Source organism: Ptychodera flava, chromosome 21 (genome assembly GCF_041260155.1).
Source record: "Ptychodera flava strain L36383 chromosome 21, AS_Pfla_20210202, whole genome shotgun sequence".
NCBI lineage: Eukaryota > Metazoa > Hemichordata > Enteropneusta > Ptychoderidae > Ptychodera > Ptychodera flava.
The window spans coordinates 18,134,162-18,206,250 of record NC_091948.1 but is presented as its reverse complement, the minus strand read 5'-3'; the positions used below and the strand labels follow the sequence as shown (position 1 = coordinate 18,206,250).

The following is a 72,089-nucleotide window of genomic DNA, read 5'->3' as shown; positions in this document are numbered from 1 at the left end:
TACGCAGATGTTTAAGGTGAGTCATGGGTCAAAGGTTAACCAAAGGTCAAGGGTTACATTAAGGAGAAAATTGCATAAATATGACTATGTAATTTATAGTACACAATTATTTATATTCAAGTTTCACCCTATTGCTTTTCATACTATGTACATGGTACAAGAAATTTGTTACAGTGGTTAAAATTTTTCCTCGAAATTTTACAAGCTAAAGATGGTATTATCTGCTCAAGATCCTATCATTTAATTTTGTTGTGTCAGTCTTCAGTCTAAGACAAAGGCCATAGATATTTACAGCATGTTGATACATTCATAATATTCCACAAAAAGACAACATTTCAATTATATTCAGTGTTTTTTACATGTTCCCAAATTTTGCAGATTTTTGGTGCCATAGAGGGCGATGAACCGATAGGATTTCCAATGGGTGCAGGTCAGAACAACACAAACGTAAGTTCCAAGGATTTCTCATTTAAATTTTGTGGTTAGTTTGTAAATTCACGAAACAGTGTTAAAATGATTCCATACTCTGTACACTGGTTTTTTTGGGCAAAATATGAAAAAACACCAACTGGAAATTTTCACGAATTTTCTACCTTGCAAAAGTTTGCAGCAAGTACTGGTACAATGAATTCACAAGCTAATATGTGTAAAGTACAAACACAGACACCTAGATAATGAATGGACGAATATAGTCAGTTGTGTGAAAACCATAGGCTGAAAAAGAGAGAGAGAGAGAGAGAGAGAGAGAGAGAGAGAGAGAGGTAAGAATTAGTGCTGATTGTAAAAAATCTGTTGGTGAAAGATGCCACCCATGATCATCAGCAAGAGTCTCAATCTTTTACCCGGTAGTGTTGCTTCATGTACTTTACAGGAATATTTTATTCACTTCAAAGCACAGAATCATTTGAATCATCCAATCATGTGTTTGTAACCATGTGACGAATATATGTATGATTGTGTAGACATATTAAATGTGTGTCTATGTTTATAAAGGATAGTCCATTACAATATTAGATTTTATGTCACATTCACCTTTGCTCTTTCTTTGAAGAACTTGATGAGTGGATGGGATGACTCAATTTTTGACGTGCCAATATTTTGGAAAAAGTTAATGCCATGTTTCATTTCTCATACACAGCTTGAAGAAACTGTCATGCCATACGTGAAGGCATTTGCTGATTTCAGGGACAGTGTACGACAAGTAGCCAGAGAAAAGAAAGGTAAAATAAAGACACCCCTTCCCCCATCCCCACCCCTGGGGACAGACATGTGAACTGCTCCTATGTTAATACTAAGGCGCTGATTATTAAGCCTCTGTACCTGTTTTCCTTCCATTTCCTTCCATGGAAATTTTGGGAGCTATCTTCCACAGTAAACCCTTTCACTACTAAAGTTTAGTAGAGCCCTATTGCTGTCTTTGACTAAGTTGGACCATTCCATTGTTGGAAGGGAAGGAAAAATATACACTTACTTACACTATTGTGCACTTGAAATCACAAGATTTTTGTACAGTCTTTGATTCAGTCGGGGGTTTTCTAGAATTCTGCTTTAGTCAGCTATATACCAGTACATGTAATATGTAAAATTATCATGAGATAAAGAGGACTTTCTGGGTCTGTGTAATTCCATTTGACCAAAATAGTACCCCGACATGCACGCTGCGGCTCTCTTCTGATAACTCCAGGTATCACTCGAAGGTTACTTCAAGACTTTTCTTTTTTTGCACACAGTTGTGGAAGTCTTAAAGCTGTGTGATGAACTTCGAGACGACGTCTTGCCAGAATTAGGAGTGCGTCTTGAAGACCATGAAGGCCAACCCACTGTTGTCAAATTGGTGGACAAAGACATTCTCATGAAGGAAAGGGAACAAGCTAGACAGGTTTGTGTTGTCTGCATATTTGCATGTTCCTAAAAGATGCCAGCAATTTTGTTTATGAACAGTTGTTGGGTTTGTTTGTATGTGAAGGATTATCATGGTTTAATATCAGTGCTGAAGTAAGAGAATTTCAGCATCAAGTCGTATGCCATATGAGGTATGCAGGTATTTCAATTTGATTAATAGAGGGTTAAAAATGCTGTCCTATGGGGCAAGTTTGGTATTTTTTTTATTTTTTTGAAAAATGTTTGGATCAGAATCTGGTTGCATGATAAATTAGTGGTCAACAAAAATTGACCTTTAACCCCTATGCTATCATCTCGATGGCACCAATGTTTTCCTGCTTACCAAAGCTAATATGAACGTGTGTACATTCTCACTGGAATTATCTGGCACCAAAAATAGTACCGGAAATTCCCAGCGTTCAGGGTAGGGCAGTCAATGGGTCAATTCCAGTTACTCTTGTATGTATACCAGCAATGTGTGTCTGTGAGTATACACCCCAAACCTCAGAATTCCAGTGCATCATGGTTAGGATGTGTATTGAAATATCAATATTTTAATTTTTAGCTGATTTCAAGAAAATATTCCTAGACATGGGAAGGACCTAAAACAGTAACTTATTTCATCAGAAAGGTCCAATGATAAAAGGAAAATTACTATTGTAGAGTGCTTTGAGCATATCTTTCAATTTGATCAAAATAGCCTATTTTAAACTTTTTGGTATTTTTTTTTTTGAAGCTTGCTGAAGAAAAGCAGAGGAAGAAAGAAGAAGCCAAACAAAAGGAGAGAGAAAGGCAGGCTGCGAAGGAAGCACAGCGCCGGATACCACCCGGAGAATTATTCCTTAAAGAGATGGATAAATACTCACAATTTGACTCAAGGGTGAGTCGGAATATTTCTTCTAATTTCAACACTGGTAGCTTTGCATGCTTTGCTTGTTTCATGCCTATGGTGTTATTATATGCTCATGTTTACTGGCACTCACACTGAAACTAGACTAATCTTGACTTCAGAGAGAATATCATAACAGACTTGGAAATTTAATGAAAGCAATATTCCATTGCATTTTATCACTTTGAAATTTCATTATTTTCCTGACATCAATGGAATAATAGCATGCAAAGTTCAATTATCTGTAGTTCTCCTTGAAGGAAAAGCGTTGTTGTTTTAATTGCTCAGACATGACCCCCATGGCAACTTTCCTCTTATCAGGGTCTTTTGTATCATTGAAAAGTCAGTTAAATTTGTATCTTGCTTGACATATGCTGAAAGAGACTGAAGATAGTTTGCGCCTCAAAAGTTTTGAAACTTAAAGTTTTGTTCAAACTTTCTTCAGTGAAACTTTCAACCATTCTCTCACTGAGTCAAGAATACAAATCAAGCGTCCCCAAGTAAATGTTGTTACAGGAGAAATAAATTATCTTACATTTCCCCATATTTGAAATGCAAAATAGCTGCTCTCCTCATATTAAGTCTATGGCGAAAATAAAAAAACATTCGATTTTCAAAAGCCATACACATTTAATCCATGGTTGATTTTCAGACATTTCATGTTGACTTAAAAAAAAATGGATATTTTGGCCATATAGAGCATCCATTGTACAGTGAATTTGCTCTGTTAATGTACCTGAGGTTTTAAACCTGAAATCCCTGGTTTGCTCATCAGTGCTACATTTGCATGGGGTTTGCTACATAATTACGAACTTTGACCTCTCTTTCAGGGCATTCCTACCCATGATGCAAAGGGAGAACCACTCAGCAACAAGCAAATCAAGAAACTGACAAAAGCTTACGAACAGCAAGAAAAACTTCACAATGAATATTTGAAAAGTCAGCAACAATAATTTTTGACTGAAATAAAAGAATTATTTAAATTGTATAATATTGCCTTTCCAGTTCACACTTAATTCATATGCCCACAGGGACCTGAGGCATCACATTTTATGTGTCAGTTATCTTATAATTTGTGATAAATAAATTTATTTGTTGTTTACATATTGATATCATCAGAAATGCATGCAGAATAGATTGTGTACTGTAGGTTTCTGTGACATAGCATAGAAACAAGCTATCATGACTTCCACATCCAATACAATACCTATACATATACGTCACACTAGAGTTCAACTGTGCACATTGAGCAGTAACCGTACCTCTATGGACGTGATGGTAAGGAAGGCTATTTATATTTCCTTCTGCGTATAATCTGAACAACTCTAACAAAACCAGAAATGAAAGCAACAGAAACAACATACACGAAAACAAATAAGTATCTTCCAATTTTATTCTCCATTAACAATACTTAAATGACATCTAAAAGGTGATTTCTGAGGTCCCTTGATGTTCCATGAACCATATTTTATGTTCCTTTGTTAGGCACGTATCCTCAATTGAAAATGCCTTTTATCAGAATTTTAAAGGAAGATTTTTTGTACACCAAGCTGCCATGAAGAGAACTATTTGTAAGGTTGACAAACTAAAAGGTCAAGACAGTGTATTACTGTCTGTGAATCCAAGACCTGATTGGACCAGTTCACTGTTTTGATACCTACAAAGTATAAGACTACTTTGCTCTTCCAACAATTGTGCTACCTCCCCCTAGAAATATAAGGCTTCAGATTTCCTGCTATTGCTATGGTCAGTATTCATTTTCATGCTTTCTGTTCAACCATGACATTTTGTAGCAAGCGTTTCCAACACTTTTTGAGTCTGAATGTCAGTTATGTCGAAGACTAGATCTTGCTTGTAAAATAAGGGCACCAAATAAACCAAATAAATTATAAATTCTCTGACTGTTGTGGGTGCAATATGTGGTTTGATTTCATCAAAATTGAATGGAAGACTCTGAAAGAGGGCCACACATAGTTTAGTGATGGGTACTTGTTTCGGGGGGGGGGGGGGGGGGGGGGAGTAATGTAGCTAACATGGCATCTACCCTGTATAGTGCAATTTATACAGCAATTGAGGCTGCAGGCTACAGCCTGTTAATAGATAGCAGAAATTTTGCTCTAAACTGTTAATTAGCAGATTTTTACACTAAGATTGCCATCCAATGTTTAAAATTAAATAAAATCTCTCTGTCTTAAACTCACACATTTGCTTTTTCTTTCACCAGTTTTATCTGTTTATATTGCGCATAGTTTCCATCTCAAAGAGAGGCTGGTGCACAGGCCGTACAGGCAGGGCGTCCAATAACTTAGCGTATACCCCTTTTGTATACTCCTAGTATATTGGACACCCTGCCTGACCCGCCATCCGTCTGGCCATCTGTGACATACACAACTCACACCATACAGCGTTTTTATCTAGTGCTGCTCCTCAGAAAGGAAGCTCAACCCAGATGAAATACTAACTCCAGGTGCGCCAACCAAGCTGTTCGTGCAGAAAGGTGTTCGTGCGCAATTTTTCAGCGGGCGGGCAAATTTCAAAACTAATCAGAGGGCAGGGAGAAAAAGTCAGTATTAACTGTGGGCGGTGAAGAAATTCATATTTTCAGTGGGCGGACAGAATATTTTTGACAGTGGGTAACGGAAAATACGGAGAGGGAGGGGAAAGTCGTGCTTGATAGAACTTGTGGGAGATATAAGCGCCTAACTTAGGGGGCGCAATGTTCTAAGGTATAGTACTAGCTGCTTTCAAGGTTTTGCACTGTCTTTGATTGCCTAGAGGACATTAAGTGGACAATGGGGAATGCCAGTAGTGGGGAGAGGGCAGTGGGGAGCTTGAATTGTTGTGGGGCGTGGGGAGCGGGCAGATCATAGATACTGGAGGGCAGTGGGCGTCAAAATTCAGTGGGAGGGCATTTTTTCCGTGTATGCTAGTGGGAGGGCAGTTACGAACAGCTCTAATTTCCCCTCCAAATTTTAGGTCAAGGTCAAAAAAAGTAAAATCGGTATATCAACCTTCAAAACATGTTTTGTGATGATTTTGCGAAACTGATGAAATCTACCAGTCGGCGGCACCTGTAACTCGGTTTTAGTGATATCAATGTTTCATAATTACAATTTATTAAAATATTATGAAAATGTCATATTTTTAGACTACTAATGTCTAGTTTTCCTGTGGCTGATGTAGGTCTTATTAACACCCTTGAGTATCTTCATATAGGTGACATCAAGTAGCTAAAAAGAAATAAACAAACACTTCATATTCTACCCAACAAATTCAGCTTGATATATTAGCATATCTTTCTTCTCTTTTTACCCAAATCAACATTTAAAAATTGGGGAGACTAGCAAAACAAATTACCCAACATATACGGAAGTGATCATATATGAGTAATAAAACCAACACACATAAACAAACAAACAAACAAGGAGTCTTAGTACCTGTGGTGTATGTTTTCTTGTAAACATTCTGTTGTGGTGTATGGCTCGGTATGACTGATAATTTTATGCCAACTTTTTTTTTTATTTTGGCGGTCAAGCAAAATGAGTTTTGTTTGTTGTGTTTTTAATACTGCACACGGTCCTTTAATTTCAAAAAGGACACAACACAGCTATCTTGGTTGCTGTCATGTACGAAGTGAGTGGTTTTACCTCCATACCAATAGTTCTGGTTCAATCCAAGTCGATTACTACTCGCTGCATGTACCGGGTATTCATTTGGGCTATTAACATAACTCAACTGACAGGGGAGTTATGTTCCGATTCCCATCTACTGACATAAAAAAACACACACACAAACAAAAAACAAAAGCAATTTTTATGCAGCGGTAGGTAGCAAAGATGGTGATCATAAGTTTGCGAGAGGGGCGGTGGAGGTGCATGCATTCCTGCTGTACACTTGAAAGGGTTGACAGTCAGCGACGCGACGCGCAGCTGCGCAGCATGCTCTGTACTGTACATAGCACGAGCGCGAGCTGCTACAATGTAGCGATTTTTCTAAACCAATCGATACAAACGCGATGTGGTTTGGTCCATTTTGATTGCAGAGGGTTATCGTGTGATTAATGTTTAATCTGCACTTTTAATTGTAAATAACAGGGTCCAAATTGGCTTCTCGTGTTAAAATTTAAATTTGTCGAGAGTAAACTACATGTTTTGTCTGTTTTGTATATCTTTAAATACACTATAGTTGCTGCTAAATTTTACGTCGAAAGCTGGTGACCCCATATATATTAATTGCCGATGCCATCGGTTGTAGGACAAATCAGAAGCATTCTCCACGATGACGTAACGGGAAAAGGTCGTCTGCTAACATCTGAACTCTGTTTAAAACATCTTGTCCGTTTCAAATTTCCTTTCGTATGGTCATGCAATGTGCCTGTGCCTCCGTCCTTCATCGCATCGAATTTACCGAAACGAGTAAACGTCCAGTATTCCTCCTGATAAATCCACAAGGTAGGCGCTCATTATCTTTTATTTACACGTTAGTCTCCATAAACATGTGAATCGCAATCAAACAAGTGTAGAGCCAGCACAACAATACATCAATTTGTGACAACATTCGCGTAGCTAGTTCTATTTGTTCCAATTTTATGATTATCAGTCTCGTGAATTTTAGAAAGAAAGAGAGGATGCAATCTTCCAACCTGCTCAGACAAATTACTTCCCTCTCAAATCAAATGCAAATGGAAAATGTGACCCTTGGTGTCGAAGTCTATTCCTCTAAACCATTGGTTCATCATGTAGGAGTGGAAACGACTGATGATCACTGCCAGATATAAATGCCATTCAAAACTTTGTTTTTTATGTACATGAATTGCCACGTTTTACCAGTCAAATGCACTGGACTAGGAATAAAAATATTTTGTAGAATATCCTGGTATGTTTGGTTAGGTTTTCGTATTTTTATGTACAGTTAATTAGCTAGCAGTACTGATATGGATTCGAAAGTTTGGGCATTTTATGGCCCCGACTTCCCCAGCCCTAGGTAAAAATTGCGATGCATGGTTCGGATCATCAAAACCGATGTGCTTTCCACCTTTATGCAATCTCGTAATTCTACTTTATTTGTTTGTTTCCCTTATGACATCTTTGTAAAAATTGAATGTTTTCATATCGTCGTGTACAGATCCAACTTTAAGATGTCAGTGCCGGATTCATCAACTCGCTGCAGCAAGCGAAAACAAATTTTTACCGTGAAGTCGGCAGATGCAGAACTTTCGTTCGAAGAAACCAGTGCGAACAGTCGCCTCGGAAATTCGCTTCCCAACGGCACTGAAAACAGCAGCAACAACAATAATGCTAGCTACGGGATCGTCAACATACCGGCTCCACCTTCCAGTGTCCTGGGAGATCGGGAGATCAACGTCGACTACTCCCTGCAATCAAATGTCGGTGATGAAGATCTCGGCAGTCAGCAGAAACCTACCAAGTCGCATTCCCATGGTGTCAGTCTTTTCAATACGATGAAGGAAGAACTGGCCGAATTCGTCGGGGGACTTCTGAGGGAAAGGTAAGTGTTTAAGCCATTCATATTTGATCATGTAACTGATGTAAACACACACAAATCGATAGACTATGCAGTATGTGAGACTTCATCGACTTTACTTATTTTTCTAAAGTAAACATACTCTATGTAGGACTGAGACTCGTAAGAATATTGTCTTCAACTACGATATAAACTTTAAAAATCTCCCTTTTGTGACGTGGGTCATGCCTTTCATAAGGAATTTCTTGCGGCCAGCAGTTGATGTGAGTTGCATTCCTAACGAGGAATGGAATCATGAATGTTTACTACTTTGGATGAAATTAATATCAATACCATCAATAATTTGGATGAAAGTTTATTATTCAAGCCAATTTACAATAAAATAATATAACATTCTAATACAAGACTATGTATTATATGTTTGTGTGTACACATCATTTTGTAAGTGAAGAGGCAATCATTTCACATGATGCAATTTCATTGAATGTATGTTTATAAATTAACTTACAGATAATTACCACAGAATTGAAAAAAAAAACATTTGTTGAAAGTTAACAAAAAACATCAATGTAGTATCTTATCATCGCCTCTTTTAGGGGTTGTAAATATACTCCTTTGTATGATTTCTTCCTTTTTGCAATTTCAATACAGAGAATCTCCAGTCAACTTAGTGGAGGCTGCTAGCACATATGATGAAGACAGCTATGAATATTCAGATTCGTTGTATTCCTCATATTCAAGCACATCTACATTCACTCAAGATCAACCAGTGGGATTCTACCAGCCTGTCAACCGAGGAACTAATCAGGATTCAGCCACCTCTAAATTGACACAGGATGATGCATACTACGATGATGCTGTCGTGCACGTGGTTGTCCCGGTGTCTGCAGCTGATGCTGGTCTGGTCAACGACTACGAAAACCCCCACAAGGCGGTATTCCATCACTGTACAGCTGTCGTGGATGACCAAGATTACCAGCCGATTGCCGAGAAGATCCGAGCTTTGTCTCCGTTTCCACCAGCCTCTCAAAGCGAAGACATGATAGCGCAAGAAAATGTACCACCAATTGACGACCAATCATCAGACAGTCATATTGCACTGAGAACAACCAAGAGAAGAACACTCAGTCTCAGGTAACAATATTTCAACAATTTTTGTCGAATTCAAGTTCATGACCAAGTGTTTCCTTCGTTTTTAGCTGTGAAAAATAAATCCATACTCATTGGTTTCCCTGAATTTGAAAACGGAAATGTGTGTATAAAATCTTACAAACAATTTTGTTTTTCAAAACTGTGGTATTGGGAAAATACCCAGTGACTTGCAAAAAATGTAGCTTTAGAAATGTTCCATTTCAACATTTGCTCCAAGAGAAATCTGAATTATTAATATCCTGTTCAAAAACTATTTATGTAAAGCCACTACAATCTGAATAATCCATGATGCCCTAAGCTACACAGCAAAACTAATAAATTGTATTTGATATCATGGACAGGGATAATAGATTTCAACATTTTAGCAAAAGTCACAATGAATTCTGTTAAATGAGGTGTCACCTTACAGCAGACAGTGCTCAAGGACAACATTCAAAAGATGACTGCATTTCCGTAAAATATAAGATGTTTCGTACTTTGTCAAAAGTAAGAATTACAAAAACCAAAACAAAATGAAAAAGAAAAAGTAAGACAGACAGCAAAATAAAACAGCTTAACGTCTGCCATCTTCCGACAAGAGTGTAGATGTATGTGCGACAGTAAATCTTTAGAAACCAAAGAATTTGCAAAATGAGCATGAGAATTTGTTTGAGTGTACTGTTCTGGCGTTTTGATGCATGTTGTGACTTATTTCATTCAACCACAGGTCAGCTAACAAGCCACTGAGTCCAGTCACTGATATTGATAATCATGATATCAAGGATGAGATCCAGGATGCTATCTACTGCAGTGAATCTCACAGTGGAATGGAAGACATGGATGATGTGTACATTGCCAAGAAAGCCAGACACCCTTGTAAGAATGATGAGCACAATGCCAAGGAGAGAGTAAGAAGGTAAGCTTTGCAGAAAGAGGATGATCTTATTTTCAGTTGCTATGTATTGAAAACTTTGAAAAAAAATCATTTACATATTTCTCATTCATAATTGCAGTTACATCAGATTTGAATGAAAATGCACAATTACAAAGAAAGAAGGGAAGGGACAATAAATATTACTACCTTTTTGTGGTAATCTAGTTGTTTAAAGTGAGTTTGTTCAACCAAATGACTCGACACTTGGATTGACCTGAGCGCATGCACATTGTCAGTATGTTAATCATTTGGCCGTCAACCTGTGAAGAACATGCATATATATGTAAATTACATACCTCAACTTTGGACCAACCAGAACTGAGCAGTATAGTATGAGTTCATAAATTTTTTTGCAGGTGTTGCAACTGTCAAGCATGCAAATACTTTTACGGTTTCAATTTGCCAAAATTATGACAGATAATTAACCATTTTTCGATGTTATTTTTCAGGGCAAGAATTAAGCATAGTGCTGATGTTTTAAAAGAGTTGATACCTGGTTGTACAATGAAAACTGACAAAGCCAGTGTGTTTGAACAGGCTGTCAACTATGTGATCTTCATGCAGGGTAAAGTTTCACCCAAGATGAAGGGCAAAGTACATCAGGTAAGTAAACGTTATCTCAATACAATATATTTGACTCACACATCGCTCAAAAAAAGGAGAAAATATGTTGTGTCCAAAGTACACCACCAGAAAGGAATGATGGGTGTATCGAAGATTTATTTAAATATGTAAATCCAATGTGAATGTGGTCAATCCCTGTAAATTTGCATATATCCTTATTTGGTAAAAGAGGCACGTCATGCATATTCAGTTGTTAAATGTTTGTAGCATTGTACAGTTTTGATGATGGATGTGCTTTTTGTATGATAATCAATGGTTACACAGTGAATTTCTTTGATGTTCAAAACTGTTTGTGCCCCAAGTAAGTTTAATGAGAATGCCAATCATGCCTGTTATTTAAAGGCGCCCTTCTCAATCCCAGGTTCTCGCATTAGTAAATGTGTCAATAGCCCATTAACAGTTTGTCATTCTTTTGTTTTCCATTGAATCTTTCATCAACTAACTAATATTTATATTAGATAAATCTGATAATTGAGTGGGGGCTTTAAGAAGTGCGCATAATTTTGTGCAGCTATATACAGAAGGCAAAAAAATGCTTGTTTAGTTCTTGATAGCCTCAACCAACATAAAATATAACAAAATATAAAATACACTGATGTCAATCATTCAAAAACATCTCTCACTTCCTTGAACATATGTTTTGGTGTTTTTGTCAGTTTTCATGTGATCTGATTTCCTTTTTTGTAGGAATTCATTGCCAAGTATATAAGATCAGGAAGTATGGAAGAAGAAGATAGTTCATGAAATGGACACACCCTCCTGGTGCTGTTGTAACACCAAGAAAACCCATTACAACAGCCTCATTGAATAGAGAGAATTTGTAGAAATAGAAGAAAAATAAAATTCATTTCGTATTAAACTATAGATTTAATGTATTTGTAAATATCAACAAGAGAATGTACATAAATCAAAGAAATATTTATATCTGTAAATAAAAACATGTAAATATATGAATACAGAACTTTAAAAAGTAATATATGTGACAGAAATAACATATAGAATATAATATTTAATGTAAATGGATGCAGGCTCAGAGACAATGAGGACTTCATTTTGTCATCAAACATTAAGTCTTTTATTAAATATAAGATCTGTTTTTAAATTAATATGTTATTTATGGTATCTTGGAGGTAGATATTTAAAGTGAATTAAAATATGTTTTTCTTACTACAGCAACACTAAGTTATGTAGGGTTCTGTGTGACAGTAACAGTGCACAGGGTAAATGTGCAGTTTCTAGCACGAATTTAAAAGATCAGTTCAAACTGACGTTTATTTACCTGGACCAACTGTAGACATATTTCACTGTTGTGACTGCATGACTGTGAATGTTTCAATTCAGTTTTGCAATTTTACAAACATTCCAAAGTGTCTTTTAAGTGCACTAAGAATAAATAATTTCTTGTATCAAGGGAAGATGGTGCAACATGGTTCAGAGGGAAAATTTACTTTCTATATCTTATAATTTGAATATTTATTGTTTTGTTACAGCAATGTGAACATGGCTATAGGAAATTCATTATTTGTAGTATTCATGGAACCATATTAAATGCAATATGATTTTACTTCAGTGAAAAAAGATGTAGGACATTTTCCATTTCAGCAGAAAAATTTTGAACTTCAATACTTTCTTGTTTGCTTTTGTTCTCTTCAGGGATTGAATAATTTACACTTTCAAGCTTGTTGTAAACTTTCATTGGAAAGACTGAGTTTACAGGTATTCTTAATGTTGAAGATATGCTTTGATAATTGTGTTTAGTTTTAATGTGAATTTTATGTTGTCAAGTTGACGTATGTCAATATTGTGCAATTATCGATATAAAGTTTAGTGATTCTACCGCATGTTAAAGTTATTTGTTCCTGGGATAGCAAATTTTAAAGGAAAGATAGCTGTTTAAATTGTTTATTTGGCACTTAGATAGAATGTAACTTTGTGTGACTAGTTTACGTATCAGCAGTAAATGAAACATCTTAGTAAGTGCAATATTTACAACTTACTGGAATAAATTTACATTCTAAATAATGTGTTCATTGTCCTTTGTATAATTGACACGATAACTTTGGTTTTTTGAGCCTTCAAGGTTTGTAATGAAATAGATTGTTGCATAGTGGTGTGTCACCATTGGAAAACAGTATTTTCAAATCAAATTTATCACAGTTCATTGTGCTAATTTTCAAGAAAAATTGCGAATAAGTCAATCCCGGAAACTCTTTGAGGGTTCATTGTAAAGTTCAGCCCGTTTTTCTTTGCAAATTTGCGCCCATCATGCATCACTCCTTGCTCTCAAACTTGCAATGTTTGTCAGTATGCCCGATATATACGTCCACAGCACCCCTTTATCATAATAGTACAGTCCGTCTTTCCGGAAATCTCAAAGAACATAAACGGCAAGATGGCGTCGACTGAACAGAACGGTTCTCTGTACGACAGGCTCAGCGAAAACGTCGAAAAGCTGCAGAGTCTTGGCAAAAGCTGGGGCATGAGCGACAGCGAGATCGACAAATGCATCCAGCAAGCCCTGCAGAGCGATCGTCGCAAACCAGCGACCTTCATGTCCAGGTTCCTGTACAGTCTCCGGGTGTGCGTCCTGGTTCTCAGCTTCCTGCTGGCCTTTTACGTGTTTCTGAGTTTCCATCGCCCAACTCAGCAATTCATCTCAAAGCAGTCTCAATCTTGGCAGTACCCTATCTTGAGATTTATTCGGCTCATGACCCTCCCCATCACGAAGAAGTATAAACTTGACGGTGAGTTCGTTTGTGTGTGCTTGTTTGTGTGTATCAAGCGCGTAGAAATAGCAGCACAAACAAGCCCGATTCTCGATTCCAATCAGACTCTGGCTTAGCCTATATTCTATTCGTCCGCTTGCCTCCGTACCTCCGACCCACAGAGTGGGTCGGAGCATAGCACAGCCGATATTAGCTCAAAATCATAATCACTGCTAAAGTATCTTGTCTGAGCAGTGTTTCATCTAGAGAGGGGGATGGGGGATTCCCCCTCTGTTGACATGTTGGCACCCCTAGTAATTTGTCAAGGGGGGACCAGCCCCCATGAAATGTTGCCAGTCACACCTTAGAGATACAAGAAGAACACATGAACTGGTGAAATCCCCCCTAAATTTTCTGGTAAAGGGGGAAAATCCCCCCTGTTGATGCCATCCTGGATGAAACACTGTCTCAGGCAAACTGGAATTCTCAAGTTCGCCATACCAGGGCCGTTGATCCTATAGTAGTGTACAGTGGAAGTATTGTGGGCGTGAACCATGATAATTTAGTGGCAGTTATTCCTACCAGGGTTACCCATTGTACTTTATCATTTTATTACCTTAAAATGGCAAATTTGTTATGTTGGATATCTCAGGTAACGACGTTATTTAGAGGTTATAAACGGCAAGCGAGGGTATTTGGTTGCGGATATAAGACCTCTGGGGTGAAAATTAGCATATTTGGCGGGAAATAATCACCGAGCGAAGCGAGGTGATTATTTCACCCAAATATGCTAATTTTCACCCCAGAGGTCTTATATCCGCAACCAAATACCCGAGCGCACCGTTTATAACCTCATTATAATATGTTGAAGTTAAAAACAAGTGGACAATTTCGTTATTTAGGGCCGAAGTTGGAACGACAGTTCAGGAGCGCCCAGCCTCATACAAACTCTAAAAACGAACGTTTCAGAACCGCGCGCGCGTGCACAGTTGCATTCATAAACTACGGTTAACGTTACAGCGCAACGCATCGATATCGCGATTAGACATCGAACTTGAAGAATTTTTTCTTTAAAAAAACGCTCATAAAACTTTAAAAAATTGTGGTGTTGTTACACAGACTCCGCTGCTTACAGAAACTCTTCATATTTTGGTTCGTCAAGCTGCACTAGCCTAAAATTTAACGATCAAAAACAATCTGAAGCCATAGACTTGTTCGACATTACGGCGCGTTGAACTCTCAAGTTGGCGTTCGAAATTTGCGCAAGCTCAAAAATGTTACGCGGCGCGCAGGTCTTCTTGTTGAGAATATAAACCCCGGCTCCAGCCAATCAGATTGCCGGATTCCAGCCAAGCATATTATAATAACTAATATTACCTCAGGTATAGTATATATCATTTTCTCTCAAATTATATTACATCCTGCGTTTGTCGAAGTGCCAATAAAACTTGATTATAATTATCTTTTAATTGATTGATATTAATTCATTTTGTTATTAACTGAAAAAAATGAAAGAAGACAATTATGACATGTCAGTGTTTTAACTGGCTGCAATAATTGTAGCCTTGATGGGCTGGGTCGTGTGGCTTGGCCACAGGGCCTCTGTTGTGTGGCTTGCGCGATGCCCTGCCGAGGCTACAATCCCATCCTATACTATAATACCTTGCCCACATAAAACAGCTCAGCAGATCTAAAGTGCATGCACAAGGCACTCATGGGGCCGCATTATCAGCGAATCTCGCCTGACCGTGTGCAAATTTCACCATAATCCTGGCCCTGGATAATGTTAGAATCTTGTAACCCCATATCGATGGTCAACTGTACTCCTTGCAGCTGAAAAATGAGTAAAAAAAGTATGGATGGCAGTAGCTGTGGAAAAGCAGCTATCTGTGGTGGGGTAGTGTGAGTCTATGAGGGTCATCAAAAGGTCAACCCCGCGGGTTGCCCTTTTGATGACCGGCATAGACGCTACCCCGCCACAGATAGCTGCGTTTCCACAGCTAGGATGGCAATTGTGTTTGAATTGACTTTGTGCTCGAGTCATTAAACTGTCATTTTTCAGCTATGTTTTAACATACATGTATTAATTTGCAATATTTCCTTTGTTTGATAATCAGTGTTCCACGAGTTGGAATGTCTTGTTGACAATCCATTCTACTCTGATGAGCCGCTGGACTGCTGGCCGTGTGAGATGGTCACTGAGATTGAGGATTTCACAGGATTTGAAAACTTCACTGAGTTCTACTATCATAATGGAGTTCCTTTCTACGTCACAGTGAGTATGCATGTGATTTATTAGTCCCCACGGACACCGTCCGGGGAGACTTATAGGTTTGGTCGTGTCGTGCGTGTGTGCATGCGTCCGTCCGTCCGTGCGCGCGTGCGTGCGTGCGTCCGTCTGTTCACGCAGATATCTCAGAGATGCCTGAAGCGATTTCATTCAAACTTGGTACAAGGATTACTTCATATGTCATACAGATGCACGTCGATTTGTTTTGTGATACGATCCAATATGGCTGCCAGGCGGCCATTTTTATTACGATTTTTTCATGTACAGAGCCATAATTCAGGCATGTTTGAACTGATTTATTCAAAGTTGGTACAAGGACATTGACTTATGTGGTACATATGCGTGTCAATTTGTTATGTGATACAATCCAATATGGCTGCCAGGCGGCCATTTTATTATGATTTTTTCATGTACAGAGCCATTACTCAGGCATGTTTCCACAGATTTTATTCAAAGTTGATACAAGGACATCGACCAATGTCATAGATATGCACGTCAATTCTTTTTGTGATACGATCCAATATGGCCGCCGTGCGGCCATTTTGTTACAATTTTTAAAGGCGCCCTTCTCAATCCCAGGTTCTCGCATTAGCGAATGTGTCAACAGCCCATTAACAGTTTGTCATTCTTTTGTTTTCCATTGAAATTTTTATCAAGTAAATAATATTTACATTAGATAAATCTGATTATTGAGTGGGGCTTTAATGTACAGAGCCATAACTCAGGCATATCTCAACCGATTTTATTCAAAATTGATACAAGGACATTGACTTATGTCGTACATACCGCGTCAATTTGTTTTGTGATACAATCCAATATGGCTGCCAGGCGGCCATTTTATTACGTTTCTACAGATTTTATTCAAAGTTAATACAAGGACATTGACCAATGTCATAGCTATGCACATTGATTTGTCTTGTGATACGATCCAATATGGCCGCCGTGCGGCCATTTTGTTACGATTTTTCATGTACAGAGCCATAACTCAGGCATATCTCAACCAATTTTATTCAAACTTGGTACAAGGACATCGACCTATGTCATACACATGCACATTGACTTGTTTTGTGATACAATCCAATATGGCCGCCGTGTGGCCATTTTATTACGTTTTTTCATGTCCAGAACCATAACTCAGACATGTATCAAGCAAATTTATTCAAAGTTGGTACAAGGAGATTGACCAAATGGTAATATTTGTCATACATATGCATGTAAATTTGTTTTGTGATACGATCCAATATGGCTGCTGTGCGGCCATTTTGTTATGATTTTTTCATGTACAAAGCCATAACTCAGGCATATTTCAACCGATTTTAATCAAAGTTGGTACAAGGACATTGATGTGTTTTGTGATTCGATCCAATATGGCCCCATGTGACCATTTTATTACGATTTTTTCATGTCCTGAACTACAACTCAGACATGTATCAAGCGAATTTATTCAAAAGTATTTTTATCACAGACCTAATGAAGAGGACTCTATCCTCTCTGATGACCTGTAATCAAAGCACCCATTGACAATATGGGGTGAGAACACCGCCAAAATTATCTTGAAAACTTTATTTAAACTTATCTCATTATTATTATTCCATTGTTTGGTGATTTAATGATAATTATATCAGTATTTGGCCATTATTTTGCAATTATTTGATCATTATATGGATATTATTTTGACATGATTATGAACTTATTTGGTAATTCGGTTGTTTTGACATTATTCAGCATTGATGTCTTGATTTGGAACTTATTTCATCATTATTATGCCATTATTTGGTGATTTGGTCATTTTTATGTCATTATTTGGTCTTTATTATGCGATTATTTGGTCATGATTACGACATTGTCTTGATATTATCTTGATATTGTCTTGACATTATTATGTTAATTCGGTTCTTTTGCCATTATTCGGCATTGTTGTCTTGATTTAGAACTTATCTTATCATTATTATTCCATTATTTGGTGATTTGGTCATTTTTATGTCATATTTGGTCTTTCTTATGCGATTATTTGGTGATGATTACGACATTGTCTTGACATTCTCTTGATATTGTCTTGACATTATTATGTTAATTCGGTTCTTTTGCCATTATTCGGCATTGTTGTCTTGATTTAGAACTTATCTTATCATTATTATTCCATTATTTGGTGATTTGGTCATTTTTATGTCATTATTTGGTCTTTCTTATGTGATTATTTGGTGATGATTACGACATTGTCTTGACATTCTCTTGATATTGTCTTGACATTATTATGTTAATTCGGTTCTTTTGCCATTATTCGGCATTGATGTCTTGATTTAGAACTTATCTTATCATTATTATTCCATTATTTGGTGATTTGGTCATTTTTATGTCATTATTTGGTCTTTCTTATGCGATTATTTGGTGATGATTACGACATTGTCTTGACATTCTCTTGATATTGTCTTGACATTATTATGTTAATTCGGTTCTTTTGCCATTATTCGGCATTGTTGTCTTGATTTAGAACTTATCTTATCATTATTATTCCATTATTTGGTGATTTGGTCATTTTTATGTCATTATTTGGTCTTTCTTATGTGATTATTTGGTGATGATTACGACATTGTCTTGACATTCTCTTGATATTGTCTTGACATTATTATGTTAATTCGTTCTTTTGCCATTATTCGGCATTGTTGTCTTGATTTAGAACTTATCTTATCATTATTATTCCATTATTTGGTGATTTGGTCATTTTTATGTCATTATTTGGTCTTTCTTATGTGATTATTTGGTGATGATTACGACATTGTCTTGACATTCTCTTGATATTGTCTTGACATTATTATGTTAATTCGGTTCTTTTGCCATTATTCGGCATTGTTGTCTTGATTTAGAACTTATCTTATCATTATTATTCCATTATTTGGTGATTTGGTCATTTTTATGTCATTATTTGGTCTTTCTTATGCGATTATTTGGTCATGATTACGACATTGTCTTGACATTCTCTTGGCTTTCAATTATCTGACCTCCTTTATTATCTGAACTCATTATTTGACCTGCATTTGAACCCTACCCAGAAATCATTGCACATTCACAATGGCGCAGATGATACGGTCTGTTCCCTCGCATAGAGATAGAAAAGCGGCTTTGCGTAAGTTTTAAAGCGCAGCTCAGCACATCACGTATCTAGAATAGTTGGGCGTGCTCGAAAACTGAGATCGACCACAATTTGGATTAAAAAATCGATTATTTTCGGCGGCGGAACTGGGCTGTGTGGGTAGCCTTTGGTGGCCTGTAGTATTAGCTATTACACCTAGCCCAGCGTACAGGTCTGTGTACCGTGTGTTCTCGGCGTTATATGGCACAGGCCCACGGAACGTTTCGTAGATCGTCGTCAGATGGGAAGTGACTAAGACCGAGGTTCGGCCTTCGGCCTCACAGTGTCAGTCACTTCCCATCCGACGACGATCTACGAAACGTTCCGTGGGCCTGCTGTGTTATATGGTGGAGGCCATATAACACCGGAAACACACAAGACCTGTACGTACGCACGGCTAGGTTACACCCAGCCTGCCACACAGAGATCAGTAAAGGTATCGATACCGTGGACGAAAACGACAATCGCCGCGCTGTCTTAAAAAAATCGCAACACATAGAAGACTAGGGGACTAACAGTTACCATGGATTTTGAATTCTAGCATATGAGAACAATCAAATATTAGAGAAAAAAGATGGGGTCACCATACTTGATCTTATGCAAGTGTACGATGAAAAGTCAGTTTTTCTAAAATCACTTAAAATCAATATATAAAACCATTCATTCAAGTTCATGCAGTAAATTAAATTTTCACATCTCATTGTACCAATAACACAAAGTTAAACTCTGAACAGTAAAGACTCTAATTTAAATGGAAAATGTGTGACTAAATGGAAACTTTTATTTGTTATTAAATTTGCCATTATTAGACCCAAAATTTCTGAGATTAAAACATTATTTCATGGAATATTTTAACCTTCCAGTATTGTCAATTTGTAAATCATTTTATAAGTGGCATCTAAGTTGTACATGTCTTGTACTTTTGAAAAAAAAATTTCGGTAGGTCACTGTGCTCATTTTTTCACAATTTGGTTAAACGTAGCTAGGAATACACAATTTTCATACTCTCTCATGATTGTCATTTTGTGTGCTCTTCAGCTGGTGCCATTGAACTGGCCAGAGTTGGATAAACTCAAGTCGGCTTAGACTGAGAAATCAAAAAGTTCACTGATGCATTTAAAATGAATCAATTTTAGAACTTGCCCTAGGTATATGGCTCCACAACCTGCTGATAAGAGGTAGTGTTAAAGATTTGCGTGCAGAACGACACATTACATGTTTTTTTTACTCTGTGTGCATTCCTAATAAATATGCGGCTATATGGTAATTTGGGGGGGGGGACTTGAAAATTTTTGAGGGTAGTGAGGGGGGATCTGAAAACAAATAAGATTTCAATCGCGATTCCTCCAGCCCCCCCTCACCATTTTTTTTTTGAACGCAGCCTTAAATATGTTTGACCTTGACAAAGCGATTACATTGTCGTATTTATTTGCCAAATATAACCACACTGCATTTGATTGTTTTTGATTGTATTATTAGAATCAAAATCATCTCAACATACTCGTGCCATTATTGAAGCTTTCTCATCCAGATGAGTCCAGATGGGAATTATGAAAAAATGAGAAAGCAATACTTTTATCTTTTATCTTATTTTACGGCCAGTTAGAGTTGCACCTGTAAGCTACAGACTGAAAAGCCGGTACTAAGGGACGATTCAGAATTTACTTCCAGGGGGAGGGTGGAGGATTTTCTATTTTCTGGGTGATTTTTTCCACGGCCCCCCTAGAAATTATAGAAAAAATCTATGGCCCCCCCTCATCTTTCCTGTTTTTTTCCCATGGCCCCCCCTAATATATACATGCATGCTTATACATTATAGACATATCCAGTCTAACAAGTTGCAGGAACTGTAGTGGACATATAATCGATGATATAACAAATCATTTCAGGGTTATGTGACTATAAAAAGAATGATTTGCAGGGACTGCAAGTGGCACACTTTGGAAAGGGTAGCAATAAATATATCTGGTTGTAAGTTTCTGAAGAAAAGTTAATTACTAAATATGAATACTTTTTACATTATGTCTCACTGATAAATATGATGCACACAAAGACAAGCAAAGATGTCAGTTAGAAATAGTGAACAGAAAATAAGAGGAGCAGATAATTGGCAAAGTGATATATATTTTGAAGTTTAATGGTACATCATTTGCAGATATCCAGATATTTCTGGAAAGTGAGATGTACATGTACATGCACACGTTCAGCATACATTTTCATTTGATGATGCTGAATATTTGCAGACTCACGGTGAAAGTTTTAAACATTAGGAATTAAAATTGGTGAAAGCCAACTTATTTTTAATTTTCTCTTTTTTTCTAATTTGGTTGTCATAAGACCAAGTACTGCCACTGAAAGCAACAATTGCTGAGAATATTTAAGAACATTTCTTGAACAAAACACCTTATCCAAAACATGAATTCACATGTTATACTGCTCATTCCATTCACAATCCAATGTTCATATTAAAATGCAGATTACCCTGTGTAAGTCAAAGTTCACATTTTGTCAGCAGTATTTTTCAAAATTGACAGAGCATTCATATTTCAAATTTTTTTAACAAACTTTTAAAATAGTCATGATGCACATGTTTTCAGATGACACAAAACAATACATGTTAATTGTTTTTTTTGCCTTTTCTGACAGCCGCCACTGTGAAATCTTTGATTATACATATCAGAATGAATGGGACACAAAAGTATTAGCACCAATACACAATGTGTAAGCCTATCCACATTTCTCCTAGCCTCATACACACTGAGATCACTTCTTGGACTACAGCAAATTTCTTGTGTATACAATATTTCAACAATCCGACACCATAGCATTGATGCAGTGCCACATGATCTTCTGGATGCACATACAGGATTATTGGAAAATCAACCCTTTTGTAAATTATCACCATATATTTTTGACAGTAATACATAATATTTTTATTTTAAACATTAAAAACTATTCGCTGAAAAGCAACTTGAAGATGAGATGGCCATAAATTTATTTTCAAAAAAGTTATAGTAGATGTAAGCACTGTAAAAAGTTATGTAGAACATTTAAAAATTTAGAAAGGGTAAAATTGATGAGAATGAAACATAGAAAAAAGGAGCAGAAAAGAAGAGAAGATTAAAATACGAGGACTATGACTGGTTAAAGTTGCTCTTGAGTGGGAACCTTCAAAATTTAAACGTAAAAGAATTAAAAAAATACCTTGATAAACATAAATTACCAAAACAAAAAAATTGAAAGCTGAAAAAGTTCAAATTATAACTGCATATATACATGCACAACCTTCATTCAATTTAAGAAAACTGTCAGGGAAAGATGTAACAACTTATGTCACAGATGAGTCAGAGTCAGATAGCAGTGACTCTGAATTGGAAATCTCTGTCAATGGAGTCATTGAGAGTGATGATGATGGTGTTGGTTCTGAATATAATAGTGACACAGACACTGAACTGACGAAATCATAGAGAACCAACGTGACCATGTTACTTTAAGAAGTGGCAGAGTAGCAAGTCGTTTTGTTTTGAATTAAGGTGGAGCTGCATGTTGCCAATACAGTTTTTTTCAAAGCAATATTTCTCATTAAAGATGACAAGGAAACCCCCTCATACCATATATTTTCAAAAAGCAGAGACTCTAAAGTTTAGTATGGTAGCAGTAGTTTACTCAAAGGATGAAGTGGGTGTATATTTGGGGTAAAAAACCTCAATTTGGTATTAATGATAAAATTAATTTAAGTCAAAACTAGACAGTATTTTCTGAAATGTAATATTTCACTTGAAAGGAGAGTATATGTAGAAAAAAACAACTATTTTATTTGGCATTATCCATCCTCATTTTAAAATTGTAGGGGTTTAAAGACTGACACACTAATAATTGATTAAAATCATGATCAGCAAAATTAAAATGCCTCTTATTCAAAATGCCTCTTATTAAAAATGTAAGAGCTTTGTTGCCAAACAAAACCAATTGATAGTCGTTGTGTTATATAGCATGTAAAAACATAATGTGAAATTTCAGAAAATTTGACCCAGCCGGAATGGAGTTAAATTCTTTGGAAATTTTGAAATTGGGAGGCAAAGGAAGCCAAGAAATCGGGTGATTGGCATACATTTGCATAAATTAACACTTCTTTATCATACAACTTTCAACTGCTTTACAAGCTACAAGGTAAACCCAACCTTAAAAAGACATTTGCTGTAATTTTTGCATTTGTTCAATGTTCATCTCTGTGTATCAGCATTTGTTTGTTATTCTATCACTACATAGAACACCCAATGCTGTATTTAGCAACATACCAGTGTGAACATAAATGACCATTGTTATTGTTGATAAATGAATTCTAGTCTGGACTTGATCCGAGATCTCTTTTCAACAAAAACAACCCTGACTGTTCACTGTATGGTTTGTGTTGACATCCTAAATACTGGACATTTCATGACGCTTCAGGGAGGAGAACAAGATACTGCAGTAGATGCATAAAACAAAACCACTGTGAATATTACCGAATTTGGCAGCTAAAGGAGTTTAACTAAACATGTTGAGTTTATCTGTCACCCAGGTAGCTAGCGTCTATGGTTCTCTTTTGTAGAGATCAGAAATTCTGGGCAAATATTGAATTGATGTTTTTTTTTCCTTGGCCCCCCTAAAAGATTGTGGTATTTTTGTCTGGCCCCCCCTAAATTTTCTTGGGAAAAATGGGTGGCCCCCCCCTGAAAATCCTCCACCCCCCCTGGAAGTAAATTCTGAATCGTCCCTAATAAGTATCAAGGAAATATTCGTTCAACGAAGATGTTTTATCGTAGGTATGCCACATAATATTTTTGGTTGATCGGGAACTATTCTCGAGCATGGTTTTTTTTTATTGTAAACTCATAGGGGCACGGTCGCTAACCTAACGACTTTTTATTGCTTTGTTGGTATGAAACCGCAATGAATCAAAATACTTCTTTAAGGCAGAAAAGTCATAACGTGGTGAGCGGGGCGATAAGCTGTAGAGGAACACACAGCATCGTACGCAGGGCTAGGCTAGGTGTAATAGCTAGTAATACTACAGGCCACCATCGGCTACCAAACACAGCCAAGTTCCGCCGCCGAAAATAATCGATTTTTAATCCAAAATTGTGGTCGATCTCAGTTTTCGAGCACGCCCAACTATTCTAGATACGTGATGTGCTGAGCTGCGCTTTAAATCTTACGCAAAGCCGGCTTTCTATCCCTATGCGAGGGAACAGACCGTATCAACTGCGCCATTGTGAATGTGCAATGATTTCTGGGTAGGGTTCAAATGCAGGTCAAATAATGAGTTCAGATAATAAAGGAGGTCAGATAATTGAAAGCCAAGAGAATGTCAAGACAATGTCGTAATCATGACAAATAATCGCATAAGAAAGACCAAATAATGACATAAAAATGACCAAATCACCAAATAATGGAATAATAATGATAAGATAAGTTCTAAATCAAGACAACAATGCCGAATAATGGCAAAAGAACCGAATTAACATAATAATGTCAAGACAATATCAAGAGAATGTCAAGACAATGTCGTAATCATCACCAAATAATCACATAAGAAAGACCAAATAATGACATAAAAATGACCAAATCACCAAATAATGGAATAATAATGATAAGATAAGTTCTAAATCAAGACAACAATGCCGAATAATGGCAAAAGAACCGAATTAACATAATAATGTCAAGACAATATCAAGAGAATGTCAAGACAATGTCGTAATCATCACCAAATAATCACATAAGAAAGACCAATAATGACATAAAAATGACCAAATCACCAAATAATGGAATAATAATGATAAGATAAGTTCTAAATCAAGACAACAATGCCGAATAATGGCAAAAGAACCGAATTAACATAATAATGTCAAGACAATATCAAGAGAATGTCAAGACAATGTCGTAATCATCACCAAATAATCACATAAGAAAGACCAAATAATGACATAAAAATGACCAAATCACCAAATAATGGAATAATAATGATAAGATAAGTTCTAAATCAAGACAACAATGCCGAATAATGGCAAAAGAACCGAATTAACATAATAATGTCAAGACAATATCAAGAGAATGTCAAGACAATGTCGTAATCATCACCAAATAATCACATAAGAAAGACCAAATAATGACATAAAAATGACCAAATCACCAAATAATGGAATAATAATGATAAGATAAGTTCTAAATCAAGACAACAATGCCGAATAATGGCAAAAGAACCGAATTAACATAATAATGTCAAGACAATATCAAGAGAATGTCAAGACAATGTCGTAATCATGACTAAATAATCGCATAAGAAAGACCAAATAATGACATAAAAATGACCAAATCACCAAATAATGGAATAATAATGATAAGATAAGTTCTAAATCAAGACAACAATGCCGAATAATGGCAAAAGAACCGAATTAACATAATAATGTCAAGACAATATCAAGATAATATCAAGACAATGTCATAATCATGACCAAATAATCGCATAATAAAGACCAAATAATGACATAAAAATGACCAAATCACCAAATAATGGCATAATAATGATAAATAAGTTCCAAATCAAGACATCAATGCTGAATAATGTCAAAACAACCGAATTACCAAATAAGTTCATAATCATGTCAAAATAATATCCATATAATGATCAATAATTGCAAAATAATGGCCAAATACTGATATAATTATCATTAAATCACCAAACAATGGAATAATAATAATGAGATAAGTTTAAATAAAGTTTTCAAGATAATTTTGGCGGTGTTCTCACCCCATATGACAAGTGGGGACTGTGTCATCAACGATGACTTGTTAACATGAAAGTCAGACATCTTTTTCATTTTCTTTTCATCATGAATGTTATCATGTTACGGTTACCAAATGAATTATGACCAATGTGACCCCGATATATTTTTTACAATCAGATACAATAGAACCTACAGAGTAAAGATACCATTATACAAATACTTCATTCTTATCAATTTCTTTATCAGGGTTGCTTAAAGGTGTACAATCACCTGTAATCTAAGTATGCCCATATATGGTCAAAAGGGCGTTCCTTGGTATTCAAAATGCCCATGTGAGGGTGCTGGTGTTAAAAAGCGGCCACCCGCTTAAAATCTGTGATTGGTTAGATTTTCTCTTTCCATGGTAACTGTGGCAAAAATTGGAACAGGTGACAGTATACCTTTAAAACCCACTGTGATAATCCTTGGATAATCCTTGCACAACAGATTGTGATGTTAACTTTTCTTTCCCTTCAGCAAATTACTAGAAACAAATCTAGAGCCAGTGTTTACAGTTATCAGTATTATATGCATAGTATGTGAAGCGCATGTATTTTATGACCTAGAAATTCAGACTTGATAAAGGGAGACTTTGTGCATCATCCAAAGTGCAACTGATATCACTCATACTAGAAACTACTATAAATTCTAAATAGCGTAACAGCAACAAAAGTTGCACAGTTGTCACCATTCATTTATGAAAGCATAAATCCTATGGTGTAAAAGTAATGCAGTCACAGGTGCTGATTTTCATCAGTTTATCTGAAAGAGATGTGAGGTGTTGTACAGCATATTCGTTAGACTGTCAACAGTCCTAGTTAGCGTACGAGTAGAATCATACTGTATCCCAGTTGTTTGGATAATTGTTCTATAAGAGTGACATACGTGATGGCTGGCTTTTCATGAGTTTGATTGCTGAAGATATGTGATCAGAATACTTTCTTCAACCTTGACCTTGTGCTGCTCCTCAAAAATCATCAGCAACACAAGTGGCTGTAAATTAAGGTCTACAGATTCCTAAACAATAAATTACTTCTTTGCACACCAGGACGCGGACGGGGTTGTGGTGACGTACGAAACCTTGCATGATATGTACTGGGATCATGAAGAGGAGATGGATGGCGCTGTTGACTCATTTGTCTGTACGAACACATCCATCACGGCTATGAAGGAATTCTTCAGTGAATGGCACACGTCAGACGACTTGGCTTCGTCCGATGTGGGAGCTATGTGGTGAGTAAAGACATCAAGCATTTCTATGATAGTGAACAAAAATTTGTCATGGTTTGTTACCTGGGATTGAAAGCTACAAAATTAATTAATAACTGTGAATACTGTGTTCTCCATAATTTTAAAAATGTTTAATTCCAAATGAGGTCACATTACTGCTACTAATTTGTTAAAAAAATTCTGAAATCCTTCACTAAACCTTAAGTAATTAATAATGATAATAATAATTAAAATGGGTACTTGATAGTACTCATGTTCTGATGAAAAGCAGAATATTAGTCCAGTAACTCAGCTGCTGTCTGACCGTACAGTTGTCAAAAGATGCATAGGCCACCAGAGAACCCCATGGGTTAAAGTCGATGAGTGGTCAGTGAAATTATATAAAACTACAAAAATGTACCACAGAAATCCTGTGTGACTTTGCCGCACAGAAATCACTTAGAACTCATCTGTGATGTTTGTGAGATTGCGGTAATGGTTATAAACATATAGTCTTATCTGTCTAGAAGTCCCATAGAATAGATTTTAGTCTTATTATAATCATATGGCATGATCCATCCCTACTTGATATTTTTAAGATCAATAGTAAAAGTTTCGAATGTTCAATAAATTATACAAATGATGTCAGGTACAGCACAGCATGAATGCCGGAGAGTCTGTGTTTGCCATGAGTTGTTCACTGAGTTGTACCGCAATATAAATCAGTTGCTCATTCAACCATATCTTGCCATTTTTTTTCTCCGGCTCATGTCATGGGTCAGATAATTCTTTAAGGTAAATTACCGGTATTAAGTTGTTAGACCATTGCAATGATTTGTTTTCATTCTAACTGGAAATTTTCCTTACAGGCGAACACAGCGTGTTTCTGGGGTACGCCTTCTGCGTGACCTGTTTCCGCGGCCGTACTTTGTACCGGAGAAAGCAGAAGTGACGCTAGAGAAATTCATTTTCATCGACAGTCCCAAGGCTGAGCCGTTCCAGATTGTAAGTTACTCTGATAAATGAATTTTCATTTTTGTCTGAAAAAGGTCTATTACTAACGTTTCACCTAGTACATTTTTAGGTTTTGGTGAATGAACCTTGGTAAAGGACCAAAAGACAATAAGCATTTCCCTGTTGTCTTTGACATATCATCCATGCCAGTGTTCTGTCTAGGCTAAACTGACATGCCACTGACTCAATAATTGTCCCTCTGATACAGGAATTACTTATACATGTCTAAGGCTGATGCAAAAAAAGTTACAGAAATTCCTAACCCTAACTTTACTCAAAGAGTTTAGAAACGTCGCAGGCCAGATAGTCCACATGACACATATGATACTACAACACACAGGTGCATGCCCTTTCAGTATCTGATATTGTCAGCTGATAACAGTAGTCATACAGTACTTGCACATTTATTCAAGCCGGTGTTAAAATGTCAAATGTCTGTTATCTTTGCAGCCTAATTTACAAGCTGCCAATGGCTGGTTGTCTCAGGGCTCTGGGCAGCGGGAAATAGTTCTCTTGCCGAGTGACAACTGTCGTAAAAACTGCTCAGACATCAGTGTGGTGTTGCAGCCCATGGATATTTGTAAGTAGGATTTCTTCCGGAATGCCGCCGAGAATATGCTTCCACACCTACTTTCTAAATGCTGTGGTTCATTTTGACTACATGGAAACTTCCAGGGTTAAACCAATTGAACAACGATGGGGATAGAAAGTGTGGTTCACCTATGGATGATATTGTATTCATCTGAACATTAAAGATCGGGGCTTGGAAGCATGAGAGATCTCATTGACAATCAATTACAAAATGTCTGCTAAACTGAACGCCATCTGAGCTATTAGAGTCAATTCGAAAATTACTCAAAATTTGTGTGCATGGCATTTTATTATTCAATCCATGCAAAATTTCAGAGTTGCCTAAGGTAAGGAACAGATCATGCATCTGCAGTGCACGGAGAATGCATCCCAACCACACACAGTTGACAGTTTCATCTCAATGTCCCAATAAAACCTTGCAAAACACAAGACAGAATGTTTTCATGGGAGAAAATTTTGAGGTCAACTGTTCTAATAATGTGACCAGATGTCGTCTTCAAGACGTTGATTGTTCACATTTCAAACATCGGTTTTGTCATCACACATGTCATTAGAAGGTAGAGTTTATTGGTTTGTTATTTGTTACACATTTATAGTTACCCATTGCATCGTATGAATTTGTCGTTAATTCTTGTCATTTTTTTCCCATTCAACAGTGTTTTATCACACCCATTACTGGAAACCGGAATCCTTTCCACATGGGGATGAAGTCAGCATCATGTTTGCGGGATCCTTCTTCTGACCTTGTTTAATCACCTTGACAACCAGGCTGTTAGTTACCAAGGCAACACGGCCTTAAGAACCGAAATTAGACTGAGAGAAATCTTGCCATATTAGGACATCTCACTATCATGTGCTAGCTCTCTTGTGCAATGTAGTAGTACATTTGTGGAAGAGACGTTTGTGTTGTGTTGAGCTATGTGCTTTCAAAAAGCAGTGTTTTGTTTCCATAGAGACAGAATCCTCAATATCTTCCACATTTCAAATTATAACAGATTTGCATAATATTTTCAAAGTGCTACTGAAGCTATCCTGAAAAGCAGATCACTGAGAAGACTTCATGAAATTCTTTCCCCTCCGCACAACCCTTCCCCACCCAGGATTCCTGGTCAGTGTAACTGTGTACATTGTGCTATAATAGGTGGATGGACTGAACCACTTTGCTGTCAGGGGTCAGGCTGATAAAACAAGGACATATTCGTGTGCATTGAAAATTATATTATAGCTTTGTCAATACCAGTGAATTTTGTGATGTCATACCCTCAGATTATTACTGATAATGAATCCGATTATTCAGCATTGTGCCTAGATAATTCCTGCATCTACAAAGTCACTGTCATTACCAAAACTATAAAATAATAGCAATAATGTACCCCTCCCAACCCATAATGGACTCAAGCAAACTTTGCACTCCAGGCTTCACCTCGTACATTATGTGGTGCAAAGTTTGCTCTCATCCACTATGGGCCAGAGGGGTACATTTTTGCTGAAGTATTTGCAGTTGAAATTTTCACACACACAACCTCTGTAAATGTACAACTCTTTGTTAGTACCTGGTTGGGACATGGCCATGGGGATCCAATAATGTGTCCTTTGTGGGGTGAACAAGATTGAATCACATATGCCAGAGTGTTTTCCCTAAAATTACAATGCCTGCCAAATCTCTATGGTAAAAATCTAAACTCATCAATGATGTCACTTAAGATTATCCATGCATAACATCCTATATGGAACTTCTTGGAGACATTTTAGAACTAACTTTCTATTGAATACTGCAACTCTACGCATGTTGATCATTTTGTTAACAAAATTGCAAACTGCTTGGCTTCTTTGCAGATGTTTTTCCCTGTTATGAATGATGCTAAGCATGGCTTAAACTGTGAAAATAAATGTTACAATGAAAAGAGACAAAGTGATGTTTGTGATTTTCTGAAGCGCCTTTAATCAAATTTTTTTTGTCCTCAAATCTTCCTCAAACCTACCCTCTCACCAGGTAAAATAAAACAATTTAAGAAAATGTACTAATTTTTGCAAGGCATACACACTATCGTCTTGATACACACAGTTATAGTAGGTGTCAATGGGAGTTTTACAGCGGATGTTTTCCAAGTGCATGGGACAATACAGTGGTGCTGCTGCTTAGCTTAATCCCTTGCCAATCAAGACTTAGAGGTAGTCTAAAAATGCAAAGACGTGCATCTGTTCCTCTTGTAAATTTTATCGCAAAATTTCAGCCAGAAACAGAAACTTTCAGACCAAGATATTCTTCACACTTGAAGATCAATATTACAGGAATACTTTTCAGGGAAAAAACAAATTTTCGTGTTTTCGACATAAAATACCCTGGTAAAGGTGGAAAGCTACCTCAAGCAAATAGCTATTTTTGACTTGTAATGTCCTAAACATTGTTTGTTTTTCATCATTTTGAGTGAAAACCTACCCGCTCACAGACTGCGAACAAAGCTTTATTAGAGGCACCTGTTGATTTTCTAAAGGAAACATGCATGTTGGATTCCATGATAGAAACTAAGCTGCTGTTGTTGAATTCGAAGAAAACCAGTCTTTCTGAAGAAAAGTATACATCCTGTAGTGTTTCATTGTTTTGGCATCATTTGCGATTGGAATGGTATACTGTTTTTTGTGTGGAGAGCAATTCTGAAAGTTTGGGCATCTGTTACAAGTGCATTGCATTGGAACATGGACATAAAATCTATGGTTGGATCGACCAGACCCAAAGCCGCGTGGCACAAATGTGTATGTGTAAGCTCTTCAAATTCCAGGCTTTGTAAATTACACCATTCCAGGGATGTAGAAAATTTTGGTTACAGTTGGCAAAAATTAAAGTACAGGTGGTTACAAGTGGTATATCTACACATAAACTTTGTGCAAAATGTCCTGATGTTTTACTTCCACTAAATTTGCACAGCCGGCACATTTTAGCTGGCAGCCGGTTGTTTTTGCCGGCTGCCAGCTATTTTCTCCGTCCCTGATTTCTGTGAAGTGACATATATACACAGAAACCATGTTCACATACTAAAGTCGCAGTGTCAGGTAAAGTACATACTAATTCTACTGTGTGGTTACAGCATTGGACAAATCCATTTGCTATTTTGAGGTTACAAGGACTAAGGGAGTCCTTCAATGCAGTCTGGAGGTACTTCACTGAATCATGCAACATTCACTGCAACAGCTTTTGAAGGACCCCTGGACCACAATGTGTCAACCAGTATGTTTACACCAACGGAATATCATGTCAACTAAGTACGCTAAAAATGGATGAAGGGAAGTACTTATGGTAGATTGAGTTCTCTACAATGACGTACTACACACACACATTACGCACATTTAGATATACACACATGTTATTCAGACATACTCTTCACACACATCACCCACATACATTCAGACATACATGTACTACACACGCCCACACATATACATGTACATATCACACACACACACACACACACTTTATGCACATTTAAATACACATGCACGTTACATACATTCAGACTTACTACTCACACACATACCCACATACATTCAGACATACATGTACTACACACGCCCACACATATACATGTACATATCACACACACACACACTTTACGCACATTGAGATACACATGCACATTACATACATTCAGACTTACTACTCACACACATCACTCACATACATTCAGACATACATGTACTACACACACACACACACACACCATATCACACACACATACATATCATTCGCACTGGACATCAACTGATCCAACAGCTTTCTATGCTATTACCTGTGCATTTGTTCACCCTCAGTTTCTTCAGTGCAGAGTAAAATGAACAACAACAAACTTAAACTTTTAATTTGTGGCTTTTTTATTCACTTTAATAAATGGTGTTGATTTCAGATTCAGAGAGGTATGCGTACAATTGATAAAAACAATACAAGAGTGGATACAAAAAATAGACATCAGCCCATACGTTGTAACCTTGTTTACATTCATGGCCAGGTTGTGTGCCAAGTTCAAAGGAATTAAGTCAATGGCAATCATTGAGTTTCTTTTGGGGCACATAGAAAAGTGTGCTGAACCAAAACCGAATAGTGCTACTTAGTATTTTGTAAGCCAACGTGGTTGACAGTCTTTCTACCATATATGGATATATGCAAATATGTGGTGTCTGGGTAATCATATACTGACTAGTGTATGTAAAGTTGAGTTTAAAAACTGTTTGCACACAGAGATGCAGCGTGAACAGTGCATCAGAATAATTTTCACTACTTTGTGTGTTCTACTGGCAAGGATTTTCAACATCTGATGATCCTTTGCAAACAAAATGTAACAACACTCTCACAGTAGTTCAAAAGGTCATCTAGTCCGTAGGCCCAAGAGCAAGAATCCCCCCTGGTTCTGTGAAGCCATAGACCCTATACAAAAAGAGCCCACGGTTTAAGGTAGAATGCGCCTCGGGACACATATTCAGACTTTCAAATTTATACAATTCTTTTCTGCTATATCACTTGTTGGGGTTCATTTTAAAGCTCTTGGTGTAAGAAAACTTTTCACCGGCTTAGTTTTTCAAATTTCAAAATTTTATTTTTCCCCATAGAGTTAACAATGGATGGTGGCCATTTTGAATTTTCAATAAAATATCCATAATTCTTGGGTTACTTGATTCTCTAGTACCAAAATTGGCATGGTGACCCGTGATTTTTATTCTTCATTTTGAAAAAAGAATGGTTGAAAGATTTCTTAAGGAAAGTTTGAGCAAAAGTTTAAGTCTTTCGCTTTCGAGACGCATACTACCTTAACAAAACATAATTTTAGACATGCGACAGCGTCCCCAACTACATGTATCTGAAGAGAAACACAGAGGGCATCCTAAGTAGAAAAGTGTCAGAATAATTGATATGCTTTTCAGGCGCACCAGTACATTGCATAGTAATTGTACAAAGAATGTTCGTAAAAATCTAGCTAATCTAGTGTGAATACCACTGTATTCACTAATAACATGTGCATGCAATAAGCTACAATTGCTGAGGGTCCATAAAAATAGCATGATTCCGTTTTCTTGGTTTACAATGTAACATCATGGTGGCAGCAGCCGAAATGAAGAGATTACCATACGTCTATGCTCATGGTAAAATGTTGACAGTCCCTCGTGCCTTTTTGTTGAGAGAGTCATCAGACTCTGTTGTGCCAGTACATCCAATATGCTTACGTCATGTACAACACATTATAGATGAGTTCCATGGGAACAAAATTATTGTAAGTATAGTTTCCCCGATGAGTTGCTCTACATCATCTCTGGAACAGTAGATCATGAAGTTGAGGCAAAAAATTGCACAAATGGCTGTCAACAGTTTTACTTCACCTGGATAAACCTGCAAAGCAAATCTACGCACTCTCTACTCTCCCTACAATTATCAAAGTAACTGGCAGTGCCAGTTTGAAAATTGGGCAATTCCATTAGACAAAGAGGGTAGGTCAATGGGTTAATCTACGGCCGCTACAATACTAAAAAAGTAACCCTTCTGTACGTCATTTAGTGCAGTAAATGTGACAACCTGGTTTCCTCTTATCAAAGCGAACATCAGAAAAATCTGTAAAAATCCAGACAAATTTATTCCTGACACCGACTAGTAAAATCCTAACTGAATCCATCCTCTACATGGATGCATGATGCTGTATCTGACTGAGAAATAAAAATCTGGTTGCCATGGCAATATGAGACTGGACTATCCCACTACATCATGGGTATGCAAGACACAGGAAACAGCAATACCAGTACATGTAAAATTTAAAGTCAAACCTGCTTATTGATTTTTTTCAATGTCAAACTACACTACTTGACAATTTGAAGTGGCCTCGGTAAAGTTTACACTCTGGACAAAATTGATTTTTGTACTTTTGACAACCAGCCTTTAAATATATGACCACAATATACAACAAACAGACTCTGACATGCATCGCATGTGTAAGTTAATTCAATGCAAGCTTGTAACAGCTGAATGACAATTGCACCTGTAGCAGAACACATATCTTTGGATGTACTGGTTTGAAATCATAATAGGAGGTAAGAAAGTGCAAACAAACAAAACACCAGAAATGTTAAGGTCAAAGTTCACAGAGCAACTTATTGATAATTTTGTTCGTTGATAACTTGACACGTATGAGACAGGGAGCTGAATGACTCGCACTAAAATCAGCCTTTCCTGAGTCATTTTGGTTTGTGATCAAGCTGTTTGTCAAGAATTACAAATAGTGGGGAAGTTTGCAAAAATGCTTGCAGAGTAATACTGCCTGCTTTCCCAACATCCAATGACCCAGCAAAGGCAAATTGAAAGCACATCAAGCATTGTGACCAATAATTTACAACATAGGACAAAATTGTATTTCTGCAATAAACCACATGCAGCGACAGTTCACCACGAGATTTCGACCAGTTCACGATATAAGCGCATGAGCATTAGCAACTTCATATATGGAGTGAACTGGTCAAAACCGAGTGGTATACCATCGCTGGGTGTTGTTTATTGCTATTATATCATAACAGTATATTGAAATTCTGGCATGGAACATCATAAAGGATTCTTATCTTGTGGAGAGCTCGAGCATGTGTCAACCGTGCTATATCACATATATAGCACTGTTCTTGTCATGTCTCAACCAATCAGATTGCTTTATTAGAACCATCAATATACTGGTACGATATAATTCTCAGTGGAAGTATACAAGGTTACTTATTAAAAAGTGAAGTACTTTTCATCATCTTTAGATTTTAAGATGACTTTGTTCGTTCTGCCCTTTTCCATAAATAAGATTTTCTGTCGGAACTTCCATACCTCTGAGCATCTTTAACTTATACAGAATACGTTTTAGAGGTTGAATTGTTTGTGTACAAAGACAATGCTTGAAAAGGTTTGTGATGGAAAAAAGAGTAATATTTGAACAATGCTTTCATAAGGATCAATGATCAATCCGAGAGCAGAATAAAACAAAATGGCCGATAAAATGTAGCAAACACTGCACCTACATGGCAATACCAGATTACAAATTTTACACTCCAACATCTGATAGGGTGTTTGAAGATATTGCAGCATTGCTACTCACATAATTTTCATCTAAAAATCCTTTTGCAAACCATGTACTCATTTAGTTGGAGGGGAAACCTAATGCAACATAAACATAGTTGGCTGCACAATATTTTCCTACTTGCCATCTGTGCATAGCGGAAACAAACATACAATTGACATCACACAATTGACAGTAATGCTTGCTTAATTTAACTTATATCATTTAACTTCAAAATAAAATTAAACCTTCCCAGGTTCTGTCATGATCACACTTCAACTATTATTTCTTTTCATAATCTAGTATACCGCCCTCTATCATCACTCTTGCGGTAAGGAACACTGCCCTCTATAGTCTACTGAAAGCTTTTCCTTGTTGCAAAGTTTTTTACTCATTTTATACAAAAGAGAATTGTTTACAAAAGAGAACAAAGACATTGAAAGAATATTTCCTTTTTTTGTTGTTCGTTTTTTTACTTCAGCAATTCCTTCATGTCGTTACTTTCTGCACATTCGATGTAAGATGAGCCGTCTGGTGCTTTGCCGTCCTTCTTTGCACCCTAAAATTTGAAGTAAAAGAAAGAGTTGGGAAACATTAAAGTGGCAGAAGCTGTGACTTTTGATGGTTTTTTTTCACTATTTTCATCTAAATGTCAACTACAGTTTCTTGCTCTACTCCTCAGAGCATGTTGAGATACACAGTATTCAGCTTGTCAACTAAGGGGCAACGTCAAAAGATCGATGTTTGAAAAAAATTTAATTGCTTAAGTTTAGGGGTGGGGGGTTTTTGGCCAAATTAATTTCTGTGCAGTCAAAAACGATTTAACGTCTTTTTGGCAAATTGTACGATTTCAAGGCTGCTTTTCGTACGCTAAATCGATCCAGTCACCCGTATTTGTGTTACTTTATAATGGTTTTCAATTTTCATATAATTCAATGGTACATTGGTAAGTCGTTTGAAAGAATTAGTACAGGGTATGAGTCCTCAATCTTTTTCAATTTTAGGTCAGTTAAGTTAGAAGGGGGGGGGGGGGTCTGAGGCCAAACTTAAGCAATTAAGTTAGATTTATTATATTGAACTTTTGATGTTGCCCCTAAGGCGGCACCAAGTGTACACTGCATCGTTATTGTTGACAAGTGAATTTTGGTCCAGACTGGAATTCAAATGTAAACAATAACCGTGCATTCTGCACGTATAAACACTGCACTGACAAGCTAAATAGTTGGTGTTTGAACATGCTTTGGAGAGTAGAACAAAAAACTGCTATTGATATGCAAAACAATGTTGAAATAATCATTAAATGTTAAAGCTACAGGCTCTTTAAAGGTATACAGTCACCTGTAATCTAAGTATGACCATATATGGTCAAAGGGGTATTCCTTGGTATTCAAATTGCCCATGTGAGCGCTATGTTTTTAAAAAAGCGGCCACCTCCTTAGAATCTGTGATTGGTTAGATTTTCTCTTTCCATGGTAACTGTGGCAAAATTGGAACAGGTGACAGTATACCTTTAACCCTCACCATGTAAACTTCATTTGTTGTCACATACATTCATGCAGCTTGGCTGAATATCAAATAATAAGATTATGACTCAATTTTTTTAATACAATTTTGTAGTAATTATGCAGAACTAAGCCTGGTGTAATGATAAAAGAGTACTTACCTTACTGAGCAAATACCTGACACATTCCGTGTGACCTTCAATATTGCCGATAGCAACGGTGTGATACCGTGTTTGTCTGGAAGCTGATGTGAGGAAAACAAAATACGCTGTAATTTTTAATAATTTTTCAGACATGTCTTTTTTATGTCACCTAGAATTTCTTGTTCTACTTCAAGTCATGTTGACATGCGATATGTACACAATATTCAGCTTGTCAACTCAACCAGTATATGTGTAGAATGCATTGTTTATCTGTTGACATGAGAATTCTGGCCTGGACTAGAATATTTAAATGTAAACAATAACAATGCATTATACATGTCTATAAAGGCTGTGTTGATGTGTTGACAAGCTGAATGGTGGGTGTTTCAACATGCTTTGGGGAGTAGAACAAGAACTTGCGATTGACGTACAAAACAAAAATAATGAAAAATTCATGAAAAGTTGCAGCTACTGGCCATTTACAAACTTTGCATTGCAACATACTTGTGGGGAAAAGAATGCAAAAATGAATTTGCTTTCTGCCAAAATAATGAGAATACAATCAAATTTACAACTTTTTCTCCCCATTGACAATCCAGAAATAGAATTTTGTGTGCGCTCAAGAAGCCGTACAGAACAACCTTCCATACCGTTTACTGTTTCAAGGTGCCCGTACCCCCTATGTGCAGAACAGTCTGCATGTTCAAAGTTGAATAGTTTCAAGGAATCCATTGGCTCATCACCAGAGTTTGCCTCATGCTTTGTATGAGCAGTGCAAAGGTGTAAAACTAAAGACTTACGTTTACATCAATGTCTTTTGAAACTAGATATTGCAGGACTTCCAACTGGCCATAATCAGCAGCAATATGAAGACCATTACGACCCTGATGAATTTCCTGGTTCACATCGAATCCCTGATTTGAAAAAAAAATGGAAACAGGAACTAAACTGGATGTGTCATAATATGTATATGATATACAGGTCTGATCAATCAATATTCTGACTGGCTATGAATATGATTCTGAACTCCACACCCACAGACTATATCAAAACATATTCAAAAATGAATGATGGGAGTCGTCAAAGGCATGATTATTTCATTGAAGATTTTCTCCATTACCGGTAGCTTGCACCATAATCGTCCTGCTTTAAAGTCTTTCACTTTCAAGTCCCATACTAGTTTAACCCTTTCACCACCATGGTTTGTCCCAAATCCATTGTTTTCTATGGTAAAGTTGGACCTGTATACAGGGAACTGGGGGTGAAAGGGTTGAAGTGACAATACCTGTATCTTTTGAAAAACATGTATTTACAAACTAGTTTTGTTTTGGAAAATGATAATTTTCTTTCTTCTCTTGGAAATCAGATGAAACTAAAAGTATTTGCCTGGCTAACACAAAGTTATGTACCACATGTGACATTACCCCACAGAGACACAGTGCAAGTATGCCACACTCAGCAAAGTTGCACCAAAGTTTGCGATGAATTCTGTTGCCATCCCTGCAAATCTTGTGTTATCACGAAGGAAAGAACAGTACACTGAGGTGTAATAATAGCAAAACTTTCAGAAATGTGATCTTCTCTCTTTGATGAAAATATACAGCACTCTTTGTCACAGTGTTCGTGTTTAAAATCTTCCACGCCAAAAACTTGTTTCTCTTGTGAAGTTGTATAGTTTGTGCACAACCATTTTCAGTATGCTTACAGTATAAGATACCAGTTGTTCCCAAACCAAAGTAGCAAGCGTGTACAAGTGCTCATTGACATAAGGTTATTGCTCTGCAGTGCAAATACCATTAATATGTGCATGCTCGGCACCATTTTACAAGTGGTATAGCCACAAACTCATGACGTCAAATCGCCGTACACAAAACACACATGCCTTGTAATTATGGCACTGTGTATTGTGTACGGCGATTTGACGTCATCAGGTTGTGGCTATACCACTTGTAAAATGGTGCAGCAGGCTCATATGAAAGTATCGGTAAAATGGGGCAATTATGTACTAGTAATTTTATGGTATGTAATGATACTGATGATAATAAATTTTAGTCCACACTAAAATTGGATTGTGAAAAATAACACATTACATTTCCAATACAATCTTTGTGTTAAGGTCAGTATGCAGGTAAATGTACACGGAGTTCCCCAATCATTTTGCTGAAGTTCCCCCTTGGTATATCAATGCAAACACTGAATCAGAATACGGAACAGCAGAAATGTTACCAGGGTTCCCAAATTATTTACCAAGGTTTCCAAAGCCAAGCAATAACACTTGACATAACACACAGACTAGGTAGAGAATATGCTCACCAACTGGGTATTTTAACAAAATTTTGGGTGTGGACTGCGAAACTGTATTCTACACACATAATAAATCTAAGGCAAAATAAATTTACAAGTGACAGATGATGTAGCTTTGATTCTGTCATACAGTTTCTATCCTCTTTATACGATCGGGAAGTGGAATAACTTTGTGTAAAAATTAAATACAAACAATATACAGCAAAAGTGAAGAATGCATTAATCATATTGAACTACGTATATATTAAAATTCGACAGCATCCTACACAGTGTGTTTGAAACCCGTAAAAGGCAACCTCAGATGAGTATATTTCTACCACTACAATGATGATATCAAACAAGCTCACTTCTAAATACTGTTGTACTGTAAAACACTTTCTGTTAGCTGAATGCTTTTTTTAACATTTTCTACTTTTCATCGCAATCACGCAATTTTGAACGGTTCAACTCCGGAATAAATAGAACCAAATGTGTTCTACAGACTCAGTATGCCCAAAAAGATCATGTGATGGCGGCGCGAACAAACCCATGTGTACAAACGCATACAGAAATACATGTATATCTATGAGCATTCGCGCATGCGCCTGTTTGTACCGGAGTCCCATCGATTTCCAGGTTTATCCTATTTAGCCAAAACGTCACTGTAACCATATTAAATAGAGGGAAAAGTTTAATTAGCGGCATCTTAATTTAGCGAATGACAGACTTGGCTAAATTCACTAAATAAGGATGCTATATAAAAAGACATGTTTTCCAGTATTGTGTATTATATTACAGCTGCATCTACAAATTCACTGACATTGCCAAAACTATAAAATAATAGCAATAATGTATCCCATCCAGACTCATAATTGACTCAAGGAAACTTTGCACTCCATAATGTGCTTGTCTTCACCGCGTATATTATGTCGTGTGCAGTTTGCTTTCGTCCATGGAGTGCCCGGAGGGGGTTCCTTGTTGCTTAGTCACTGAAAAATTATAATGACTGAACACCCTTTGTTACTTCCATTTTAAACAATGCCACTTGTATTGCCAGTGTGTCATCCTGGATACTTCAGAAAGAGGAGAGCTAGTATGCCCCCATGCCATTATGTAACAAGGTGGGGAGGGGAGTTTAAAATATATATCTTTTACAAAAATTCTTCGTTTCACTGCAACCAGTCTGATTGGTTTTTCAGAGAAAATACACCAAGTGAACTGATCTACTATTGGACTGCATTGGATATGAGGAAGGTTTCGCAATGATTTTCACATCCCAATAATAATTAGGACTTAATTATGTTCACACCATGACATGTCACTTAAAATGTAATAACCATCACAACTGTTATAGAAATAACGGGCGATGCGCTGACCATTAACGTTTATTTACGGGCGGGGCGAGAGGAAAGCAAAATATTTTGGCGTTCCTCTCGCCCGCGCCCATAAATAAACGTTAATGGTCAGGGTGGAGTCTGTTATTTCCATTATATTATCAACAAACCCTCAAAAACCGTCAAAATTTACAAAAATTTCTCATGCGAACGACAACAGGGCCCCAAAACTGTCAGTGAGTAGTGCGCGCGCTGTAAAAAATTTGCAAATTTTGAGATTTTTTCAAAAAGTGTCTAAACTTGGCCCACAAGTGTTCCATTTTATTTTGTTACTGATTATAATCTTTGTACAAATTACAGTTTACGTTTTAGCTGTACAGTTAAGATGTTTACGATATTATTCATATTCAAGGGCACAAAAACAAACTATTATTGCGTATTTGTGGTCGGTCACATAGTTCAGCTGAACCATTAAATGCGACGGACAGGGCATGGTAATGGAATGATCAAATAATGTTTTATAGATCAGAGGTCTAAAAGTCTATTGGAAGGGTATATGTCATTAAGAGAGATATAATCAAGGACTGCACTCAATTATCATTTGGTAAAGACTTAGAAAATGTACAAACAGGACCAGCAATGCTAACTTTTGATGATTTTTTTCACCATTTTTATTTTGCATCTCAAAAGCAAGTTCTTATTCTACTCTTAAAAGAACCTTGGAACACCTCTATTTAGCTTGTCAGCATAGCATCTATATGTGTAAAATGTTATTGTCTTCATTTGAATTTTAGTCCCGAACAGAATTCACTTGTCAACAAAAGCAATGCTGTCTACACATGCACATGCTGCTTTTACATGCTGAATACTGTGTATCTCAACATGCTTATGGAGGTAGATGAAAAATATGCTTATGAATGGAAGTAGGACAAAATATTATGGTTGACATTAAAAATAAAAGTAGTGAAAAATCATCAAAAGTTAGCATTACTGGCCCTTTAACACATTATAACCTGGCTGTCAATAGGCACTAATGTATATGTGATCAGAAAGTAAATATGAATTGGTGGAAGTTGTGCAATTGCAGGACAAAACCCTCTTCAGTGTTTGACAGGCAAGGCACAGCTTGCAATATTGCAGGAATCCCAAATTGCTACAGCCTGGATGGAACACTGCATCACCTCCTGTCAAATATGCCGTATTTTCTCATGAAATAGTACCCCATATTTACTGATATATCATTTAAATCATGTCACAGTCCTGACAAAACAATGAAAATCTACACTTGGTATGGGGTTCCTACATGTCATCAAATTATTCTAGTTAGTTCTGCCGTGTTATGTGTGCAGAGTGTTAATGACCAAACCTAACTTCACGTATTAATCATAGACCCTTGAGAAAAACTCAACATTACATTAGCACTGCAAAGTTACTGTTGACCCCTGACCCTACAAATATGTGGAAACACTGAATAGGTGAAAAAATTTGTGGCAGTCATTAAACATAAATAGTGCATGTTATCATTGTACAATACCGTACTTCTGGTACTGAATACAATAATACTGAATACAGTAATTTTTGTATTTTTGCTATTTTTTACTTAGTGGGAAGTGATTCGTTCAATTTTGTTACCAGAGGAGCGCTGGGTCAAAGTTCATGAGTACTCTGATCTTATGCTGCTTGTAGGTGTGAAATATGCAGTACCTATAAACAACAAAATTATTTCCACAAGCAAGGTTTGCTCTTAAATGGGAAAATCTCCTTTGAGTTCGCTCAAACTTTTCTTGAGCAAAATTTCAACCATATATTTTCAACATCAAGAATAAAATTTGGGATCACTATGAAAACGTTTTGTAATAAAGACTAATCATCCCATATTTACCGATGTATTTAGAATTCATAATGGCTGCCATCCCTGTGTTACAGTACCTCTATTGGGGAAAAAATAAAAATTCTGGTTTTTACAAAACTAAGCCAGGGAAAACTTTATTTTTTCCATAAGCTTCAAGCCTACAAGTAGTAGGCTAAAAGAATACAGAATCTGAATATCTGACCCTGAGGCGCATTCTACCTTAACTATCAACAAAAGAGCAAATACGCTTCCAAATATCTTTATATACACTGGATATTGATGATTGGAATTCACTGACTTTTTCACTGTATGCCAGTAGTTCTGGCAGTTTAAAGGTAAAGACACATAATTCCATTTCGATCCGAAATGTGACTTGTATTGGATCAGATTACACAGGTATAAGTCTACCAAAGTGCAGCTGACTTCAGTTCTAGCAAATAAAGGTTTCATTGAATCTTCATAAGTAAAATGTCTATTCTTAGCTTCATTTGCTGATCCCATAAACTTCCTTTCAAAAGGACTAGATGCAATGTTTGTTGTAAAATGCATTTTTATATTTGAAAAGTGAATTCTGGTCCGGACAAGAATTCAAACTGAAATAATATCGGACAGTGCTTGTACAATACAGATGTGGTGTTGACAACATGACAGTGGGTGTGTTAAGATGCTTTGGGATGCACAACAAGAAACCATAGTTGACACTTAAAACAAAGATATTTAAAATATAATTGAAAAATACATCTATAGGCCCACTAATAAAACTTGAAACTTTTACAGGAAAACTTTGACCATTTTCTTCTGTCAAGTGTTGAAGAGGATGCTCCTGGAGGAAATTACTTTTGCACCCCATTTCCTATTAGAGGTCTAACTTTATGATTGAAAGCAATAGCATTGGGTTAAACCATGTTGTTGAAGGGGTTATAGCAGCATACTGCCATCAACAAATCTGACTCACTATGAATCATTTTTCAATTTGGAAGAATCAACACCTGCACTGTTCTTAACAGCTTGAAAATATAGAGGGGCTGTTAATTTACATAACAATGTATAATTTGCATAATTTTTTGCTGTAAAATGTATTCTTTGTACAGTATTAACACATTTTCATATTGCTCCAAATAACGGAGGGGTGGCCCAACCCTATAAATCCCCTTCTGGAGAACCCGACTTGTATATATATATATAATATATATATATATATATATATATATATATATATATATATATATATATATATTATAATATATATATATAATATATATATATAATCTTTATTGTACGTGTGTGTGTTTTGTATATATATATATATATATACTTATTTTGTTTTAAAATATATATATATATATATATATATATATATATATATATATATATATATATATATATATATATATATATATATATATATTATCAAAGCATTAAAAGATAAGATATGTTCAACCATTCGTCTGATGATCCCTACAAAGAATACAGAGGACACATGTAGCGTAAAACTCTGAGTAACGCCTATGTCGTTTTCTATTTGTTATTAATTTTTACCATATCTATCTATCTATCTATCTATCTATCTATCTATCTATCTATCTATCTATATATTTATATATATGATTGATTGATGCAATAAAAATGGCGAGAATCTACTTCTACAATGCACAGTCCCCCGTGGAGGGACTGTGTACAATGTAGTGCTGATTTTAAGAATGGGAGTCAAGTATACTGATTTACAGAGGTGCAATACAGTAAGTTCAAATGAGAGGACATCCATTTACTGAACAGCACGAATGTCATGAGTAATTTTGAAGAAATTAAGAAATACAATTACAGGTGAGTAACACTCTATGACTGGATTGATCGCATATGAATGCCATGAACGGCAGGTATGAATAATCAGTGACAGGGTGGGTGAGATGGTGGAATGAAGCCACACGCAGCGGAAAGGGAGTTGGTTGATTGGCACGCAATGTATACAGTATAGAAAATGGACTCAGTCGAGTCGCACTGCACCGCCCACTTCAACTCATGTTTTTGACAGCAATCAGCGGGAAAGCTGTCGCATACGCCGTTCTATCCAACTTACCGGCTTTTCCACATGTTCTTTGATGGCCTCAAGGTCCCCATTCTGGAGCGCCCACTTCAGTTCACTCATTTTTCCCCCAGAAAGACTAGCCGTTCACGCGACGTATGTACAAGTGAAATCAGGAAGTAGCTGACCTACCTATTTTGACCCCTGTGTGACCTACGCACAGCATGGTGGGAAAAAGGAAATAAAACTCGGACCCCAGTCCCAGGCCCAGTCCCTTGCGGTTCCTCAGATTCAGGTTGAACGGTTGAACGCACTGCAGAGTACTCTCTTTGGTTGTGACATTTCTTTTTGGTATTGATTCTAAATTTTAAAACAGTCTAAGCAAATCTAAATTGCAATTTACTGTGACAAAGATGAAATGCAATTCATAGCAAAGTAAAGAGGGGGCATGATTTTAGGGAGCCGTCATAATTTAGGCCTATGGCCTAGGTGGTTGAAGGAATTGGGGGGGGGGGTGCTCAAAATGTGGAGAGGAAGAAGGGGGTTGCTCAATGTTTTGTACAAAATAAATTGAAACATCTCAAATTGCACCATTGCACACATCAATTTCTCGAAATTTTCAATTCGAGAGGGGGGACACCCCTCTCTCGTACTCTCCCCATTGGGTTTTTCTAACAGTTTTACTCAGTAAAGATGCAAATTTAAAACACCTCTAAGATTAAACCAGACTGCAGCATTGCACACATCAATTTCTCAAAATTTTCCATGCAAGATAGGGGCACCCCTTCTGACACTTCCCCCTTAGCCTCTCGCGTGTTCTCCCTATGTACTTTCAAATTCTAGCCAGTCAGATATCCTAGTGAAAACCCTGTCATGATACCCATCCAAATTAAACAATATTATATGGTTGGATGCTGGTTATAGTGTAACAACTTTTTGGGAAAGAAGCTGGAACTGACGACGAGTTTTGACGTAGAACTGGAACTGATTTATTGAATATGGAACCATGGAAGATCATGACAATAGTGTGAGCTTTTATATCTGTATTTTGGTGTCACTTTGAATTTCATCTTTTTCAACCGACATGAGATAACCGATAATACTCAAGCAGGGTACATCAGGATTTGAAAGGTCTTTGCTATTGCCGTATTTTTGTAAATTTTACAAATACATGTATCTGGTATTTAAGGCATAGGTCTGAGACTCAGACCCAGAGTGTCCGAGGATCAAGTTTTTTGAATTTCTGATCGTAATGACTTTAAAGTAGCCGAGAATACATTTCTCTGTAAGTAGCAACGAAATTTGTGCAAATGTTGGGATTTTGACATAGTCACGTGACTAGCAGACGATATTTTCTTGCCAAAATCACACGTGGAAATGATCATAATAGTATATTTTAACACCAGACGAAAATCGTTCAAACCACATTGTTTGTAGATGTAAAATAGCGATAAAGCTCGTGTAACAATCACTGACTTTGTCAAAATCATTAAATTTTCGGAATATTTTCTTCAGAAACAAAAAAAAATCAAGCATTTTTCACAATACACATATCAAAATATTAATTACATATGTTAAATTATTTTATTAGGGTATGGTGTCTCTCTTATGTTGAATGATAATTACTCTTTCTGAATGCAGGAAAATAATGAGCTTAGAAATTCGTTGAAATTTTACCTTTTTTAAATGTGTGAATTTTGGTAGGAAAATGTTTGCATCAGGGGTCCATTTAAAAAGCACATTGCGTATCATACAATGCACTGTGTTGTAATCTTCATACAAAATACGCTTTACAGAAAAATATGATGAAAATCTCATTAAAAGTTAGGACTACATGGTACAGCTATTGTCACTCGTTAGTGAAATACAATTCGCATCGTGTCTTCTTTGTTGTGAAAAATTTTCCTCCTGAGGATTAACACAGGGCAGAGCGGCCATATTGGATTTCAACAGCTTATTTTTCTTCTCTAGATCCAAAAGTTGCATGCTCAGTGATCTAAGGTTTTATTGAAGAAAGTTACAGCAAATGTTTCAAACTTTTAGAGTTTCGATGATCGACGAGGTGCGTACACCTTAATAACAGTAGGATAGATGTGAAAGTTTATTAGCGGTATCTAATAAATGGCAAGAATGTGAAAATGAGTGGACGATGAAGACTTGGATTGGTAGTAGCCTTTTGAGGAAGTTTATGTTATTAAGTTCAACAACTTTTATACGCTATGTAAAAGATGATACAGCTCCACGCCAGATCATGAGTGTTCAATCAATCTATGGCTGAATGAGAAAATGTGGAAGCTTAAAAATAGAATGCTTATATGTGGTCACAATTTTCAAAGCATATTTGATAATTATTTACAAAATTCTGGATGGCAGCGTTGTTAAATCATTATTAAAATTTCCCATTTATGTAATTTCCTATTCTTTACCGCTTTATTTTTGGTTTCTGCTGAAAAATATGTCTTCGTATCTTAGTGTTATAGCTTTAAACTGAATCAGAAACTCAAGCTCTGAAGTTTATATTGGATTTAAGATATGAACGAAAGTAGTTGCAAGAATTCGACATTGAGGGCGCTATACACCTGAGACCAGAAGCACGGTCGATTGTAAATGTACCATTACATTGTTCAAACGCAAATTGATACACAAAGCTATTGCCGCTATGGTTTTGCCGCTGAAGCCAATGAGGAAATCTTTATTGGACTTTAATACAATGCTGTAAGATTTAAAAAACACTATTTGAAACCAATACATGTTTGGACAGCACGAGAACTGCTGCTGTCGGTCAACAAAAGAAAGAAAACGGAAAGACTTTGCACAGCTGATTTCGATACTGATTAAATCACAGTCCCTCAACACACGTGATTAAATCATATCTTTTGTCATCAGTACAAACACCACAATAAAAATATCAAGAAAATTTATTTCAACTGCGGACACTTAATATTCCAGCTGCGGGACATTTCCAACCAATAGCAGTAGAAGGACCGTGTCTCAGTGGGCGCAAGTTCGGCGTACTTTCTGTACTCGCACTCTCAAGATGAACCTATAAAGGGAGCATTCGTTTATAGGGGAGGGGGTCGGTTGAACTTAAACTACAAATGAAATGCAAAAAGCGACCCCTCCACATTATTTTTCTACAATATGTCCTCCCCTTGTCTCAAAAATCAGTTGCAAAACGTGCCACCCCGGTCACCTGTCAGATATGGCTGTATGGTAAACATACCACTAAATTATTCCAAGATTAAACGATTGAAGTCATCAGGAAAGAGTTGGAGTACACCAAAGTCTTGACAAATTGAGGAGAAATGATAGGCTTACTAAACCAGTTTCTTCAATCTTCAAACGATCTTTATTTTAAAACCGACGTTTCGGCAATGCACAGATTGCCTTCCTCGGGGTAAAAACTAATATGTCAAACGGATAAAATTGAACATATTGAAGGAAAGTTGAATGGCTACAGAAAAGTAAATGCATGACAACATACAAGAAAAACTTCACAATGTGGTAAAAAAAAAACAACACTAAGATTAAAAGTATACAAAGATATGAAAGTTGGATAAAAATTAAAGTTAGAGGGATCTTGGTTTATTTATCACGAATGAAAATTATAGACCTTCCATATTGACCTCGATTTCTCAAAAGTAATTTTCACATTCTCTTGGAAAATTAAGGCTCATATTTGCTGCGAAAACGAGCCCTGCCACTCCTTGACGTGTTCTGCTGGGAGTGGGGCACTCCAATGACCAAGCTACCCGCGTGGCAGAGGCTACGGATTCGCAGCAAGGCTCATATATGTACACTGTGAATACCGGGATTCTGAAAAACTCTACCCCAGGGCTGTACATTTTGTTGTGGATTTAGAGCTACCCTGTGTATTTAGGCTACCAAATTTTACCATCCTCCTTCTAATCACAAAAAACGCAAAGTCAGGGAAAATATATGGTGCAGACGGACCCTCTCGGCGTCATGCCACAGAAAAAAATGTTAAATTTGTACTTGTGAGTTGACTCATTACAGTCCCTCTACTAGATTTTATTCAGGCCTATCATGACAACGAAAACATTGAACGGATAAATTATACTGGAAAGAAATGCTCTTGTGACGATACGAATGTCAACATATGAATTAAACAACCGTGGAAAGCTGACATGGAATCATCCTGTTTATCGTAATATATACCTCCATGATGTGTAAAGTAAAGTAAAGTAAGCCTTTATTGAAATCGTATCCCAGTTGGGATCTTGATCATAAGTACAATAAGGATGTGTATACTCGTCTCGGCTGGTCTCAGCTGAATGCAGCTACGCGATAGCACCCTTTACACAAGCTCTGTCATAGTTCATCGCTATGGCGTAGGGAAAACATCGCGTCCTTATGGACGTTTGATATAATGACTTATGTAGCCATAATTTTGGTTCATCAATAGGAAAACATGAAACCATAGATGACAGGAATAACAGAGGATATGCAGGTATTTTTTTAATTATTATTTTGGCACACACAATATTTGATTCGCCGTTCTCTACGAGTTGAGATGTGATGGGATCGGTTCTGTAGGTCTAATCAGTAATTTTTTAAGATTGCATTGCAGAACACACCTCTTGACAAATTGACTCAAATATCTCAGTACAAATTCTCCAAACAACTCACTTTTGGTATATTTGTATCGAAGACATGAAGAGACAACTATGTTAAATATTTCAGTTCAAAATTATGTTTGGAAATGCAGAAAATAACCCCTTATTGATTTGTTGACATGACTCATGTGTTGTGATGTTGACAAACCACCGTCAATTGTCGTACACTTCTTGTCAAATTTCCTCGATTTTTTCAATGAAAATGTGTCTGAAATTATTAAATTTCATCACATTCAAACTCTAGAGATGTAGCGACAACAACTTTTAATATTTTGTCCCCAGAATATCGGTTCTAAATGCGAGAAATAACCGATTATTAGTTTGGAGGGTGATGTAAACAGTGCAGGCCGATCGGGTCCTACTAATTACTGCCCGTGACTGCCCGTAGCTGCCCGTAGCTGCCCGAGTGCCTGCCCGAGGAGCAAGTAGGCCAAATTTCGCCATTTTAACACTAAGCCAATAGCTTGAACTTATATTATGCCTGGCTAACCAAAAATATCATTGATTTAGTGTTTTCTTTGGCGGCTTTAGAACCCGAAAGACGCCGGGCTTTCGACGAGAAAGACGTCCCCATCTTGATTGTGAGATCATACCATTCAGTGCAAGGGGTGGTAGGCTATCAAGCTGTACGCGCTCGGCAAGGTTATTGTACCACCTCTCGGACTAAATGGTATGATCTCACTATCAAGCTGGCGGATGTCCTTTGAGCCGGGCCGTCTTCAGAGTTCCAAAACCGCCGGAGAAAACATCAGGTTAACGCCAAATCAATGATATTTTTGGTTGGCTGGGCATGATATAAACTGAACCTATTTGCCTAGTGTTAAAATTGGCGAAATTTGGCCCACTTTTTCCTCGGGCAGTGCTCGGGCAGTTCTCGGGCAGTCCTCAGGCAGCTACGGGCAGTCACGGGCAGTAATTAGTAGGAGCGGGCCGATCGTTTCGTCACGCTTGAGTGACGATTAAAATTAGCGCGTCAAAACTTTTGAACAAATTTCAACATTTTGATGAAATTTAGACATTTACACATCATCTTGGTGTTTCTGTCTACTTAGAAAATACTACGATTTCATCACGGGACTCGTACCACCCACTAACAACAGCAATTCTATCACCGTCGGCGGTCACTGCCATGTACCAGGGCAGTCTCAATTCACGATGGAAAAGATTACGTAGCCACGTTGTATCTTCTCTCCAAATCGAAATCCTATCATTGCCGTAATCACAAACATAAACATTGTCAGCGCCATCAACGGCAATGCACTCTGGGTAGTACAGCTGAGCATTGCCGGTACCGTAGTGACCGTATTTGTACAGGTAATTGAACTGAGTGTCAAAACACTTGATGCAGTGATTGCCATAGTCAGACACCATGATGACATCCCTACTGTTGACAGCGACAAAGAGGGGGTTGTTGAATTCTGTATGACCATCTCCTCGACGACCAAACTCTCCAATGTACATTCCGTCCAGGCTGTACTTCAGGACGCGATGACCGTTGACCTCTGTGACAATAACAAACCCCTTCACAAGAGCTATGCACCAGGGATCTGAGTCTGCAGGTAGGGTAATTATTCTGATAACTTTATTATTTTGATCACAAACAACTATTTGCACATTACTCTCATCAAGGATGAAGTAGAGGGTTGTCCTGAGAGACAGCTATGGACACTGGCTGGAATGGCTTGGCAAACTGACCAGTGAAACTGCCCAACTCCTTTTCACAAGTGTAATCTTGGTTCAGTATGTGTACAATATTGTTGTCGCTGTCACACACCAAAAGTTTATCACTGTGGAATGCCAGACCATTTACATTTTGAACTTGTGTCCTTGATGACCCTTCAGAGTTCTTCTTGACCATCGCCCTGAAAGGTCGAAGGTCAAAACAGGATAAGTAGAACTGAAGAGAATGCACTGACATAGTGACAATAGGCTGTACCAGAACTGATAGATATACACTGAAGCTGAAAGCAGATATGGGTTCACATTAAACTAAATCACAAAGTCAATCATTTACCTAAACTTTTTAGTTTATTTATTGTAATCATCTCATAAATAAAATTTTTACTATGGCAACACAATATAAGTGAATGTTCTGTCGAAGATAGTCATTTCCAAATTTCATCAACAACACAGCTTTTCATGTGTAGTTTATTGACCATATTGATTATTAACATATTATTGTAACGAAGATTACTTTGTCTAGCGTTTTTGATTGATGACAACCTTGCTGCCATAGCAATACTTTTTATAGAGTTTGGTTCAAAATTTGTCACTTGATCTTGTGTGTTTTGACCTGAAAGGTCAAAGTGAAGGCAAGATCACAGAATAAGCAACAGAGATGTGTAGACAATCTGACTGTACAGTAATTCAAATACCTGTGAAATATGAACAAATATTGACACAAATTCAATTGCACCGTCATGATAATTACACAGCCAAGCTCCTCCCTTGATGTTTTAATGCCCTATTACCATGGCAACACAATGAATACAAGTTTTTGTCAACAAATGACCTTTTCCGAATATTTTATAGTGTAAAACAATGCAGCTCGTAGATGTGTGTTGTTGATCATACTTGTGCTGCTGTATCCTAAACATACTTGAATGTTTAATTTAGTAAAAATTAATCAAGTAAAAGCCATGTTGCCATAGCAACACATTTGTAGACTATGATTCAAAAGTTCTCATCTTTGTATATCTGCTACGTGTTTGGTCACATCAAAAATTCTTTGAAAATGTATTTTGGATAAAGCAAGCGCACTGTTCTACAAGCCAAATTGCTGTCTCTACAAATGATAAATGATAATAAAATAGTCTTTTGGTGAAAAAATGATATTTCTGCTATTATGCCATGAAACTTTCAAGTCACTCTCTATTTCATAATTATATATTTGTAAAATTATAGATCATAAATTATAGTATAATACTGGTTGTCGCTAATGTTTTCCAAAATTAATGTTCCATTAATGCTGTGGTTGTCTCTGTGAAAGATACTGTTACCTTTGAATTGGAGAACTTCATGTTGCCATGACAATACTTTTTGCAATTTTAGTTCATTATTCTAGAATATTTATTGACCAATGCCATGAAAGGTCAAAGGTCATAGATGAAGGCAGGATAAATATAAAAAACACCTATAGTAGCTCTGTGCAATCTGGGTTTCCTCTGGGTTTTAAAAAATCTTAGTAAATTTACGAATCTCAGTTTTAAATTATTAGTAAATTTGATAAAATATTAGTAAATGCTATTCCGGTGGTTTACCAGTCTTTGGGAAGTGTCAATGAGCTTCTCCAATACGGTGCAAAGACTGGATGTGCTACTACTGAACATACCAATACATGTAGATTTTGCGCCAATAATTCTCCTTTGTTTCAGTGAACACCACACTGCAAATGCCTTCTTGAAGTCAAATTTATCAATATTCCTCAGAGATGGTGCCTCTATTGCAAATTGTCATAATGGAACTAACTGTGCTAACTTTCAGCCTTGCCCTGGATTTTGTTTTTATTCTGTTGTACCTGGAAAAGCTCCTTTCACAAGCAGCAGTGTTTATTGGCAATATCAGACCAATTTTGACTACTGTACACAGGTTTAGATATATTTCATCAACGTCCTGATCCAAGTATGCCCAATGCATCTTGAAATGAAGCCAATGGGTGTTGGTGTTAAAGTATTATTTTTAATTTGAAGACATTTCTGAGCAATTCTATGCATTCTTATACTGTGTATGAGAGGCTATTCCCACATACACACAGGGAGGGTTTCAGGGAGGGGCCCCTCCATGTGTGCAAGAAAATTTTAAAATTTGAAGACATTTTGGAGTAATTGGAGGATTTTTTTAATTTGAGGACATTTCTGAGTAATTTTATGCATTCTTATACAGTGTATAAAAGGCTATTTCAACATACACACATGTGGAGGGTTTCAGGGAGGGGGTGTGCAAGAAATTTTTAAACTTTTAAGACATTTTGGAGTAATTTAATGCATTCTTGCATGTACAGTATGAAAGACCATTTCAGCATAATAGTGTTAAGGATTTTTTTTTTAAATTTGAAGACATTTCTGAGCAATTTTATGCATTCTTATACAGTGTATAAAAGGCTATTTCAACATACACACAGGGGAAGGGTTTCAGGGAGGGAGTGTGCAAGAAATTTGTATATTTTAAGACATTTTGGAATAATTTCATGCATTCTTGTATAGTATAAAAAACCTTTCAACATACAGAATAATCATTATCACAATCAGTTAAAAAAAACGTCAGAAAAATTAATTTGATATCACTTGGGTCTGTCTACTGCATTCAGTTGGCAAGGATAATAGCAAAATTTCACCAGACTGTTGTGTAGAATTATATTTAGCTCATGACTTGAACAAACACTTTGATGAACTGATTGCCTCCTGATATTCGTAATGCCGGCTCCGTTGACTGTTTTAAGCGCGTTTTAAAGACTCACCTTTTTGCAAAGCACTATTACTAATGTTTTGGAAAGTCACCATTTTACCGGAACCGCTGATGCTTGATTTATTTTACGTTTTCTGCTACTTACTCTGTTTAATTTTAATAATGTTTTTTGTATTTTGACTGTTTTTACTCTGTAGAAATTTTCATCATTTTTAACCATTTATGTTTTTAGCCTAATTTGATTGTTTTAACATTTAGTTTGTCATGCTTTGCTGGTGTTTTATCAATTTTAAATGTGTAAAGCGCGCTGAGACGTATGTGTAGTGCGCTTTAAAGAAATAAATATTATTATTATTATATACATCTTAGATAGGGGTTTTCACAACCAGAAAACGATCCGCTAGAACCCTGACCAGTCTGGCTGTACAAAGTTTTTTACTGATTTAAAAAGATGCTTCGCAAAACCCTGCTGAGTGAAATAGTTCCCGATTATGTTGCGTAAGAGCTTCTGCGCTACCAAAACGATGAGAAGCGAAGCGTCAGATCAAAATTGCTGAAGTGCTTTGCCTTGGAATAGTTAGTAATTCAATACCGAATTGAGATTAAGTCCTAGTGTTTAGTATCATTATACTCAATTTTTCTTTGAATTTCTTTTGTATTCCATTTGATTGTGCTAATTTTTGAAGATTGTTCAATGAGTCCGGCTCTGTCTACTAGGTTATAAATTTTCCTCGGGATCTGAACTTCATTAATTCTAAGTTTGCATGTGGTCAATTAGGACACAAAATTCCAAGTGATATTCACTAAATACCTACGTCTTCAAGCACATATTCGTCTCCAAATCACTTTTTTGAAATTGTTGCCAGTTATTCCTGAGCATGCTGAGTGTGCTTCGTGTCTCTTGGGTTGGATAAAGGTCATGACCTCAGACGCGGTCTATAAACTTGTCTGAGCGAAAAAATACTTTACATATGTACCACAGTTTACTTGCATCGAAGCCCGCTCGTACTACAGGTATTTGGACTGCAGTGCAATACCAAAAACATTATGCCATTCCTTTATGTTAATGAGTATTTACCAATTTTGACCCGGAACTATTTTTGTTGGAGTTTGAGTCTCAGATTGGCAATCAGTCATTGATGCTGCAGATTGAAAAATGTAATAAAATAATCGCAATCATACCAATCCATAATCCAATAACACTAGGTCAAAATTTGTAAGACAATAGTTGTAAACATAGACACAAAACAGCACAGAACAGACAGTAAATAGACGGTACACAAACAAAGGCCCCATGTCACCGATGCCATCAGTATAAATCATTTAGGCATCGAATATTTCATTTTTTCTGCATTTTGTTCATCACAAATAATTGGTAAGCAGGGGATTACCCTGGCTCAAGAACGGCATGAGATAAAATCGCACATAAAAAAAACTGTGGGAGAATTTCAAAGTCTGTGGGAACCGGACCTAACTTTCCCTGATTTTCTGCATATTGGTTAATTTGCATAACAATACACTCGGTTAGACAGTTTTGGATGACCTCAGTTTTCAGACATTTAATGACATGCTGTTCGTTATACTCACTTCGCTCCGTTTTGATAGCGTTTTACAAGTCATGCTACAGCATATTAAGTCAGGTGACGCTGCCGTCCCGTTTTGGATTTTTTTTGTAGAAGCTATTTCGGGCGCTACAAACTTGGTGAAGTTAGCCACACCGTACGATACGAGGTGTCGAACGGAACACACAGGGACAGCCCGTGTCCGATATCTAAGCGCTATACACGTTGAAATATAGTTGCGTCGTCCATGGATTAAAGGTAACTACCGGTAATTATCACGAAATATTTACATATAGTTTTCTAAACTCATCGAAATTGAAAATCGGGGTTCGAAGTTTCAAAATATCAATATTTAGCCCCTTATCACATTCAAAATACGACGTCCGATTACTGCGATAGCAGTCCGATTACATGCACTCAACATGGGGGCAAAAATTTGGCAACTTTGACCCCCTAAATGCACTTCACTTCTGTCGGTGTTAACATTTTGAGGATAAACACAATAAAGTTTCGAAAGGTATGATAATAAGATTTCGTTGTGCTCGTCATTTATGAAACGGCTTTGGGCGAAATTCACTACCCTGTCCGAAAACTGTCACACTGAGTGTAGTTGTAATCGGAGGCAGTCGAATCCATACTTTCTAGTGCGGGAGTAACGGAAGTACAGTAGTCCAGAATAGTGCATTTTCGTTTTTTCTTCGCACTACCACTCGTACTGGACACGAATATTCCTTCGAAAGCGCCATTTTGAGCGACGACAACACACTGACATCAGCAATGAACACTTGCTGTATCGACTCCAATGACTGGTCAATGAACGCAAACTTCCTGTGGGCAACCAATCACAAACGCTGTTGAAACGGGTAACTCTGCAACAGCCTTTTTCTAGCGTAATTATAGCGCTCTCTACGGCGACACAACGAGTGGTTCTGTACTGAAAACCTGCCAAATATTACCGATGAATTTAGATCGCGTAAAGGTATCACGTACGCGCCATTTGAATTATCAGCGCGACTTTTTTGCCCAATTGATTTTTCTGAATGCGATTTTTCTGATTTTTGAGCGTAAATATCGCGTTATCGCGCCCCAAAGTGATCCCTGTAAAGTGTAAATGTATGATAACTTCGCTGTAGGCTAATGTGATTAGTTGATTAAAATTAGTTCAGTGTAGAAAAGAAGGTAGAATAAATTCGGATTGGTGAGTAAAAAAAACGATTAAGTACTTTCGATAGGATTTTCTGACTCGATGTGCGGGGGCGGTGACAAACGTTATGGGATGCCACACTGTTTGATTGGACAATCTTGTGAGACGAAAGTTGCAATTTGTGAACCACTCACAGACCTTGTTGTTGATGAACTCCCCCCCCCCCCACGTGGTATAAAATTGAGACAAAATTCGGAAAGGCCAATCATGGCGCAAGTTTTAGAGAAGACAATCAACCCGAGGGATATGGGAGGGCTTTATTTTTTGCTCACGTGTTCACACACGTGAGCATATGGTTTAGCCATGTCTGTCTGTGTGTGTGTGTGTCTGTGTGTGTGTCCGTGTGTCTGTATCCCCATTATCTCAAAAACGGCTGAACGTTTTTCAGTCAAATTTGGTAGACATCTTCAGAATTCAAATGGCTAGAACTGAAAAGGTTTTGGTGGGCGTGGCTTGCATATTAATGAAGTTATCACAGTTTTAATTTTTCTGATACATGGTAGTCTATCGGAAGCCGGTATCTGTGGTTTGAGGGCGCTATCTCCACGTTACACTCTGGCTAGAACGATGCTGAAGTTAGACTCGGTTTCGGATTCGGTTTCGGATTCAGTTAAGTATTCCTGTGGAATACTTTATTTTCACTTGGAATTTTATTTTCATTACTTTCGCCGGACCTGTTTTTCTGCTACAATAAAATCCAATCAGACTAGACAAAGTGAAAATAAGACAGTGAAACAACGAAAATCTGTTTTCAGCTAAAATAAATTCCAGTGAAAATAAAATAGTCTTCAGTACTTTCGTATGAAAAAGCTAAATACTTGTCGTCAAGAACAAGTTTTTATTGGATTACCTACCGGCATATGTAGTATATATATTAAAGCATAAATTGTGTGCATATTTTCACAATCAAAATGGTACTAAATTGACATTACAGAAAACTTCGAAGCACTTTAATTCGGAATTGAAAGGAAGTGTCGAGAAAGGACAACGACATTTACAAAAACATTTATACTTTAATTTGTTTATATGTCACGATGTGTGTCACATGGTATAATGCTAATGTGCTGTATTACTTTGCTGTTTTGGTTGATGTTGTTCTGCATAGATTTCATTTAAAATGTACCATACCAAACCTGGACTAAACTATCATTCATATGTTGTATAATAAAGATTGCATTGAATGCATTTCTTTGTATTGTGCGAAGTACTGTTAGTTTGAATAGTCTAAACTGCACAATACCAATAATTGCTCATGAGTTGTAACTTTTGACTAATTTTCCAGCAGTTTTGTCTGGTGTATTCATGCACTATAGTTTCTTGCTCTACTGCCTAAAGTTTTTTGTATTTTAAACTGTATAAATTATGATTATGTGCGAAACATTTATGTCATGAAATATATACTACATGTGCAGTAAGGTGATCTCCTTGTGTATATCAGTAGTTATCATATTTTCGAAAAAATAATAACATAAGCTGGAAATATAAAACTATTCTCAGTTATTCGAATCCGAAACCGAATCCGAATCCGAAACTGAGTCCAACTTCAGCTCATCGTCTGGCCGAGAGTAAAGCCGTAGTACTCATCGTCAGAAATATCGTGAAGGCCGGCTATTGCTGGCAATCCGAAGCAAGGTAACGGCACTAAGCTGCTTCATAAACCTTAGTGCATCTAGAGGACCGTCACAGGAAAAAGTCAGGTAAGTGTTTCACTCTTTTGTATGGTAACAAGTCGCGATGATACGTGTTACTGTTAGTGTCAGTGGAAAAACAAGGTGGCTGATGTGGCTAAGGTGTACGGTATGCGTATCCTTACGACGTCGGAAGATTTTGCGTCAAAAGATTAGACTTTGTATTTGTGAAAATAGACAAGATTTCATCTAGCTAAAGGTAAATTTGTTCATTATGGAAGCGATCAACAATTTTGAATCTCGAGGACGGTGTCCTTGATGAGTCGTAAATATGAACAAGTGGTGAGGACACGTGTTAGTGGAAAACAAGATGGCCGACGTGGCCAAGGTGTACTAACTAGTATGCGTATCCGTGCGACGTCAGAAGTTTATTGCGTCAAAAGGTTAGACGTTGAATTTGTGAAAATAGACATGATTTCATCGAGATAAAGATAAATTTGTTCATTATGGTAGTGATCAACAATTTTGAATCTCGAGAACGATGTGCTTGAGGAGTCGTAAATATGGAAAAAAAAATCAAATTCGTTCAATAAAAATACACATCTCCAATAGAAATATGGCCGACTATGGTCATTCAAGACACAGTACACATTTTTCAAGGAACCAAACATTGTATAGAGGGGGAAGTGTAGTTGTTGTATATAAGGGTTGTTTTTCAAAATATTGAAATTGAGCAGATAAATCATAAACGTTTACCTGGAAAATGCCCAGGGTAGGTCCGTTTATTTGCATATTTTATGGTATATGTCTTCCTATTTTTTGTCAAAGAATTTTAGAATTCGATAGACTGATATATTATACAGTTCATGATGGGCTACATACATGACTCAAATTTGTTGCAGTTATTTGAAAAGTCCTGATCAAATGGGAGCAGTACTTTGGCAGTATTTTTGATAGGGTGACATTTTGTTGGCATGAACTTTCTACTGGGTATTTTTTGAACTTTAAATTTAGGGACGGACCATTAGACTTTGGGAGGGGGGTGGTCACGACTGGATTCTGAATTTTTTTTTACGTCTGATAATTTTAAATTTTATTTTTTTCAAATGAAAATAGACTTGCAAATTTTTTTTTTCTGAATTTTGCAGAATTTTTTATTATCGGTTACGTTCTGAATATTTTTTTTTTATTTTGGAGAGAAGTCTGAAATTTTTTTTTTCAAATTTTCTGCTCTGAAATTTTTTTTCCCGGTTCTGACCACCCCCCCTTCCCAAAGTCTAATGGTCCATCCCTTAGCCCATGCTGCCATTCAAATCAGCTATTGATTTATTTCTTTACAGATTATGTTACGGTCAAAATCAACATCCCCTTATTTGGCCATAGTTCAAATTCAAAGTCATGAGTCACCATCAACTTCCGTCTTTAAATGTTTATCTTTTGTATTACGCACTGCGCACATGCAGCCATTCCAAGCGTGCTTTTAGACACTTTAAGTTAGACCTTCAGAGAGTGGACATGTCTCTGAAAGTGACCGGCTATAGTTCTCGCCAAGATTGCTTGTAAAGACCTTTTTGATGAAACAGCTTTGAACCTGTTGATGCGATAGTCTTATACAACCCTACACAAAATCGGTAAGCAATTCAGTTGATTCTTTTGTGACTTTAAAGCAGACATTCTTGAAGGAACATTGAATAGCCTTATTCCATTGTGAGACTCTAAGAGCACGTGTGCCTAACAAAAGGCCAAGGACCTTATTGAAGTATGCGAACAATGAATGTTATAATGGACACATTCAAGTTGGACTCTGATTACGTTATATACAACCTTTTTGAGACCTTTTAGTTGAAGTAGATTTAGTTATTGTATTCTTATGCATCTTTGAGCTAGTGATTGTTTCAAAGCAGCTAATTGTTAATTCAGTCAGGGTTGCTTTTATGCAAATGAGATCTTGTCAACGAAAGTAAACGTTCAGTCACCGTTAGAGGGCGTTTACTGAGGTGGGTCACGTGACCACCCCACCTATTTGACCTTTGACCCCTGAGTCATGGAGCATTACTTCCTATTAGTTACTTCCTGTTTCCAATTTCCTGTATCATAGAGAGTATTTACTTCCTGTGTGAAAGTAGCTTAGTTCTCACTTCCTGTATCGTTTGGTTATATTTGTTTTCAGTTAATCGTTCCCAAACGTTTGTAGTACAACATTCTACTCAGAGAATTTCTTGTTCTCAGTCTGGAAGACATGCTTGTATTCGAATAAACCACGTGAAACTTAGATCGGATATTTGCTTCGTCTTATTTAAGAGGGAACGCATTACGGAATATCAGTTGTAGACGACTATTGCATAGTAGTTGCAGACAAATAATTTTGAGTCTTAAGGAATTTGTTTGCGCGCTACATTTCTCATTAACGATTTTGTATCGGACTTGTGATATTCACCTAAGTCAAACCATGGAAGACGAAGAAAAGAAATCAAGAACTTCGTCACCGGAAAAGGAATTGCAAGAACCCAGGCGTAGCGGCCGTGACAGAACACTGTCCGAAAAAGGACTTAAATATGAGTTATCTACTAAAGGTGGCTTCTTAGAGAAAACAGCGAGTTCGCTAACCCAAAAGTCCACGAAAATACAAGACCTCATCGCTGATAAGGCAGACCTATTCACAATCAAACTGAAGTTTGAAGTGTGGAAGGAGCTGCATCAAGTCTTTGCAGACACGTGCTATGAATACGAAAGTTTACTCCCAAAGGATCAGGTGCCAGACGAACGCCTTCGTTGGCTGGCCGATGTCGAAGACGTTTTTGGGACCTTCTTTAAAGACACCCATGCATGGGTGAGCAAACAGGAAGCGAACCCAACACCAATTGTGAACCCCACACCAATTCATCCACAAGAGGATGTAGGACCAGAAGATAGTGTCTCTCAAGTCGGCACACCGAAGCCGTCTGTAGTTGGCAGCCAGAGTGGGGTCAGCCATCATACAAGCCACAGTGCACTCTCAGCCACCAAACTAGCAGATGAAAGGGAAAAGGCTGAACTGTTGGCAAGGTCAGCTAAGCTCAAGAAGAAGCAAGAGATTGAGCGTGCTAAGTATAAGCTTCAACTCCAAGAACAACGGGAGAGGCAAGAAATGGAGCGGGCCATGGCAAGACATGAGCTTCAACTCAAGGAGGAGCAACATGAACTTGACACAAAGATTGCCGTAGCCGATGCTAGAGCTAGATCTCTGAATAAGTTTTTTGGTGACGAATTCGAGGACGATATCGCCATCAATATTAAGACTGAACCACTGGAGGACGAATCCATTGTGTCCAGAACAAACCACGAAAGACCACAACACCAGTACGAGTGTATAAGAAGGAAACTCCTACAATAGAAAGGGAGAATGACAGTGAGGCGGATGATTTAGAAGAAGAAGTCAGTGTAGCACTTCCAGAATTTCCATTAGAAGCAGTAGCAGTAACATGAGTAAGACGACACGTGACTCTGCACAGTGGCCATGATCAGAGCAATAAAGAAAATGTCCACAGTGATAAAGAAGTTTGACGGTAACATCATGGAGTACAGATCATTCATAGATGAGTTTGAGACCAAACTAGTACCGACTGCCGAAGATGATAAAGATAAACTCACTCTGCTGAGACAGTTCACGGAAGGCACAGCCCATGAAATAGTTCAAGGGTATGCGGGTATAGATGCAAGTGAAGCATATCAAGGTGCCATGGAGGAGCTGGAAGAGCGCTATGGTGATCCACACAAGATAGCCAACGCCTACCTGAGGAAGGTTTTGGACTGGCCTCCAATCAAGCCAGACAACGTTGCCTCGTTAGACAAGTTCGCCATCTTCTTGAATCGATGTAAGACAGCAACCCGATGCGTTGATGGCCTAGAAATACTAGAACATTCAGAAAATATGAAACGGATCGTCAAGAAGCTTCCTTACTTTATGTAAGATTCTTGTAGGAAATGCACAGTAAAGATACGCAAAGCCAAGAAAAGAGTAAGATTTGAAGACCTTGTTGATCTGGTGAAGTCCGAAGCAAGCAGACTGTCATGCCCGGACTACAGCAGACAAGCAATGGCTAGTCTTGACAATCCAGTGAAAAAGAAGAAAACCACAGACAAATTAGAACAATCTTTCGGCACCAGTGTTACGAACACAAACAAGAAGACGAACAATGGGAGCAAGAAGAGCAACACTTCGACCTCTAAACCACAAAAGGCTCAACAGAGACCGTGCCTGTACTGCCAGAATGGCGATCATTCTTTCGACAGTTGCGAACAATTGATTGCAGCCAGTCAAAAAGATACTGTTAACTTCCTGAGAAACCAGGTGTACGGTATGTTTTGGCTGTCTGAAACCTGGTCACCGGAGTAGGCAATGCAAGCAGAAAGCTAAATGCTCCAAATGCCAAGGAAAACACCCAACAGTACTACATCAGGATCGTCGACCGACAACTGATAAAGATGAGGATTCAAAGAGACCAGTACAGACGGAGAGTGTCGCAGTACACTGCACCACGGCAGAGGTGGACCAAGTACAGTCCTTTATGGGGACCGGTGGTCAAGACGATGACACCGGTGGTGATGATGATAACTGCAAGGTCCTGCTGACTATTATCCCTGTCAAGGTGAAGTTGAAAGGCTCAAATAGAATGGTACAGACTTATGCCTTTCTGGACACAGGTAGTGTCATATCATTCTGCACAGAAGCGTTACAGAGAAAACTTGGAGCCACAGGCAGAAAGACAAAGCTGACGGTAAATACAGTGAATGGCTTAGGCAGCCACACCTGCGACAAAGTCACTGGCATAGAGTTTACAACCTAGACTGTTCAGAGCCACAGGTAGAGCTGAAAACAGTATACACTAAACCAGAGATAGGCGTCTCTGAAGACTACATTCCCCGTCAAGAGGATCTCATGAGATGGCCGCATTTGAAGAATATAAGGCTTCCAAGAATAGATGCCGAAATAGGACTGATGATAGGTACCGGAGAAACAGCAGTATTTACCCCTCTGGAAACAAAATGTGGTCCGGACTCACCCCTCACGCATGCAGAACACGCGTAGGATGGATCCCCTGGCACGTAGTCAGATTGAACGAACAAGGGCAACATCCTCCCAGCTACAGAACAGAAGTTGTGGCCGTAGAGGATATGGAAGAATTGGATAAACTAGACAGGTTAGTGCGACATTCCATTGACCTTGATTTTCCTGAGCGCATGATAGATGACAAAAGGGAGCACTCCCAAGAAGACAAGAAGTTCATGCAGAAAGTAAAGGAAACCATTGAGCTAGCAGACGGACACTACAAAATGGGACTTCCATTCAAAAATGAAAGAGTTCGACTACCGGACAATCAGCACTATGCCTTACAACGATTTAAAGGCCTTGAAAGAAAGTTGAGAAACACCCAAAGTTCCATGCCGACTACCAGAAGTTCATGGCAGACATAATTGAGAAGGATACGCCATACAAGTCCCTAACGACGAGTTAGATCGAGACGACGGAAAGGTACATAATGGTATATACCCCACCATGGAGTATATCATCCGAAGAAACCAGAGAAGATCCGCGTTGTCTTTGACTGTTCAGCAAAGTTCCAAGGTGTGTCGTTGAACAACCTATTACTACAAGGGCCGGATCTGACAAATAATCTACTAGGAGTGTTATTACGATTTCGACAGGAACCAATCGCTTTAATGGCAGACATAGAGGCTATGTTCCACCAGGTAAAGGTTAGAGAAGAGGACAGTGACTGTCTACGCTTCTATTGGTGGCCAGATGGAAACATAGAAAGCCCTCCAAGAGTCTATAAAATGATGGTTCACCTGTTCGGTGCAGTATCATCCCCGAGCTGCGCGAACACAGCACTACACAAGATGGCCGACGACAACAGCCACCTATTCAACAAGGAAGTTGTCAAAACAATAAAGAGAGACTTCTACGTAGATGATTGCCTCAAGTCGGTAGAAAATGCAAAGAAGGCAATCAAGTTGACGCAAGATCTGACTGCTGCTTGCAAGAAGGGCGGTTTCCGTCTAACAAAGTGGGTGAGCAACAGCCGTGAAGTATTGGAGACTATACCAAAAGAAGAAAGAGCTAAGGAAGACCTGAAGCTGGAATACGACTGCCTACCAGTAGAGCGTGCCCTAGGTACTTCATGGTCGGTCGAGTCAGACACCATAGGATTCCAGATCAACATTGAAAGCCGGCCTCCAACGAGAAGAGGCATACTATCAATTATCAGCTCAGTATACGATCCCATTGGACTCGCAGCTCCGTTCATCCTACCTGCAAGAATACTACTTCAAGACTTGTGTCGTAGAGGTATTGGTTGGGATGCAAAGATCAAAGAAGACGATCGGAAGAAATGGCTAAGATGGCTATCAGATCTTCCAAAACTAGAAAACGTATCAACTCAGAGGTGCTACAAACCAGCAGACTTTGGCGAAGTCAAGGTACGTGAAATACATCACTTTTCTGACGCCAGTGAATATGGATACGGTGTCGCATCGTATATTAGACTCATTAATGAAGATGGAAGAATTCACTGTGCCTTCCTTATGGGAAAAGCAAGGGTTGCACCACTGAAGAAAATTACCATCCCACGCCTGGAGCTGACAGCAGCTACAGTGGCCGTGAGAATGAACAGAATGTTGGAGGAAGAACTCGACATTAAGAACGACAAGGTATACTTCTGGACAGACAGCACATCGGTGATTAAGTACTGCGCCAATGAAACATCCCGATTCCACACCTTCATAGCCAACCGGATCAACATTATACGTGAAGGTTCGGATAGTAAACAGTGGAAGTACGTCGACACAAAATCCAACCCAGCAGACGACGCATCTAGGGGACTAACGGTAGACAAGTTCCTGCAAAACAAAAGATGGCTGCGAGGACCAGATTTCCTGTGGAAACGAGAAAGTGAATGGCCTACACAACAGGACATCTCCAGAGCGCTATGTAATAAAGACCCAGAAGTCAAGCGGGAAGCATCCGTGTACAGCACCGTACTAGTAGAGCAAGAGTTTGGGGTAGAGAAGATCTTACTACGCTACTCCAGCATGATGAAACTAAAGAAAATAGTCGGATGGTTCCTGTTAGCGAAGAAAAACCTTCAAGATAAATGCCGCAAAAGAAAGGAAGGCGATGAAGACACCAACGCAGATACTAGCCAGAAGAGTTGTGAAACAACAATCCCACCTGTTTCACTAGAGAATCTGCAAAGGGCAGAAGATGCAATCATGAAGTATGTGCAGCGAAAGCATTTTCCAGATGAAATGGCACTCCTACAACAAAAGAAGCAAGTCAGGAGATACAGCCCATTATATAAGCTGGACCCAATTTTGGATAAAGGAATAATACGAGTTGGTGGACGCCTGGAACGTGCCTCAGTGTCACCAGACAGCAAGCACCCAATAGTGCTGCCTAAAGACTCACCAGTGTCAACAATCATACTCCAAGAAACCCACAAAGAAGTCGGACATCTTGGAAGAAACTCGATGCTGGCGAAGCTAAGAGAGAAATATTGGATTCTACGGGCGCCTACAGCAATCCGCAACCTCGTAACCAAATGTGTCATCTGTAGAAAGTATAGAGCGAAAGTTTGTGAGCAGAAGATGTCAGACCTACCTAAGGACCGCATCACCCCCGAAGAGCCACCATTCACTCGCACAGGTGTAGATTACTTCGGACCACTGGAGGTCAAACGTGGCCGTGTCACTGAGAAGAGGTATGGAGCGATCTTCACATGTATGGCGACTCGTGCGGTACACTTAGAAGTAGCCTGCTCATTAGATACAGATTCGTGCATCAACGCCATCAGAAGATTTATAGCACGAAGAGGACAAGTTAGGTCCATCAGATCGGACAACGGGACTAACTTCGTCGCAGCCGACAAAGAGCTGAAGGAGAGTATCAGGAGATGGAACCAAGAGAAGATAGCTGAGATGCTCCACCAACAAGACATCAAATGGGAATTCAACCCCCCAGCAGGTTCCCACTTTGGAGGAGTATGGGAGCGTCACATCAGAACCATAAGGAAAATCATCTTTTCCTTGCTCAAAGAACAACCACTTCGCATGTCAGATGAAGCACTCCGAACGCTGTTCTGTGAAGTGGAAGCCATAATTAACAGCCGACCAATCACCAGGCTGTCAGAAGATCCGAACGATCTAGAGGCATTAACACCCAACCACCTGTTAATGCTGAAACCAAAACAGGCCCTGCCACCCGGCTTGTTTCAGAAGAATGACAACTACGTACGCCGTCGATGGAGACAAGTGCAGTACCTGGCAGATATATTCTGGAAGAGATGGATGAAAGAATATCTCCGTTGCTACAAGAGAGACAGAAGTGGCTCGAGATCAGAAGAAACCTCAACGTTGGAGACGTGGTGTTGATCGTCGACAACACAGCGCCGAGGAACTCCTGGTCCATGGGCAGAATCACCGAAGTGATGAAAGACAAGAAGGGACTCGTCAGGTTTGCAGAAGTCAAGACCAGAGCGACTACTCTACGACGTCCAGTGGATAAGTTGTGTGTGCTCCTGGAGGCCGACGCCATTGAAGATTCGTCTGAAGGACACAAGAACAGCTAAGAACTTTAATCTTTTTTATTAGTGATATATGAACAGTATATTATTCATGTTTGTTTAGTTAGATTGAATTTTGACCAGTTTAGAATATTGGATTTATAATTGTTCCGAGTCACATCTACACAATTAGGGGACCGGAATGTTACGGTCAAAATCAACATCCCCTTATTTGGCCATAGTTCAAATTCAAAGTCATGAGTCACCATCAACTTCCGTCCTTAAATGTTTATCTTTTGTATTACGCACTGCGCACATGCAGCCATTCCAAGCGTGCTTTTAGACACTTTAAGTTAGACCTTCAGAGAGTGGACATGTCTCTGAAAGTGACCGGCTATAGTTCTCGCCAAGATTGCTTGTAAAGACCATTTTGATGAAACAGCTTTGAACCTGTTGATGCGATAGTCTTATACAACCCTACACAAAATCGGTAAGCAATTCAGTTGATTCTTTTGTGACTTTAAAGCAGACATTCTTGAAGGAACATTGAATAGCCTTATTCCATTGTGAGACTCTAAGAGCACGTGTGCCTAACAAAAGGCCAAGGACCTTATTGAAGTATGCGAACATTGAATGCTATAATGGACACATTCAATTGGACTCTGATTACGTTATAGTACAACCCTTTTGAGACCTTTTAGTTGAAGTAGTTTAGTGATTGTATTCTTATGCATCTTTGAGTTAGTAATTGTTTCAAAGCAGCTAATTGTTCATTAAGTCAGGGCTGCTTTTATGCAAATGAGATTTTGTCAACGAAAGTAAACGTTCAGTCACCGTTAGAGGGCGTTTACTGAGGTGGGTCATGTGACCATCCCACCTATTATGACCTTTGACCCCTGAGTCATCTTAGAGGGAGTATTACTTCCTGTTAGTTACTTCCTGTTTCTAATTTCCTGTGTCATAGAGAGTATTTACTTCCTGTGTCATAGTGTGAACGTAGCTTAGTTCTCACTTCCTGTATCCTTTTGTTTTGATTTGTTTTCAGTTAATCGTTCCCAAACGTTCTCAACGTTTGTAGTACAACACTTCTACTCAGAGAATTTGTTGTTCTCAGTCTGGAAGACATGCCTATATTCGAATAAACCACGTGAAACTTAGATCGGATATTTGCTTCGTCTTATTTAAGAGGGAACGCATTACGGAATATCAGTTGTAGACGACTATTGCATAGTAGTTGCAGACAAATAATTTTGAGTCTTAAGGAATTTGTTTGCGCGCTACAGATTACATCTACCAAGCCGAAGTCCTGCACCACTACTGCTCAAGAGGTTGATTTTGCTGTAATAAGGCTTGTATTTGGCCGCTAGAAGGCTCACATTTGCACATTTTGCCGCTGGAAGGCTCATATTTGCATATTTGGCCGTTGGAAGGCTCACATTTGGTCGTTGGAAGGCTCATATTTGGCCGCTAGAAGGCTCATATTTGCACATTTGGCCGTTGGAAGGCTCACAGAACGCTCAGACATTTGGCCGTTAGAAGGCTCACTTTTCACTATTATAACAATCACACCATCATAAGAATCAAATAAATATTTAAAAATTGGAAGATTTGAGTACTTGCTTTAATTTTATAGTGACTGCCACAAGATATATATACACAACATACAGAGATATATTTATTTATTCTTGGTGTTTTATCTAATAATCCATCCATCCTAGAGAAATACAAGGATAATTCTACACGAATTCTTGAGTGAAACACAACAGCATTTATTCCAGATTATACCTTTTTGATACTGCAACAAGTACAATAATCTGAAGGAATCTTATCACATCTGTTAGAAGTTGAAAACATCAATACAATGAGAGTAAAGAAATTAAGCCACAAGGCCAAAATGAAAGAGAAAATTGCATCTCCAACATAAAAGACAATGTCCACAAAATTCTTACAGAAAGGTGGTTATTGAGGTGATGGCAATTGTTTATTTAGGGCTATAAGTCAAGGTCTCTTTGGATCTCAGATTCATCATAATGCTGTAAGATTACAAATTGTCAACTATATAATTGATCATTGGGATCAATATGAGCAGTTCATTAAAGGTGAATATCAGAGATATCATGTAAATAATCAAGATGACTACAGACAGTACATGTCTATATCTGACCCAGGTTTGGCAACTCATGGTGGCCATATTGAAATAAATGCAGCTGCTATGGCATACAGTGTAAAAATTGCAGTTCATCTAGATGTTCTGAATGAACCATTCGACACTGAAGGTGAATCCTCTGAAACAATACACCTATTATACATGCAATCCGTGTAGAAGGACAAATTGATAGTGGGCACTATGATTTCCTTGAGAAAAGAGATACAGAGACATTTCATGACACGGCTGAAACCACAGACTGTGCAAATTATAGAGAAAAAGAGAAAGTGAGAAGACAAGAAAAGAAAGCAAGAAAAAAGGAAAATGGTAGAGTTCAGAGAAAATGAACAGCAGAGAAATGTTCAATCAATGAAATTAAGACGGTCTGATGAAGTGTACAGACAAAGTGAACAACAGAGAAATGCTCAATCAAAGAAATTAAGACGGTCTGATGAAGTGTACAGACACAATGAACAACAGAGAAATGTGAAATCAATGAAATTAAGACGGTCTGATGAGGTGTACAGACAAAGTGAACAACAGAGAAATGTGAAATCAATGAAATTAAGACGGTCTGATGAAGTGTACAGACAAAGTGAACAACAGAGAAATGTGAAATCAATGAAATTAAGACGGTCTGATGAAGTGTACAGACACAATGAACAACAGAGAAATGTGAAATCAATGAAATTAAGACGGTCTGATGAAGTGTACAGACAAAGTGAACAACAGAGAATGTGAAATCAATGAAATTAGACGGTCTGATGAAGTGTACAGACACAATGAACAACAGAGAAATGTTGAATCTATGAAATTAAGACGGTCTGATGAAGTGTACAGACAAAATGAACAACAGAGAAATGCTAAATCAAAAAATTCAGACGTCTGATGAAGTGTACAGACAAGCTGAAAAAGAAAGTGATGCAAGAGCTAAGAAAATTAAAAGAAATTGCAGTGGTGCCAAATCAATTAATGAACTTATTGAAGTTTTCCATAAATCAGTTCAGAATGGTCCAACATTTGTATGTGTGTGCTGTGAACAGCTGTGGTACAGAGAAAGTGTTGTAAATTACAATAATATTAAAAGTAAATTGTCATCATTGGCATCATCCTATGTAAATGCCACAGATGATGAAATGTCACCATTATGTCAAACTTGTTACTCATATTTAAAAGAGTCAAAGCTGCCACCTTGTGCTGTAGCAAACAAAATGTCATTCCCAGGAATCCCACCAGAGTTAAAATTACATCCACTTGAAGAAAGACTTGTTGCCTTACGTATTCCTTTCATGCAAATCAGAGAATTGCACGGGTAGACAAGTTAGTCTCAAAGGCAATATTGTAAATGTCATAGCTGATGTATCTAGCACTGTTTCAACATTACCCAGAACTATCAATGATTCACAAACAATACCTGTCAAATTCAAAAGGAAAATAAGCTACAATCATGCCTACCAAGTTGAAAATATTAGACCTCACAAAGTGATAATGGCAGCAAAGTGGTTAGTTGAAAACAGTCCTTTGTATAAAGCGGAAAGATAACAATTGGTACAAATTGGAATGTTTGTGATCAGAATGAATCTGATGACTGGGAAGAATTTTTGCAGGACAATGATTGCAATCTTAATTCTAAAATAGATCAACAGGACTCCTGTAATGAAAATGTTGATAATAACAATGATGATCATTGTGATGATAACAATGATGATTGGACAGAAGAAATCAATTTAGAGGATCAGGCTGCTGGAACAATAGATACAATGCTTTCACTTTCTTATGATAGAAACATAGATTCACAAGGAGCAATTTGCTTTGCCCCGGGTGAAGGCAACAGACCTTTAGGTATATTTCAAGATAAGTATTCCGAAGAACTCTCATTTCCAACAATTTTTTGTGGTCAGCCGAGACAAAGTGAACAAAACATCCCAGTATCATACAGTACACTATGCAAATGGGAACTGCGACATAAAGATCGAAGAGTTGCGAAATCTGTTCCGAACATTTTCTTCAAACTGAAAAAATTACAAATTCAGCAAATCAAAGACAAAGCATCATTATGCTTACGCAAATGTAATCTGAAAGGCCGTAAAGTAACAGCTGGTGAAGTGCAATCTCCTCAAAATGTAGACAAGATAGTTAGACTTGATGAAGGATTCAGGGTATTAAAAACATTGAGAGGGTCACCACCATATTGGGAAAGTGCTAAGAGAGACATTTTTGCTATGATACGCCAAATTGCAATTCCTACATACTTCATGTCCTTCTCATCAGCAGAGTCCAAGTGGATACATCTTTTGAAAATTCTTGAAAGACAGTTCATGAAAAGGAGTACACAGACAATGATATATTAAATATGTCATGGAACACTAAGTCTGAACTGATCAAATCAGACCCGGTTACTTGTGCTCGACACTTTGACCATTGCTTTCAGCAATTTATGCATGATTTTCTACTAAGTTCACACCATCCACTTGGTGAAATACAGGACTACTTTTACAGAGTCAAGTTTCAACAAAGAGGGTCACCACATGTACACATGCTTGTATGGATCAAAGATGCACCACAGTATGGTGAGAATGATGATGATGAAATTATTAATTTCATAGATCAGTATATTACATGCAGCAATGAAACCAGTGATGAAAACCTTGCAGAGTTGATAAATTATCAGATGCATAGACATGCAAAAACATGTAAAGTCAAAGGTCAGTGTGTTTGTAGATTTGGCTTTCCTCTACCACCTATGCCAAGAACAATGATATTGCAACCATTACCTATGGATATTGATGAAACAACAGAACAGAGCCTTAAAGAACACTATACACGTATTAAAACTGTACTTTCTGATTTACAATTCGGAGAAAAGCTCTCATTTGATGAATTCTTAGACAAAATACAACTTGATGAGGAGACCTACATTTAAAGCAATACAGTCATCCCTAACATCTGAAAAAATCTTCCTCAAAAGATCACCTAATGAAATCAGAATAAATAATTATAATGAAATTCTACTGAAAGCATGGAGGGCAAACATGGACATTCAATTTATTATAGATCCATATGCCTGTGCAATGTACAT

General features: G+C 37.6%; 5 protein-coding genes across 5 annotated transcripts in view; 4 read left to right on the top strand and 1 right to left on the bottom strand.

Annotated features, from left to right (window-relative positions):
• Positions 1-4,671, top strand: part of LOC139121606 (cysteine--tRNA ligase, cytoplasmic-like) — a 17,922-nt gene extending 13,251 nt beyond the window's left edge. The window contains exons 11-16 of the mRNA XM_070686648.1: positions 1-16; positions 379-447; positions 1,139-1,220; positions 1,731-1,879; positions 2,618-2,761; positions 3,601-4,671. The exon at positions 1-16 is cut by the window's left edge and continues 174 nt beyond it. Coding sequence (XP_070542749.1) covers positions 1-16; positions 379-447; positions 1,139-1,220; positions 1,731-1,879; positions 2,618-2,761; positions 3,601-3,723 — 583 coding nt within the window. The 3' untranslated portion in view covers positions 3,724-4,671. The remainder of the gene's footprint in view (positions 17-378; positions 448-1,138; positions 1,221-1,730; positions 1,880-2,617; positions 2,762-3,600) is intronic.
• A 2,262-nt stretch (positions 4,672-6,933) lies between these two features.
• LOC139122235 (uncharacterized) lies at positions 6,934-11,687 on the top strand. The gene is made up of 6 exons (XM_070687663.1): positions 6,934-7,221; positions 7,895-8,278; positions 8,906-9,388; positions 10,113-10,301; positions 10,769-10,922; positions 11,631-11,687. Exons 2-6 carry the CDS (start codon positions 7,908-7,910, stop codon positions 11,685-11,687), a joined length of 1,254 nt encoding a protein of 417 aa, XP_070543764.1. The 5' UTR covers positions 6,934-7,221; positions 7,895-7,907.
• Positions 11,688-13,292: 1,605 nt separating this feature from the next.
• Positions 13,293-29,511, top strand: LOC139121607 (bombesin receptor-activated protein C6orf89 homolog). Its single transcript, XM_070686650.1, has 6 exons — positions 13,293-13,687; positions 15,766-15,923; positions 26,923-27,107; positions 27,953-28,088; positions 28,548-28,677; positions 29,345-29,511. Exons 1-6 carry the CDS (start codon positions 13,336-13,338, stop codon positions 29,428-29,430), a joined length of 1,047 nt encoding a protein of 348 aa, XP_070542751.1. The 5' UTR covers positions 13,293-13,335; the 3' UTR covers positions 29,431-29,511.
• Positions 29,512-32,531: 3,020 nt separating this feature from the next.
• LOC139121608 (myotrophin-like) lies at positions 32,532-45,090 on the bottom strand. Its single transcript, XM_070686651.1, is given in 5 exon segments — positions 32,532-36,311; positions 37,416-37,456; positions 37,459-37,498; positions 38,198-38,311; positions 44,944-45,090. Coding segments are annotated over 5 exon segments (351 nt in total). The 5' UTR covers positions 45,013-45,090; the 3' UTR covers positions 32,532-36,224.
• Positions 45,091-64,024: 18,934 nt separating this feature from the next.
• LOC139122234 (uncharacterized) lies at positions 64,025-66,733 on the top strand. Its single transcript, XM_070687661.1, has one exon. It carries the CDS (start codon positions 64,025-64,027, stop codon positions 66,731-66,733), a length of 2,709 nt encoding a protein of 902 aa, XP_070543762.1.
• Positions 66,734-72,089: the final 5,356 nt, after the last annotated feature.

Coding starts and splice junctions, on each gene's coding strand:
- LOC139122235 (XM_070687663.1), top strand. CDS start 7,908: ATGTCAGTGCCGGATTCATCAACTCGCTGCAGCAAGCGAAAACAAATT. Junction 8,279..8,905: donor GGGGGACTTCTGAGGGAAAG/GTAAGTGTTTAA, acceptor ATTTCAATACAG/AGAATCTCCAGTCAACTTAG. Junction 9,389..10,112: donor AGAAGAACACTCAGTCTCAG/GTAACAATATTT, acceptor ATTCAACCACAG/GTCAGCTAACAAGCCACTGA.
- LOC139121607 (XM_070686650.1), top strand. CDS start 13,336: ATGGCGTCGACTGAACAGAACGGTTCTCTGTACGACAGGCTCAGCGAA. Junction 15,924..26,922: donor GAGTTCCTTTCTACGTCACA/GTGAGTATGCAT, acceptor TTTGCACACCAG/GACGCGGACGGGGTTGTGGT. Junction 27,108..27,952: donor TCCGATGTGGGAGCTATGTG/GTGAGTAAAGAC, acceptor TTTTCCTTACAG/GCGAACACAGCGTGTTTCTG.
- LOC139122234 (XM_070687661.1), top strand. CDS start 64,025: ATGGCAGACATAGAGGCTATGTTCCACCAGGTAAAGGTTAGAGAAGAG.